Below are 60948 nucleotides of genomic sequence, written 5' to 3' on the forward strand. Positions count from 1 at the left end.
CCTTAATTAACAAGGGTTGTCTTATGATATGTCTTTATTTCGATGTTATATTATAGAGTAAATGCCTTTTCCAACCCAAGGTTTGCCTTAATGACACTTTTTTATCCAAAAAAATTCAAAATAACAATTTACTATCTAAAGTTTATATTTCGTTTATTATCCAAAATATAGTTTCTAATTCGACAACGAAGGAAGAGCAAACTTGGTCCAGGCTATAGAGATTTTTGAAGGGAGATGTCAGTGAGTCTTTTGGTGGTGGTATGTTGGATTTTGATAATTGAGCTTAGTCAGAATCTAATTTGAGAAGGGCAGCTTCCACAAATTGTTTGATTTTTGAAAATTGACAAGATCGGTGAGAGCAAGGTTTGAGGAGTTTTGGTAAATAATGATCGAGGAAGAGAATGATGGTGGTGTGGGGTCGTAACAATATCAGAGTCAGCCTGTAATTGGTTGGAATATAAACTTTGGGTAGTAAATTGATGTTTTGAAACTTTTTGGGTAGAAAAGGTCATTAAGGCAAACCTTAGGTGGAAAAAAGTCGTTTACTCTCATACTATATATGAAAAGATAAAAGAAAATATAAATTTCAATATATTAATATACTAATTTTTTTATCTTCTAATGTTCTTAAAACATAAGTTAACATTACTCAATAAGAAAACCCAAAAACAAAAGATGATTGTGAGGGAGTATAAAGAATTAAAAGATTAAATAAATGTCTGGCCTAGACAGAGTGGAAAAGTATTGAAAATTGAAATGGTTACATAATCTCTTACGTCAAAATGGGCACACCCCATTGAAGTGAACGTGGCATTGTTCTGGAAAATTGTCCACTACCACAAATGCCTCTTCCATCTTAAAAATTCCTATTCTACTCAGTCAAACAAATAAATGTTTTAATGCTTGCTATCCACCCATTCCAAATTTAATTTAGATGACATCATATAATGTCAAATATATTCACTTTTATTAAAAACATACGTCTTTTTTTTTTTTTTTTATAACTGTTGGTATTTATGCTAGTTTACGTATACCTTAATTAATTTTTTGGGACCCTAAAACTACTTACTGAGTAAGAGTTTCAATAACTATTCCTATTAGGAACGGAGGGAGAACTCGAACTCAAGATCTTTTAAGTGATACATTTAAAAATCCCTATCGAACCACTCGACCATCTAAAAGTGGTTTAAAAACATAGTTTATATCACTTTAAAAATTTTAATAGTTCTCTGAAAACTGAAAAAACCCTTTCAAAAGAGTATTAAGATTTTGCATTCTTAATTGACTGCTCGAGAAAACAAGTGCTAGTTTTGGTATTGTGGTTCAATAGCTATGAGCGGGGCGAGACAGCGAAGCCATTTCCTTTGTCAACTTCTCATTGTTACATGGGCTTCTCTGGCGAAGCTGGCCTCTCCAGAATTTCTTATATTTCTACTATTGAATTTTCAAATCAGAATTCAGAACAGTAATCTGTAGAAGAATCTTTTGCCTCAAATGAGTTGTATTGGCTTGTACATTCTGTCTAACCAAATTGAATTTTCAAATGGATATTTTAGTTGGGCTTTCCCTAATATGGTTCAAATTGAACAACTTATGCAACTTTGTTATTGACTTGAATTGAGAACAACTTTAGATGTTATTTAACACCTTTTTGCTAGTCAAAACAATCAGGCCTCGAATCATAGCAAGTTGAGTATCCTTTATGCACAGCCAGTTTGGGACTTAGGCTCTATCGAAATAACTATTAGCTGCAACTGAACACTCAATCTCATGGCTATAGCCTATAGTTAGTGTTTTTTGGACCACTTTGTGAAAGAAGACGAGCCAGTGGTCCTTTGGGCATCATCTTTTGAGTTCTCTTATAGTTTTCATTACCCATATAAATATTTTAGCCTACCTGACAATGACAAGGCAACTTGTCCTCATTCTCATTAAACAAACTTCAACATTATCAAGAGAATTATAAGCTTCTGTCAAAACGAATATAATACCTGTTCATTTATCTGTTGAAGTGGAAGCTTGAAAACGATGTAATATTGGGTTAAGTTGGACGGCGTCGTTTCAAGGCAGAGTTGGGTGAATCCTGGCCATCAATATTCATTTGATCCAACGGCTACCAAGCAGTCTCCAAGTCAACGATATATGAACTCGTTTTTCACTAAATCAACACAACAATTCCTCCTTCCATTCGATTGAGCGACAGAGAAGAGAAATTAGGGTTTGTGGGAAATTCTTGTTCAAGATTATTGTAACTGGGTAGACTTGAGTGATTAGGGCTATAATCATTCTTGGAAGGGTTAGACCTCTCGGTTTAGAGTGTCTTGGGTGAGATTCTCTAAGGGGCTAGTTACGGGTTAATCTTGTATCAAGGGTATTCCATTAGGTTGATTGATTGTGAGTTCGTAACTGTGAATCTTGGGTTATAATTAGTGCAGTGAGCTCCTCCCTTTCTGGAGCTCAACGTGGATGTAGCTTATCCTATATTGGATAAGTGAACCATGATAAATCGTCATGTTCTTTCTGTTCTTGCTTTGATTGTGTGTGTGTTTGGTTTAGAGTGAGTTCTTTAATTGCATAACAGTGGTATCAGAGCCAATTTGGAGTCTAAATTAGAATCTTGCCTTCCTAAAACCCGATTGAAGTCAACTCTTGAAATCTAGGGTTTCAGCAATTTGGGGGTTTCTCAAATTCGACTGTTCTGAGTCTTCGTATAGCGTTAGGGATTCGGGATTTGAGTGGAATTTGTCAATCTTGGGAAAAATCTAGGGTTCCAAAATCGTTAAAATCTTTAAGGAAAAGATTTAGGGTTATAGATTAGGGTCTTTTCAAAATTAATCCTCAAACACCATAACCATGACCACTACTCAGTTGGAGATCACCCAATATGAAGGGAAGATCAATTTTGGAAGCCGGAAGAAGAAGATGAAGGCCCTACTCTCACAAAAAAAAAAAAAAAAAAAATTGTGATTGTACTGGAAAAGGACCACAAGAAGTGGTCATAGGAGAAATTAAAGAAGAAGAGGAGATCAACGAGGAGGCCTACAACCTGATCGTGATGAACCTCTCGAAAGTGTACTTCAAAAGGTAGATGGATTTGAAACTCATCTTAGACTGTAGGGTAGGCTTGAATCATTATATGCTTTACAATCTGCACCGAATCTTGCATTCTTGAAGGGTGCATTATTCTCTTATAAAATGGATAATTCTAAATCAATTAAGGATAATTTGGATGAGTTTTTAAAAATGACTTTGATCTTGAAAGGCACATATCAAGAGTTTAGAGATACTAGTCTTGCCATGATCTTGTTGAACTCACTAACTGATGACTACCAAGTAGTCAAGAATGCCCTACAGTACTCGAGTACTATACCTAGTTTAGACCTGATCATGGTTAGACTTAAGGCTAGGGAGTTATAGCTTAAAACCCTTAAGAGGAACAACAATAATTTGTTTGTAAATGGTAGGGTCGAATCCAGCCAATCTAGTAAAGGAAACCAATCTAACCATGGGGGTAAGAACAAGAAGAAATGGAAAGGGAATAATAAGGCTAAGGCAGAAACAAGAAAATGTTTTTACTGTAATAAAACGGGTCATTTGAAGAAAAATTGTTTTGATTGGATTAAGAAACAGAAACTAAGAAACACAGAGAATAATTTGGCTACCACTAAGAACATGATAAATGAACCAGAAGTACTTACAATGTCAACATCTAACACGAGCAAGGAATGGGTGTTAGACTCTAGCTATACGTTCCATATGAGCCCAAACAGAAGCTGGTTTCAAGAATTTGAAGCCTCTGATCATGAGACAGTATTCATGGGAAATAATCATGCTTGTAGGGTTAAGGGAATAGGTAGTATAACATTAAGGTTAAGTGGGGGGGGAATTGATTAAACTGACCAAAGTGAGACACATCCCTGAACTGAAGAGAAATCTCATCTCCTTAGGGACCCTATATGAAATAGGATGTTGCTATAGGGCTGACAATGGTTAGTTAAATGTTTACAAAAATGAAAAGTTAGTCTTAACAAGAGAAAAGAAAAATAGTCTCTATATTATCTATGGATGTTTCTATTCTAAATGCAATAACACTGCTATTATTTCTTCAAACTTGTCTATGACTGAAAAGTGCCATTTGAGGTTAGGTCATATGAGTTAAAGGGGAATGGATGTTCTGAATAGTCAAGGGCAGTTTGGGAAGGACTCTGTTACAACCCTAGAATTTTGTGAGAATTGTGTTCTAGGTAAACAGCATAGAAATAGTTTCTCTAAAGGAACCCATTTAGTTACAAATTGCCTTGATTATTTACATTCTGACTTATGGGGACTTGTGATAAGATCTTGAAAATACATATCTTTTTAGTGATTCAATTGGATTATTTGTGGAAAAATGTGTTTTTAAAGTGAAATTTGAGTTAATTATTTCATAAATACCTTTTATGGGATCATGAGGTGTATTTTGAGTATTTTCAGGTTAAAAACGATATTTGAATAATGAATAATGATACCGATGGAATTCGTGACGTGTAGGAACAAACGGTACAAGAATTGGAGTTGAAACGAGAAAGTTGTGACGCGTTGAAGATGAAACGTAAAACCTGGAAATTTGTCAAGATGAGCATACTTCGATGTTTTTAACATAACTTGAGTTGTAGAAATCGAAATTTGATGACCCTTATGGCATTGGAAAGATTATTCAGACAGCTACAAAGTCCATTTGATGACTTCACCAAATTCTGAATATTCCAGACTCATGGAATAGAAAGAACGATCGTCCAAGTGACCATTTATGTCGCCACAGCGATGGATCACGGGCCTATTTGGGTTATTGTATTTTCCTAATCCGAATCTGAATGGTTTTAGGCATTTAATTCTTTCCTAAAACCTCCAAACCCTAGCACTATAAATAAGGATCTTTATTTAGTTTTTAGGGAGGTTAGAGAAGGAGAAAAAGCAGCTACTATTTTGGAGATCAGAATTCTTGCAGTTTTCGTTCACCAATTAGAGAAGTTTTTCTATTTTCTTTCTTGAAATCATTTTTATTAATACAATGGTTGTTTTTATTACTACAATTATGAACCAAATTCCTTTTCTAGGGCTAAAGATGTAGCCCAATTTATGATTATGTGTTGACGTTATCGTTGTTAATTTTAATTGAGCATTAATTCTAAGTTTTATTATTGTGTGTAATGCTTTCAATTCTTAAGGGCCCGAGAGTTGAATGATTTTATGAGTTGGGTTGAGATCGAGAGATGATACCTGATTAGCCTAAGGTAATAAAACCATAGATTGAGGGAACGCTAGAGATAGGTTACCGCAATCTGTGAGGCTCTAGTAAATTTCATAGAACTTAATGGTCTCTTAGCTTCTAAATCCATTTTAGAGATATTTTAGGTTGTTTCTTAAGGGTTAATTCGCTAATTGTTCGAGAGAAAGTTAATGAAATATTAGAGAGTTTGGCCTTTAGAATAAGCTTAATTAGGTTAGCAATAATTGTCAATGCATAGGATTAAATTGGTGTGAAATATGTGCCCTAGTTTAGTCTTATTGATCTTTTTACCAAAGTATTAACACAATTCTTCTTTTGTTTACTTTTTAGTTTGTTTTATTCTTCATTAATTCATTCTTAAAAATTTTTTTCATCAAATAGCAATAAAATAGACTAGTTTGGTACTTGGTAGGTAGTTCTCTTGGGATTCGATACTCGTTTGCTCGAGTTTTACTACTAGCGCGATTTCATACACTTGCGAATAGCCTGTCAAGTTTTTGGCGCCGTTGCTAGGGAACTATTTTTTTTGTACCAATATTGATACGAAATATTTAGTTGCTAATTGGATTTATTTTATTTTGTTGTGTTCGTTTCTTTTATTTAGATCCTAGAGAGCTTACGTTCAAAAGGTGGTGGTGATCTTAATCCCTTTGATTCTGAAATCGAGACAACGGCTAAACAGTTGAGGAAAGAAAAAAGGCAAGCTAACTTAAAAAAATCAATGGCTAGTAGGGGAATTATAAATCCCAATGTGGAGAATGAGAATCAGGATATCATAGGAGGCAATGCAATTGGTGGAGCGGTAGTGGTTCAAAGAGAATTGAAGGACTACTCTAGTCCTACTATTGACGGGTGTTATTCTAGCATCAGGAGACCACCAGTTCAAGCGAATAATTTTGAGATCAAGCTAGCAATTATTCAAATGATTCAGCAATCAGTCTAATTCGCAGGGTTGCCAAATGATGATCCCAATTTGCATATCGCCAATTTTCTAGAGTTATGCGACACATTCGGAGGCATAATGGAGTATCCGATGATGCAATTAGCCTAAGGCTTTTCCTATTCTCTCTTTGGGATAAAGCTAAGGCTTGGTTGATTTCTCTACCATCTGGGAGCATCATGACATGGAACGAGTTAGCTCAAGCATTCCTCATTAAATATTTTCCACCTGCCAAGCTGAGAAGTGAGATTACCAATTTCTACCAACAAGACTTGGAGTCATTGTATAAAGCATGGGAAATGTATAAGGATCTCTTACGGAGGTGCCCTCACCATGGTTTGCCAATCTGGTCGCAAGTGCAAATGTTCTACTAAGGGTTGTTGCCAAATATTCAAGCTATGCTAGATGCTGCAAGTGGAGGAGCCTTGAATAACAAAACACCAGAGGAAGCATACAATTTGATTGAGGTGATGGCAAACATTAACTATATGAAGATTTCAAAGAGAACTTTAACAAGGAAATCAGTAGGAGTGCACGAAGTTGACGGTTGCACTGCATTGGTTGCTCAACTTTCAAACATCCAGAAGCAATGAGGTAATGTATTAAAGATAAATGCAATTGAATCCTCTTCTCTAACATGCGAACTCTGTGCAGGAAATCACTTATCCAAGGATTGCCAAGAAGGGAATCTATTTGCTCAGCTTAAACAAGCTAATTACGTCAATAATTTCCAAAGGAAGCAAGGAAAACAATCCGACATGGAGGAAGCACCCAAACTTTTCATGGAGCAACAACAATGAGCACAAACAACCTCCTGTTTTCCAAGATCAAGAGCCAAAATCTAACTTGGAGAATGTACTTACCAAGTTCATTGAAGAGACAAGGAAGAGGTTTGAGAAGAATGAAATCCTTAACCAAAATCAGTCAGCCTCTATTAGAAACCTTGAGACTCAAATTGGGCAAATCCATAACATATTAGCGGGAAGAGTTCAAGGAGTTTTGTCAAGCGATACAGAGAAGAATCCTAAGGAACAAGCGTATGCAATCACCTTGAGGAGTGGAAGAACCTTGGAGAATTTAGAGGATGAAAAACGGAAGCAAGAACAAGAGAAAAAACAAAAGGACGATCGCCGCGGAAATGAAAGTTGTCACTGTGGCGACAGTGAAGATGAAAAGAAGATCATTAGTATGCAGAATGATCACCGCGACAAGAAAAATGGTGGCTATGGTGATCGTGAATTAGTTCCCAATTCGTCAGAAGTTTGCACTCATCACCACGACGAGGAAAGTGATAGCCGCGGCGAGCGTGAATTTGAGTAGAAAGCTTCTTCAAATCATGCAAACCTTCTGTACCCACACCATTTGAAGAATCAAAAGCTTGACTAGCAATTCAGTAAGTTTATTGATATGTTAGAAAAGATGTCGAAATATGCGAAGTTTCTGAAGGAGATCCTCATACACAAGAGAAAATTCGAGGAACACGAGAAAGTCATGTTAACAGAGGAATGTAACACGCTGATTCAAAAGAAACCATCACCTAAACTACGAGATCCAGGGTTTTTACTATCCCTTGTATTATTGTAGTTGTTATTTTGATAAAGTTTTATGTGATTTAGGGGCAAGTATAAATTTAATGCCATTTTCTATTTGCAGGAAACTTGAATTAGGAGAAGTGAAGCCAACCACTGTGTCTCTCCAATTAGTTGATCGATCAATAACATATCCTAAAGGGTGGTAGAAGACGTCTTGATTAAGATAGACAAACTTGTTTTTCCAATAGATTTTATAGTGTTAGACATGAAGGAAGATAGGGAAATACCTTTAATCCTTGGACGACCTTTTCTAGCAACGGGCAGAGCATTGATAGATGTTCATCAAGGAAAACTAATCTTAAGGGTAAAAGATGAGCAAGTAGAGTTTAATGTTTTTGATGCCATGAAACATCCATCCGACTTAGACACATGCTTTGAGATTAGTGTCCTTGAAACATAGTGAATAAAAAATTAGAAGAAAACTACCCTAGTTCACCCCTAGAGAATTGTTTAGTCAACTCTAGGACTATGGAGGCTAACTTTGAGATGGTAGATGAACAACGATTAAAGCCCTATATGAATGGTGAAATTAAGGTTATGAGGGCTTGGATTCTCCTAGATGATACGGATTGAAGAAAACGAAAAGTCAAGTTTATGACTTTACTCAAGTGCTTTTGGGAGGCAACCCAAGTTGTTTCTTATTTTATTTCGAATTATTTTCTTTAATTAATTAATTTGTTATTGTTGCAGGTGTTAGTTTTTAAGTGTCCTTAATTCTTTTCGTCTAGTTAAATGATGTTGATATTGTGTTTGTTACACCAAATTATAAATTTAACTAGTGATGTGTGTTGCCAATACGGTACACCGAAAGTCTCTTTGTTTTGCAGGAATTTGATTTCCATGATGGAATGAAATGAGAAAGGTGGTTAAACTTTCACGCTTGTTCGCACTTTACTATTGCAAAAGGGGGTAACTTTTCTTTTTCTCTTTTTCCTTTTGTTTACATTTGTACATTGAGGACAATGTTGATTTTTTAAGGTTGGGTGGGGGTGGGAATTCAACTTTGAGCTGAATTTTTTTTATGGACGTGGATTCAAGGAGTAGAATTTTTTTTTAAAATTTTTTGAGTTTTCCTCTTGGATTAATTTATAAGTCTATGATAGGAATATGATTGCAATAACATGTAACAAGTAGAGGACATTAATTTTTGCCTTTAATTATGGATGATTATGAATGTTAATGACATTTAGTTTGAGACCCTAGCAGTTTGTGGATTGAAAGTGGTTAACTTTACTCACTTAAAGACATTTTCTGTGTGAAGTTTTCGTGGACATTTTTGCAATCTCAACAAACTCTAGAACTTATTTGATAACCACTCGAGGCAAAATCCTAAAGTTCGCATTGCTCAAGAAATTATTTAGGCCGTTTTTGGACTGATTGAGCCTTTCAAGCCGACCCTTTTTATTATCATCGCTAGTTAATCCTTTGAGCCTTTTTAAACACAATTTAGCCTTATTTTTCTTTTTTTGAACTTAATTTTTACCTTACCCTGATTATAAGCCTAAACACAATCCTACCCATTTTATCTTTAAGAGACTTAATTGTAATTCAAGCTTATTACGAGTATTACTGAGCAGGTGTTGTTTTGCCAAAACCCAGGTTTATGCGAAGAAATTGGTTAGGGGTTGTGCAGTGGTTGTAAGATCAGTGGGGATGTGTGTGTTTTCTACTTTCTTCTTATAATTGTTGTTAAAACAAATTGAAAAAAAAAATTAAAAAGATGAAAAAAAAAAAAAAAAAGTTGGGCATTGAAAAGCATTGTGAAGATGTGAGACTATGCAAGTAGGTATATTTTAGTGTCAAAAAGAAAGAGGTCGATAAACATTGGGAAGTTACTGAGTGAAAATGGGAAGTGTTTTTGTATGATAGTAATAAGAATGAATGAAGATTAAGTCTCTTAATTTGATTTTTGCTCATTTCCCTTTCCGTTCTTTCATGAACCCATACCCTAGCTTAACGTTACAAGCTTTACAAATACCTACTGATCCAAGGTAGTGTGAAGTTCTACATTAGTGGAGAGTGGTTTGAAAAGTGAGCCTATGGAGTTTGATTCCATGATTCACCTATAAGTCATAACTCGAATACTGAGATCAAAATATCCAGGTTTGTAGACTAATGGTTTGTGGTTGTATGGATGTTCTAGGGTTGATAACAAAAATGAAATTGATATTTGCATTGTCTGTGAGTTCAAGCGATTTTTAATTATTCTAATTGTTTTGTGTATATACGATTTTTTAGACAACTTTATGAATTGATCCCAGAATTTTTATAAGTTTTTGTTCTTTTTATGGTTATTTTTATTTTTGGAGTTTAGGTTAAGTTTAGTATGGATGTTTGTGGGTATCATCGCTAGAAACCCTCACGAGACTACAACTCATCCAACTAGGGGTTTAAAGGCTTGTTGCATACGCTAAATGCAATCGTGTCAATCTACGAAAGTGATTTAGGATAGTTTAGATATAGGTTTTAATTGGTTATTTTATTTTCAAGCTTAGAGACTTGTTTTATCGCTTAGTTTGCTAGGGACTAGCAAGAACCTAAAAAGGTAAAATCACGTGGAGGAAACAATTATTGCCTCTCAATTGTAAACAACTACAGTAGGAAAGTGTGTGTTTACCTACTGAAGTCAAAGAATCAAGCCTTAGCTAGGTTTAAAGATTGGAAAGTGTTGGTAGAAAATTAGGTTGGTAGAAGGATTAAGGCTTTAGGGAGTGATAATGGGCTTGTGTTCTGTAACCTAGAGTTTGATAGTTTTTGCAGTGAATAGGGGATCTTGAGGTATAGAGTAGTAAGAAATACCCCTCAGCAAAATAGGGTTACTGAGAAAATAAACAGGGCACTTTTGGAAAAGGTTAGGTGTTTGTTGATTACCTCAAACCTTCCTAAAACTTTCTGGGGAGAGGCCCTCACCACAGCTACTTACCTAGTAAATAGGAGCCCTTCCACAACCATAAGTTTAACCTGTCTAGAAGAGAGGTGGTCTGGGAGGAGACTAGAGTTAGGTTACTTGAGAGTTTTTGGGTGTGTTGCCTATGGGAGGCAAGTTGGAACCTAGATCCACTAAGTGTGTGTTCTTAGGATATTAGGAGGGCACAAAAGAGTACAAGTTATGGGATAGAGAGTCTCCAGGAGTTAAGATCATAATTAGCAGGGATGTTGTGTTTAATGAGGGAGTTTTCTCTTGCAAAGGAACTAACATTGATGCAAGTACATCCAAGAGTACAGAATCAACATCTGTTCAACCTGGTGTTACTCCAATTGAGGTGAAGCCTACAACTCAGCAACCTAATCCACCTCAAATAGAAGTACAGCAGCCAGCAAGAAAAGAAGCAGAACCTGGAAAATTTGATCAATGAGTAGAAGATGAAACTGAAGAGTTTCTAGAACCACAACATGACGAGTTGGTGGATTATCAGCTTGCCAGAGACAGAACTAGGAAAGAGGTAAGACCACCTTCTAGATATTCATATGCAGAATTGATTTATATTGCTTTGCTTGCAGGTACTGATGTGTTAAGATTTGAACCTGAAACTTACCAAGAAGCCATGGAGTCCAAAGATAGTGACAAATGGAGGGTAGCCATGAAGGAGAAAATCCAATCCTTAAAGGTGAATAACACTTGGTCCTTGGTTCCAAAACTAAGAGAGCAAAAGCTAATCCAATGTAAGTGGCTCTTTAAACTGAAAGATGGCATTTCTATAGCTGACCCCCCTAGGTATAAAACAAGACTTGTTGCAAAGGGTTATACCCAAAGAGAGGGTATTGACTTTAATGAAATCTTCTCCCCTGTGGTTAAGTATAAGACAATTAGAATAATGTTATCAGTTGTAGCCCACCAAAACCTGGAATTTGAGTAGTTGGATGTAACCACTGCCATTTTGCATGGAAACCTAGAGGAACATATTTATATGAGCCAGCCAATGGTTTTTATAGACCCAAGTGCCCCTAACCATGTATGCCTCCTAAAAAAATCCATATATGGCTTAAAACAATCCCCTAGGCAATGGTACAAGAGGTTTGACACCTTTATAGTGAGTATAGGATTCACTAGAAGTAGATATGATAGTTGCTTCTACTTTACAATAAGCAATGACATACCTATATACTTGCTTTTATGCATTGATGATATGTTGCTAATAAGTAAGTCTAAGACCCTAATTAGTGATCTAAAGAAGAAACTCAGTTTTTAGTTTAGCATGAAAAACTTAGAGTGTGTCAAGAAAATTTTAGGCATGGTGATAAATAGGGATAGAAAGAAGTGTGAGGTGAGGTTTCACCAATAGTCATATCCACTTAAACTGGTTACAAAGTTTGGCATGGCAGGTACCAAACTGGTCTTTATGCCCCTAGCTAACCACTTTGTGCTAAGTAAATCCTAATGCCCTAAGATTGAAGTAGATTTATTGAAGATGGAGTTTGTCCCTTATGTAAATGTTGTAGGATCCTTAATGTATGTAATGATTAGCATCAGGCCAAATTTAGCATTTTCCATTTCCATGTTGAGTAGGTTCATGTCTAACCCTATGGAACACTGGACAACATTAAAATGGGTGTTAAAATACATAAATAGTTCACTGTGTGTTGGGCTTGAATATTGTAAAAGAACTTCTTCACTTGATCTTGTTAGCTTTGTAGATGCTGATTTTGCAGGGGACAAAGACTCTAGAAAATCTACCACGGCTTACTTTTTCACCTTGGGTGGAAATTGCATAAGCTGGAAGTCTCAATTGTAGCCAATTTTGGTCATTTCCTCAATTGAGAGTACATTGTAGTGGCAGACGTGTTCAAAGAAGCCCTGTGGCTGAATGGAATTATGACAAAAGCAAACCTAATCAGTGGGAAGGTAATAATTTACTCAGATAGCCAGAGTGTTATACATCTAAATAAGAACCTCGTATACCATGAAATAAACCAAACATGTGGATGTCCGCTATCACTTTGTGAGAGACCTGATTATTAGAGGAGTTATTGAGCTGAAGAAGATTGCTATTGTGGATAACCTAGCAAACATGGGGACCAAAATAGTTACTCTAGCAAAATTCAAGCATTGCTTGAATTTGTTGTTTGTGAAATAAGCTAGAGTGACTAGAGCTATGAGAGAATGGGACTTGGCGAACTACATTAATGGAAAGTTTTCAATGCTTCGAAGTTGGAGATTATTGAAGTGGAAGCTTGAAAACGATGTAGTATTGGGTTAAGTTGGACGACATAGTTTCAAGGCAGAGTTGGGTGAATCTTGGCCATCAATATTCATCTAATCCAATGTAACACCTGCAATGGGGTACGTTATTTATGTTCTAATGCCCTTAGTTTTACTTGTTGCAATGTGAAAGATTGAAAACTTAGAATTTGTAGACTTCGCCGCGGCAAAGGAGTTTTGCCGCCACGGCATTGTACACACTACCCAAATCGTGCTTTTAGAATTACAAACTTCGCCACGGCAAGGAAAGAAGTTCACTTCGGCAATGTATGCTCTGGAATGTCTCGCCGAGGCTAAGAAAAGTCTTCACCGGGGCAAAGAACTCTCTAGAATTTTTTGAGAAAATTCTAGAAAACTTCCTTAAGGGCAAAATGGTCATTCCATCCATAATTAGTTGAAAATGTGGGGAGTGAAAAGTAGTAGAATTTCATGGAGAATGCAATGGAGATGAGGTATTATTGTAATTGATTAAAGGGCAAAGATGGAATTTCATAGAAAGTGCAAGGGCAAAATGGGAAAGTGTAAATAATATTATGAGATATTAAGGGTTCAAGAGTGAAAACTCTAGACATATTTCCCTTATCTCACGCCACCTTCATCCCCAATTCTCTCAATTCTCTTCACCAAGTTTCCAAGGAAATTTAAAGGATTTTGGCTGGATTTTGGTAGAATTTCAATCCTAAGCATCCAAATGGCTTAAGAGGAAGAGGAAGTTTACCAAAGAGAGAGATTATAGTGTGGAACTACTCAAGTTCAAGGTAAGTAAATCCAACCCTAGTCATGATTTGAGCAATAATTGTTAGAGAAATTCTTATATGTATTTATGTGCTTGAGTTATGAGAATTGTTGATGGAATTGATGATGATTCATAGTTAGAATTTCACCATGAGGAGTGATGTTTGTATATATGGTGATTGATGGAAGTTTGGATGAGTTAAGAAAGAATTTGAGTAGAATTATGGAGTGTGTTTTCCTGACCAGGTTTGATGTTGCTTTTAGGGAGCTTTGCTCCAAATGTTTGGTGGTTAGAGATTGTTATTGAAGTGTAATCACCTAGTGCTTTGTTTGCGCATACAAAGTGTTTGAGGAAATTTCAAAGTGAAGTGTATGTATGAATAAGATAGCATGTTATATTGGTATGAGTTTGTAGATGGTAGAGAAAGTAAAGAATGACATGTTCACATGCCATATTGCATTCTTGCATTTAATCATGTAAATATAGAAAGAAGAACAAGAAAAAGCCCATCTACATGCATACATGCATTTAAGAACTTTAAGAACATTAAAGAACAAAGAGAAAGAAAGAAAATTATTAAGGAGCACATTTAAAGAAAGATAAAAGAAAAGAAGGTTGTTGCGATAGGGAACCCATGAGTGACAAGAATAAGAATATTCCCATATGCACGCCGTCTTCAGTGAGCGGCCTAAGAATAAGAAAGAAGAATTTGTACAGTCTATAAGAGTGCATGTGGATGAGGACTGTACCCAGAAGAACATACCTACATGCACACCGCCTTTAGTGAGTGGCCTAAGAAGAAGAAAGAAGAATTTGTACAGTCCATAAGAAGTGCATGTAGATGAGGAATGTACTCACTCACACGGCCAAGGTTCCGAATCCATGCTTCAATCGAGTCCGATCGGCAAACAAGAAAAGAAAAGAAACAAGAAAAAAACAAAAAGAAAAGAATAGAAAAGAAGAAAGAAAGAAAATAATAGAAAAAGAAAGAACAGAAATAAGAGAAACAGAAAGAAAGAAAGAAACACAGAAAAAGAGAGAGAAAACAGAAAAACAGTAAAGAAAATGCATCTCTTATGCATTTGTGCATATGCATTATGCCAAGTCTATTACTCGGAATTAGTTTCCTGCTTATACTTACATGTTAGTAAGTGAGAAGTAAGAATTTTAGAAAGAACAGAGAAGAATAGAGAAGTTTGATGTAAGGAAAGAAATTCAGAATACGAGTAGCGGAGGAAGAAGAATGGTATAGCGGATTTACTTGCTAAGCAATTAGTGCTCACTCCGTTAATTTCACTATTTTCACAGGTAGTAGATGAGAAGTGGTCGGAGGGAACGTCAAGAAGCGGAAAAGAATGGCACTATTGTCCAGTTGTATTTTGAGTTTTGTATATAACTTTCTTACTTGATGTAGAAAATTTGATTATAAAGTAAAGTAAATTTTTGAGCCCATTATCTTATACGTATATGCTTATATGTTTTCTATATAATATTTCGTAATTTCATATCTTAGTTCCAAAGTATACAAGCTAGAGAGAGTTATTACATCCAATGACTACCAAGCAGTCTCCAGGTCAATAGTATATAAACTCGTTTTTCACTAAATCAACACAAAAATTCCTTCTTCCATTTGATTGAGCAACAGAGAAGAGAAATTAGGGTTTATGGGAAATTCTTGTTCAAGATTATTGTAACTACGTAGACTTGGTGATTAGGGCTATAATCGTTCTTGGGAAGGTTAGATCTCTCGGTTTGGAGTGCCTGGGAGAGACTCTCTAAGGGGCCAGTTACTTGTTAATCTTGTATCAAGGGTATTTCATTAGTTTGACTGATTGTTATTTTGTAACTGTGAATCTTGGGTTATAATTAGTGTAGTGAGCTCCTCCTTTTCCGAAGCTCAACCTGGATGTAGCTTATCCTATATTGGATAAATGAACCACAATAAATCACCATGTTCTTTATGTTCTTGCTTTGATTGTGTGTGTGTATTTGGTTTAGAGTGAGTTCTTTAATTGCATAACATTATCTTTTCTTTGAATTTATAGCCCAAAAATGAAGAAAAAAAAAAAAGAGTTGAGAGATGTTGAGGTTCCCAAATCTTATTTATTAATCTTGTAATAAATAATAATATATGAAACCCTAGTGATCTCGTAAGTGTTGTTGCTTTGGTTGCAAAAGATACTAAAGACTTTTGTGTGCGTAGTAATGAGAAGTGTGGGAAGTTTGTGAAGGTAAGGGTGCTTGGGAATGTTGGACGTGAGCATGAAGAGGGTGGAATTGTGTGGTTGTCCAAAGAGATGTTGTGTGAGAAGGATAGATATGTGCATGGTAGCAATGGGGATAGAATTCCTAAAAGATGTGTGAGAATCCCCGAATGTGTAGTGGTTGGAGGAAGAAACTTGGATGCTGGTGGCTCTTTGGCAGCGAATGGAAGTGGAGTCAAGGATAATGGTAGTTGTGATAACCCTAAACCCGTGAAGCACTTGCATTCCCTTGATTTCTCTCCTTTCCCTAGTAAAGAGGTTAGTGAAAATGTGAATTGTGGTTGTGGGCAGGCTACTTCTCTGCATATGGAGAAATCTCGTAGTTCTTCCTAAAGAGCCCTGGAAAAACTTCTTTATTTCCTCTAGAGCTAGTGCACCTATGGAGTACTTTGCTCCTAAAATCCTTGATGATGGAGGTTGAGTTCAAGTAGTCCCTCCCAAAGAAGTTAGTGATTTGGGTGTTAAGAAATGGGAGAATTGTTTGGTGGGCTTCTTTCTTGGCAAGAGGATGTCGTTCTTGGTAGTGAAGAAATTTGTTGATTCTAATTGGAAGAAATTTGGGACTGTCTGTGTGATCTCCAATGGGGTTGGAGGGTTTCTTTTGAAGTTTGAGAATGAAACTTTAAGGAAGGCAGCCTTGGAGGAAGGACCTTGGCATATTGCAAGGCAACCTTTTTTTTTTGAAAAAGTGGTGTAGGAATTTAAAAATGGTCAGAGATGGCATGCACCTTGTGCCAGTGTAGGTAAATTTTTTTGTTGTTCCTCTTGAATATTAGACTCCTAAAGGGTTAAGTTATGTTGCTAGTGCAATAGGTAAACCTTTTTATATGGACAATATCACTCTTGCCAAGGATAGGCTTGACTTTACAAGAGTGTGCATTGAAATTGATGCTTCCTCAACTTTCCCAGGGAAAACTGAATGTGCCTTTCCTAATGGTGAATCTATTGACATTGGTGTTGAATATTCTTGGAAACCTCGGGTGTGTTCTTTGTGTAAAACCTTTGGCCATGATATTAAAGATTGCTTATCAGCCCCTAAAGAGAATAGAGTAAGGTTCCAATCTTCAAACCCAAGGCAAGCTCAAGTGTGGAATGTAGTCAATAGGCAAAAGGCTAAGGTGGCGGGGAAGGAATCTCTTGAGGCTGTGAGTGGTAGCAAGTTAGTGGAGGAATCTACTCATGAGGGTCCAAGGAAGAGTGATTCTTTGAAGAATGATGGAGCTATTTGAGTATTTCTTTAGCCAAGGAAAGTCAATTTGCTATCTTGAGTGAAGAGCATATAGAGAATGACTTAGGAGAGTGTGGGCCATATGGGTTTGAAGTCAATGGGGAAACATCTAAGGAATGGATGGTAGGAAGTATTAGTCCTAACATGGTTACTTTTAATGGGGTGTCTAATCGGGGTGCTAGTGATAAGGGGAATGAAGGTAGAATGAGTGTTCCTAACATAGAAAAGAGAAGTTTGGACGTGAACAAGAGGTTGAATGTTTTGAGAGCTGAGGATAACCGAGAAGAATCAACCCCACTTAAAGGTCCCTTGAAGGAAAACCATGAGGAGTGTGAAATGGGGTCTAGTTCACTGGCTATTGTGAGATTACTTTCTAAAAGCCAAAGGAGGAAACTAGTTAGGAAGGCGAGAAAAGCTTTTAATGCCAAATTGTCCCATGATTAGGCTTGCTTCGTGGAATATAAGGGGTCTTAATTCCCCTTTGAAACAAAAAGAGGTTAGACATCTAATCTCTTCCAATAAAATTGTATTTGTGGTATTTTGGAAACTAGAGTTCGTGAACCAAATTTTCAGGTGACTAAGTCATTGACTTTTGGGGGATGGGATGTTGTTCAGTTGTTCATAACTATGTGTACTGCCCTAATGGTAGAATTTGGGTTGCTTGGGACCCTAATTTGGTGAGGTTTGAAATCATACAATCTACGACTCAAGCCATTCATGGTAAGGTTGTCATTTTGGATTCTAATTCCATCTTTATGTGCTCCTTTGTTTATGGTTCTAATGGTCCGCTGGAAAAAAAAAAAAAAAAAATTATGGAGAGACTTGACGGGTAAAGCTCAAGATTTTGAGGAAACACCATGGGTGATTATGGGCGATTTCAATGCGATGAGGTTTAGACATGAGAAGATTGGGGGTTCTTATAGGTGGAGTAATTTTGTTTCGGACTTGAACAATATGTGTAATGAGGCTAGGCTTGAAGACCTTTGGTTTATGGGTAATTTTTTCACTTGGAGTAATATAAGAGATGGGGAACATATGATCACAACTAAGATTGATCAGGTTCTTGTGAATGAAAAATTGGGTGGTGTGTTTGATAACTCCTTAGCTAATTTTCTTCCCCGAAGCATTTCGGATCATTCTCCTTGCATAGTTGATTGTGGAATTAGTACTTCTCCTAGGAAAATCCCTTTTCGGTTCTTCAACTTTTGGGCTCATCATGAAAGGTTCATTAGCATTGTTGGTAAGCCATGGGAAGAAGAAGTAAAGGGCAACCCTATGTATAAATTGGTTACTAAATTGAAGAGAGTTAAAGAAGAGTTAAAAGTGTTTAACAAAAGGGAGTTTGGGAATATTTTGGCAAGAGTTATTGAAGCTAGAGAGAACCTCCTAAGGGTGCAACATGATCTTGCTTCTAATCCACTTGAAAAGAACCTTATTCTTGAGGAAAAAGCCAAAGCCTTTAATTTTAAAACTTTAAGTCATGCCAAGGAATCTTTTGCACGGCAAAAATCTAGAGTGCAATGGCTTAAAGAGGGTGACCAAAACACAAGCTATTTCTTCAACTGTGTGAATGGCCGAAAGAATAGGAATAGAATCAACAAGCTTAATTGTGACAACAGCATGGTTATTGATGATCCTTTGAGCATTAAAGAGGAAATGGTTAGCCACTTTAAAAAAGCGTTTGAAGAGCCGAGGGGTGTGAGAGACTTCTGGGGTTTAGAGGAAATTATTGAACCTTGCATCACTAGCGATATGGCTAATGGGATGATTGCCGAAGTGATGGATGATGAAATCAAGAACACTCTGTTTTCTTTGGGTAATAACAAAGCTCTTGGACCGGATGGCTTTGGTGCATATTTCTTCAAGAAAGGTTGGGATGTGGTGGGAAAGGATGTAATTGTGATCATTGAAGATTTCTTCCAAGAGGGCAATCTTCTTAGGGAGGTAAATTGTACTTCTATTGCCCTTATTCCCAAGTGTGATAGTGCTTCTTTGTGTAAGGACTATCGGCCCATTTCTTGTTGCAACTTCATTTATAAATGTATCACCAAAATCATTGCAAATAGAATAAAAAGTGCTCTACCTCTCTTCATTGACCCTGCACAAGCGGCTTTTGTTAGTGATAGAAGAATAGGAGATAATATCCTCTTATGCTAAGAGTTGTGCATAATTACAATCGAGCTTCAGCCAAGGAAAAGAGATATGCCTTGAAAGTAGATTTAATGAAGGCCTATGACTCGGCTAATTAGGAGTTTCTCTTATAAGTCCTAAAGAATTTTGGATTCCTAAATGTACTGGTCAATTGGATTTCCAAGTGCATTACTACTCCTAAGTTCTTGGTGCTTATCAATGGAGAGTTTGTGGGTTTCTTTGGGAGCTCAAGAGGGCTGAGACAAAGGGATCTCTTATCCCTTTACTTGTTTGTTATTGTTATGGAGGTTCTTTCTCGGCTCTTAAATGGAGTGGCAGCTAATCCGAACTTTAGTTTTCATTGAAGATACAAGAAAATGAGGCTGACTCATCTTTGTTTCGCAGATGATCTCATGCTTTTCTGTAAAGCTGAAGGTACTTCTCTTTCTCTCTTTAAGAATGCTTTACTTACTTTTGAAAGTTGGTCGGGCTTGAGTGCAAACCCCGATAAGAGCAATGTCTTCCTCTCCAGTGTAAGTGGTAATGAAAAGATGAAACTCCTAAGTTTGATAGGTTTTCCTAAGGGTAGTCTCCCCATCAAATACTTAGGTGTCCCTCTTACTACCTCTAAATTAACCTTTGGAGATTGTCGACCTCGCTTGGATAAAATGTTGGCTCAGATTGCCTCTTGGAGAAGCAGATTCTTATCCTATGCAGGGAGGGTTATTTTGATTAGGTCTATTCTTTGGAGTGTGCAAATTTATTTGGGTGTCTCTCTTTATTCTTCCTTCCAAAATTCATAAGGAAATTGATGCTAGTTTGAGAGCCTTTCTTTGGTCCAGGGTTGATATGAATAAACACAAAGCTAGAATAGCTTGGGGAGAGTTATATGTACCCAAAAATAAGGGCGGGCTTGGGTTTATGAGATCTAAAGAATGGAATCTTGTGTCTTCTTTAAGACATATTTGGAATCTATGCAACCATAGAAACCATACCTTGTAGGTCTCTTGGGTACAAATTCATCTTTTGTAAAATAGAAGCATTTGGAACATTAACATTCCCCAAAATTGTACATGGTCTTGGAGGCACATCCTCAAAAATAGGGAACTGGCTAGAAAGAATATCAACTATGTCATTAGCAATGGTAACACCACTTCTCTTTGGTTTGATAATTGGCACCCGAAGGGCCCCCTTGTTTGCACCTACAAGGATAGGATTATTTATGATACAGGGATTGCTAAGGATACTAAGGTGAGTGTTGTGCTTGATGGGTGTAATTGGAAGTGGTCAATTAGAGGAAGAAGAGCAAACTCTTGGGTGCTTATTGACATGAGAAACTCCGTGAATTTCACACCTTCTAGTGTTGAGGACAAGCTTTGTTGGCAACCTTCACCTTCAGGGGATTTCTTCAGCAAATCTGCTTGGGAGGAGATTAGAGGAAGAAAAGCAAAAGTTGATTGGTGTGACATGGTGTGGTTCTTAAAGGCTATTCCAAGGTACTCTATGATCTTATGGATGGCTATTAAGGAGAGATTGCCTACAAAGGACAAGTTGATGAGGTATGGTGCTACTACTAATGCTCATTGTTGTTTTTGTAACTCGGGTATGGAATTTCTTGACCACCTATTTTTTGCATGCCCCTTTTCTAAATCTATTTAGAGTAAGATCCTTATGCTTGTTGACCTCAGCTATGTGGTTAGAACTTGGCATGATTACATACCCCATTTGGCTAGGAAATGGAAAGGTAAGAGTCTAAAGGTCACCTTGGGCAGGTTTTGTTTAGGGGCTACGATATATTGGGTTTGGAGGGAGCGAAATTGTAGGATCTTTAGGGGAGAATGCAAGGATTCTCGCACTATTATCGATACTATCAAAAGTGTGGTGAGAGACAAAGCCATGGACCTTAGCAATATTAAATCTTCCTATAAAAATTGGAAATTGGCTTATACATGGAGACTTCCTAGAACCATCTTCAAAGACACCCATTCCACTCCCGGCGTTATTGATGACCATGTGATCGAGTGAGACGCTATTTTTTTATGAGAGACTTACTGACTTGCTCATTGTTATTGTGAAGACTTTGTCGTGGTGTATCCTCACTCTCTTTGTTTTCTTTGCCTTGAGTCTTCTTTATGTCTCATTGTATGTGTTTTTTGGAGTCAAACCTAGGGGATTGTCCTAAAGGTGGTGTTTTGTTGTTGATTTCTTAGCTAGATTCTTTCTCTTGAGTCTTATCTCCCATTTCTCTTGGTTTAGATAAGCTCTCAAGAAAATTGTGAAGGTCAAGTTTAGGTAATTGTTTATTTTTTGCACCCACGCAGGGAATATCCCGATGTAGGTTGGCCGCCTTTTTTGTAGACCTTTGTATATCCTTCTTCTTTTTAATACTTTTTACTTATTTAGCAAAATAATAATAATAATAATAGTATATGAAACTAATATTTTATATGTTTTCAATAAAATATTAATAAAATACAAGTCTAGTATTAGTCTTGGACAACCTATTTTAATAAACCACGATAATATAACAAGACAAACTGTGAAAATCTATTAGTTGGCTTGGAGTCTTGGACCACCTCCAGCAATAAAAGTGAATTGATATCTTTAAGGTGGGACACCAACCACGTGAGCAAATACTGGTCTTCCATACTTTGAAAAGATTTCCATCCAGAGGAATCGAGAATTACAAGTTAATATCAGAAGAAACCAATCCATATGTCTGAGTCTCATTGATTAATGCTAATCCAATTCAACCCAAATCATTTTACACCTCTATGGATAAGGATAGACCTGGCAAACGGACAGGCTGGGCGGGTACGGGCCAGATACTGCAGGTAACGGATAAAACGGGTATGAGTTTATGGGTAAAAAACTTCACGGGTCGGAAAATACATAACCCATACCCTATCCGTATAGGGACAGGTCAACCCGTGGGTCAACGCATAAAGTGGACTTTTTTCCAGTTTTTTGTTAGTTCTAGCCACCGCCTCTCTTTGTTAAAGCTTGAAAATTCTGCCGCCTGCAAAAATAACCCACGAAGTAAAAATAGGAAGAGAGAGAAAGTTCAACAATCCCAACAACCTTTCTCTTCCTTAGCTCACAGTCATAGATCTTGTTTCTTTAAAATCCCAACAACCTTTCTCTTCCTTCTTCTTCGTACAAGCCCACCTTCTCTTGTGTCGCTAGCAGATCTTGTTTATTTAGAATCCCAACAACCTTTCTCTTCCTTCTTTTTCAGAAAAACCCAATTTCTCTTCCTTCTTCTTTAGACAAACCCTTTCTTCTTTAGTTGAACAAAACACAAATCAAATAAGTACAAGAGGATGAGGCCGGGAGGGAGATGAAATCTGACTGTTGTTAATAATTTGATCTGACAAAACTGTACAAGGAACTGCAAAGAAGATAGCGATGAGAGTTTGGAGAGGTTTCTAGAAGAAGCTTTAGTGCTCAAGGAAAGAATTGTTGAAGCTGAAACTCAAATCGTCATTCCAAACTTTTGAATTGAATCTGGAGAAAAGAGAATAAAAATACTTGTTTGTTTGGTAGAGAGTGATACAGAGTTGAAAGGAGAGAGTAGGCTGCTTGTTTTAATTTTTATTTTATTTTATTTTGCGCGGGTACCCGCGGGAACCTGCGGGCATCACCCAATTCACCCGTAATTTTTACGGGCGAACCGGGTATGAGTAATTTTAAAACGGGTAAATACTATGAACACCTGTACTCGCCCGTTTTATCCGGGTATCCGTAGGCTCACAGGTATGGGTCAAAGATTGCCATGTTTTTCTAACGATCAGAACTATTTTAACCAACTTAAAACTTTTCAAACCTGAAACCATGAAATCAATAAGATGATCTTTCCTATATTTATGTTATATTTTCTAGCAACAAAGCCTTGTCTGCAAATTATTTAACTTTCTGTGATGCCAAAAGTTAGTCCTTGAGCAAATACATTTCAAGACTCAGATTTCCGGACAGACTTGAGCTCTTGAAGTAAAGCATCAGCATCCATATAAGATGAGCCACCTCCTTCAACAGCTCTCTTGGCCTTCTCTCCAAGCTCTCTAGCTCTTCTCCTCATCTCCACCGCCTCCTCATCGCCACTCATCAGCCTTTTCACCGCCATATCCACCTTGTCTCTCCCTACAGCAGCCCAAGGCTCAGTGCTCCAGGACACCCAGTGCATGCTCCCAACCTTCACACCAATCTTCAACACATCCGCAATCAGTTTCTCATTCGAAAATTGCTCTGCTGTAATAGGCCAAGTTATCATTGGCAGACCGGCACACACGCCTTCTAGCGTCGAGTTCCAGCCACAATGTGTTAGAAAACCCCCCACTGCCGGGTGTTCTAGAATTAAAAGCTGTGGTGCCCATCCTCTTATTATTAGTCCTCTCTTGGACTCTCTAATTCTCTCTTCAAATCCACTGGGAAGCCAAGTTTCTTCATTTTCTATGTCCTTCACAGCGGATCGGAAAATCTTTCCAACAGCCCAAATGAATGGATGATTAGAAGCCTCAAGACCGTAGGCAATCTCCAGGAGCTGTTCAGGAGCCAAACGAGCTAAGCTTCCGAAACTAATGTAAAGAACCGAACTGGGTTCTTTAGAGTCAAGAAAGCTGAGAACTTGCTGTTCATCAACGGTGGCCTTTTTGCCTCTTTCAGCTTTATCTTCAACATTCCTGTTACATAAAGAAACTGGTCCAACAAGCCACGCTTTGTTACCCATCTCTTTCTTGAAATACTCAACATAAGCCGGCTCCAGTTCATAAAAACTGTTAACCACAACCCCAAAACTGTTCTCTTCAGGCTTTCCCATCTTTTTAGGAACAAACCCACGTTGCTGAGGTTGTCTTATCATAATTGGAAGCTGAGATTTGGTGAGTTCAACTCGATCAGGAAGACCAGGAACAACAAAAGGCTCGTAATCAGAACTCGCCTTCTCATGAGGCTTATACTTTCCCAAATTTTCCATGACACAACGGGAGAAGCAACCATTCCCATTAAACACAAGTCTCGGAATACCAAGACTGTAGATTGCTTCAGCAGACCAGCGATGAAACGCATCATGAACTATGCAATCAGGTTTGTGCTCAGCAAGAAGCGCTTTAAGTGGTTCTTGAAGCATAGAAGTGTCAGTGTGTGGTGAAGCAGACATGTCTGTGTCTGCTATGTCTATGTCGTCTGGTAAATGGAGAGTCTTGATGGAGACGGAGAGGCCAGATTCTTGGTCACGGTTAATGGATTTTTGGAAAGAAAGAGCGTGTTTTGGGGTTGTGATGACGGTGGATTTGGCACCATGAGAAGCAAAGATTCTAGCTATGTCAATCATGGGGATTTGATGGCCTCCTCCGACATAGGGGAAAAAGAAGATTTCAACTGGAGAAGATTTTGAGTCCATGGACACACAGAAGAGAAAACAGAGAAGGGAAAAGAGAGGAGGCTAGGTTACATGTGCACTTGGGTGTAGAATAAAGAGAGAAACGGGGAATTTATACGAATGGCGAATAGTAATTAATTCCTATACCTGGAAAGGAAGATACGTATTGAAAACAATACGTTAGAACTGTTGACGACTATCATACAAAATAGCTTACATGTGCAGGGACGTCATCCATTGGCCCACTACACAAATTTGCTTTCGGAGTTTAGCGTGAGAACGCGGTGATCAAAGAAGGGTCCCTTTTTTCTTAAAAAAAATTAGGAGTGCTACGTTAGTTTTAATTATCTTAAAATTTAAGTGGTCATATTTATTAACAATTAATAAGAGACACAAACTCAAAATCTATTAAATAATGTATTTAAGACACCTCATCGAACCACTTGATCTCCAAAAATTGGTTAGAGAAATATCACAATCCCCTCTAAAGTAGAGGTGGACAAAAGTTGGGCCTGACAATCTCAGGCCCGAGCCCAACTATGATCAATCCCAATTTGGGCCCGATCTTAAGCCCAAATTAGCGGGGACTGATATTGGGTCCGTCACTTTTGTGAGAGCCCAAATTGGTCCCAAACTCGGGCCTGACCTGTTTAGGACCAATTTGATGGGCTTGAAAAATTTCAATTGAACCCCCTAATTATAAAATTACATTTTAAACCCTAAATTTATTATTTATTTTATATTATATGTGGTTTTGGTAATTGGGTTAGGGGGTTTTTTAAATTAATCTGGCTCGGGCCTAGGACCAACCCTGGAGGAGGAATCGGCCTAGGCCCGATCACCCCTCCCCAAGGACCAATCATAAAGGGACCAGTTTTTGGGCAAAACATACTTAGAAAGCACTATTTAGAGGGTACGTTTTATACGAAACTTACAAGTTATAATTATAGGATACTTAATAATAAAACACAATTAACTTTAAATTTGTTAAAAATATTAATGCAATTTTATAAAATACACTTTTCATTTCAATGAGATTCATAAATAAATAAGTTGACAAATATTTTTTATTATATTTTGTGTTTTAGTTTTGAATTTTTAACTTACATAATTATACATATATTATTATTATTTTGGAAAAAAATGACATCATAATTACAATATACATGGATATTTAAGTCATTTTAGAAAATCAAGTTAAAGTTAACGTATTTCACCGTTAAGTGTTCTGTAGTTGAGATTTTGAAAAAAAGTGTCCCCTAATTGTTTATTTCTTCAAATAGTGTTGCATTTTTTCTTCTGAAATTTCAACTTAACATAAAATTTGAACCCTCAGGTTTCATAACATAGACATCTTTTTTTTTTTTTTTTTTTAATTTGTTCATTGACTAATAAAATGAAACAAACAAACCTGCTGCGTAGCTCAATAATACTCCAATGTATTGAAAATAATATCGATAACATAATGATGGAGACTTAAAAATACATAAGCTCCTAGCATAACTACAAGGGGAAAGCTATTTATAATTTGTGATACAAAAATCATTGTTCCAGACAAATTTGATCCTAGCTAATAATTCAATATTTATCAAGCCTATATATATCAATATTACTGAAAATTTCAAGGAATAATTGCAAGTTACTACAAGGCATTCGATATCAAGTTGGCTCTAAGGGCAAGAGACCTATTAACTGCTAGCCTTTAATCGTTGAACTAGGACAAAGTATATAATCTAGGACAATGAGAACTACACTGCAGTATACGTAGCCCAATTAAGTAAAATCTAGAACAGTCTGCATAACGGATGGGGGTAAAAAGAATGGCAGCAGCAAGGTCAAACATGTGATCTCATAATCATGTCAACCTCTCACCTGAACGTTTTATCTGCAGAGCAGCTCTAACAACATTTCCCCTTGTGATGATTCCAACCTTCAAAATTTAAGAACATGCACCGATCAGAGAGATAGAAATTGCATATTTTTTTTATGAGCACATCCAAAGAGTTGAAATTTTTGGTAAGAGATGTTCATATCAAATTTCTTACCAGCTTCCCATCAGCATCTACTACTGGCAATCTACGGTATTTTGTTTCTAGCAACAACCTGCCATCAAAGATTTTACTTAGTGCAATCAAATTGTGACAGCCTGTTATTCATTTCTTATGCGGAATGTATATAACAAGGATGTTCAGCATCACAGTTTATAATATGTTTGAGAATCACATTACACCACTTTGAAAGCCATAAATTAACCCCAAAGAAAGACACCCTAAAATAGACACTCTTTTCTGTAGATCCTCAAATAAAAACTATGGAACATTGATACGTAAATAGTTGATGAAATTTTCAAATGAACAGCAAAATAGATATTGGAAAAGCAGATGAATCCAATACCTAGCAGCATCTTCTAAGTTGGTGTTTTCATAAACAACAAGGGGAGCAGACGTCATCAAGTCACCAACAACTTTTCCATTAGTCTTACTAAGCAGTCTCTGTATCTCATTGAATGTCTGCCACAATGATTAAGAATTAAGAAAGAGCAACATTCAAAATTACAACAAAATATAGTTATGAAGCATCCAAATATTGTATCTCAAGTGATGAAATAATTGATTTGTTTACCCTTCATAAATGATAGGATGAAATGTACATAACTATGTCAAATCAGAATCACATTAATTGGTATACAAAATTGAGATACTACATAAGTGTAGGATTTCTCCAACAGAAGCTACTTTTAAATAAAGCTTAAGACAAGAAAATGAAAGATAATAGTAATACGTACTTTCCAAGAACTATTGACATTAGGAAACAGGTTTGCATCATTTTGATTGCAACCTAACAGCCATTAAAAACAAAGCAATCAATAACAGTTTCATATAAAATCTCACAAGAAGCATCAAAAATAAGACAGAAAATGTTAAACAACATTGAGAACCCACAGCACCGCAAAGCAGAGTGATATCTAGTGAAAAGAAACAAAATAAATTAGAACCTATTAGGTCAAACCAGAGACAAAGGATGCTGGGTTAGACTAGGGCTATAGCCACACAGTGGGAAACTCCCGTATCACATTTATCCACTATGTTAGCAATTCTTAAATCTTAAAGCCGGTGGCCTCTCCCAAAGTAAGTAATAATTGTCATGAAAATAGAGAAAAGAGAGAAAAAAGGATATGTTACAGTTAAATTTTATCAGCAATCTTAGCAGAAGAAATCCATTTCTGACAAGGTCACTATCAACAGTCTATGAAACTCCTCCAAAATTCCACACAGCTCTAATCTTCTTCCAGTAAAAATTCTAAGAGTTTCGGAACTGCAACTTTAAATTACTTAAAAAACCATTAACATGTTTAAATTTGTACAGACTTACATTTCCCAATATTCCTGGTAGCTTTAAAATTTCCTAACAAAGCTAAAAAGCCAAGGACTAAATTAAAATATTGAATGAATTGCTATGTCAACAAGGAACATGTCATCAGCAGCTATGTTCTCTTAAAAAGCTTCTCCCATCAACAATTTGCAACAATCATGAAGTAAAACATAAATGAGATTCCCTGAAGGAAAAAAAAATAAATAAATAATCCCTCAACTCTGGCTTCATTCGTATACTACCTGATATGGAGTCGATTGCTAACAAGTCATAATCTGAAACAACACCAACCTGCACAGAAAATTAACACAATTTTGATTAGATAAGAAAAATACAAGCTCGTTTACATTAGATGTTGAGCTAACCCAGATATATTGTGTCAATAAAGAATAAGATATGGTTTTCCAATAATAGTTAGCAAATATAAGGATTTCAGAAGCAATAAACAATAGTCGCACAGGGTTCTTTTTACTGTTTTACAAGAAAATAGGCATGTTTTCAATAACTTGATACCTCATCTACTTGGTGCCAGGTTGAATGAGTTGTGGTTCACTACAAAAACATCTTAAGGCACAAACAATATTCTCATTACTTTGCTCAAAACTGGGTATCCTTCAAAAATTAAGGAGGTGAGGTGATTGTCAACCTAATTCTTATAAATGGATCCTTTTCACCAGGAAAACTATTCGAGGCAGAAATCTATGAAAGTGCACTAAGATAACTAAAATCAAAGCTTCATTTGATTCCATAAAGAGAAACACATCTAGATCAAAGTGTAGAGTGATAGACATTCAAATAATAGTGTTTTTCAATATTTTGCAAAAAAAAATTGTTTTCTCTACATCATTCTCTATTATTTCAAAGATAAGAGTTCCTAGAGATTGCAAATATTGTCATTAAATGAAAATTTCATTTACAAAATAAGCAATAATGTCAACATTACATTAACATTAAGAACAAATTCTTACAACTACAGAAAGCTCACGACTTAGAAACTGGAAAAGAGGGATAAATGTTCATATGCAAACAGAAAATTCGAAGTAATTGAAGTTACCAGTTTCCAGTCATCATCTATCACAGGAAAACCAGTTATTCTCTTCTCAACAAGACCCTCAAGTGCTGTACCAACAATATATTGTCAATGAAAAAATAATAAAAAAATATACCAAAGTTCTCTTCCATGTGTCAGAAATACCTTCATCAACTGTTGTTGTAGTCTTCACAACATGTAAATCCTCCTTCCTTGTCATAAAATCACCAACTGTGTACGTTCCATTTCCTGGCTGAAAAAATATTAAAGAAGATATATTAAGAGGTCATTTTTTTTTTTCTGTGTAAAAAACTTATCATATACTACTTTGAATTATTAAACTGTTTGATTTTGTTGTTCTTTTTAAATTAATAACCATTAAAGATATATTTATTTGGATCAAAGAAATCAATTCTTTTACTTTAATCCTCAAAAATTCCTAACCCTTCATTCTGAAGCATTTATATTCAAACATCACTGGATACAGAAACAAAAACGAAAACTAAACTAAACTAATCAGATCAAGTTTATACGATCATACATGGAAAACAACTAGGAAAAGTACATGTGCGCATTGATGTAAGTGTAACACGCATATTGTAACATCTATTGATGATCTAGCAAGAGTTATAAAACCTTATTAAAGATGATGTGGTGTTCTCTATATTGGTCTTTGCTACAAACCTTTGTTCGCTGAACAAGTTATTAAATGTTCTTTCTCTTCGTGTGTCTCTGGAAGTGATGTATGCTATTTGCCTTCCAATAAAGTGCTCTGTTTTCTAACAAATTACGCTAATCAAATATGTCTCCAAAAAATAGTTTGACGATTCTTTTTTCATCTAAAATCACTTTAATCCAAAAAAAAAAAAAAAATTAATGAGAATACTTTTATTTATCAATAGTGCTTTTATTATATCCCCTTCATGTAGCAACATAACGGTATTTTAGCTTACAGTTGTATAACGTCTACACTCTTACATTTTTTTTTTTTTTTAATTTCATAAAGTTTCAATATGTCTGTACGTGAGTCAAAACGGTAAGCTTAAATTATTCCACGAATTAAATATTACAGATCAACTACATTTATAAGCTCTCCTTCAAACAGAGCTAAACTAATAAAAAAAAAAATACATATACATAAACAATCAAAGAAAAACAGATTTACCGGAACGGAGTTGGTGATCCCGGCGCCGTTATGAGCGACAGCCGCGGGCTCGCGAGAGAAACTGCAGTTTCGACGCTTTGAAAGAAACAGTGATCTTGCCGCTACTACTGTGCACGGGAACTGACGATGGGGAACGGAGTGAACGCGGTGGAGTCGCGCGAGTGTGAGACAACTCGGCATAGAAATGGAGCTCATTATTCCTCTTTATTTTAAAATTAAAAATGGAAGTAAAGCAATTGAATAAATGATCCAAGTATAAATCGTTCAATAAGTGTGCAGAGAATAAGTGAGATTCAAATGAATAAATGAGGAAGAGAAGAGGAGTCAGAACTCAGAAAGTATTGGAGGTGAGTTGCGTGTGGGAAGAAAGCGTCGGGAGGAAAAGTGAAGGAAGAAGGTGGAAAACGGTAATTGGTCGGTTGGTTACGCTTTTTAAGTTGACACACACGCCAATTATGGAATACGGACCCACACGTATTTTAGCTTCATGTGTGGTTATAAGAAGCTTTAGACTACGTATGGGTACGATATGATGAGATGAGACTGAAATGAGTACCGTTAATATGATTTCCAAGTCAATAAAATAATTCAAGAGGGCAAATTCGATTTCCAATGTTCAAACCCCCTTTTTCAATTTTCCTACAGACAGTGCTCTTTTGTTCCCTCAATTATAATAAATCAGAAAATTAGCTTCCATTATTGTAAGTTATCCCCAACCCCAGCCTGACTTAAGAACCAATTTTACTGTTATATTTATCTAAAATAAATTAATTAAAGGCGACTTCGAAATCCATATTAATTTATCCAAATTTACCCATTTGAGATTATAAAGAGAAATAAACAAAGAGTTCATTGATGATGCTAATCTTAACGTACAAAAATTTATGAAGAATATTGAACTCCAATCAATAAACATATTATTTTCGGTTAATATTTAAGCTACAACTTTTTTTTTTTTTTTAAACAACCGAGGGTGTTCAGACCAACTTACGTACACCTCAACTAATCTTTCAGGACCTTAAAATTACCGACCGGATAAGAGTTCTAGTGACTAACCTTATTAGCAACCGAGAAGGGACTTGAACTCAGGACCTCTTGAGTAATACACCCAAGAGTCCATATTGAATCACTCAGTCACCTAGAGATAGTTAAAATAGTTAGACCTATTGAGTAATACACTCAAGAGCCCCTATCGAACCACTCGACCATCTAGAGGTAGTTAAAATTAAAATGATCAGGGTGTCCAAGCTAGTTTACGCACACCTTAAATAATCCCCTAGGACCTTATAACTACCGATCGGGTAAGAACCCAAGAGTCCCTATCGAACCACTCGACCACCTAGAGATAGTTAAAATGGTTCGACCTCTTGGGTAATATATCCAAGAGTTCCTATCGAACCACTCGGCCACTTAAAGTTAGTTAAATTAAAATGATCGATGGTGTTTGGGCCAGCTTACATGTATTTCAACTAATCTTCTGAGACCCTTGAACTACTGACTGGATAAGAGTTTCACTAGCTACCCCTATTAGCAATCAATAAGGGATTCGAACTTATGATCTTTTGAATAATATATCCAAGAGTCATATCGAATCACTCGATCACACTAAGATAGTTTTTAAGCTACCACTTTGCTTTCTACTAATAGAGAATTGAAACCCCAATATGTTTTGTCATTCGCAGATTTCATAGTTATCCGATTTAAAGCATTAGAAAAGGATTACAATCCTTGATAACCCTAACAAGTTGGCTAGGTTAGGCCCATTCTTGAATATCCCAAACTGATTAACTATAAATAGTACCCAGAGTTTCAATTAACTCTTAACTTACAATAATACTAATCTCACTAATCCCTCTCACTAACCCCATGTGGGAGTTTGTGATTGTCTTAGTTAGGCAGGACCAATTATTGGATAAATAGGACCTATGTGAATTGACGAATTGTAAATTGACATGTGGCATTACTAAGAGAAAGTTAGTGAGAAGTGTTAGTGAGTACAGTGTTACTCAACTTATTAATCCATTAATAAACTTGGCGCCACAAATTAACGTATTGTGTTAAATCGAAGATTTCAGTGATATTTTTCATGTAGTTTTTTTTAATAACTACATTAATTCTAAGTTAAAAATAATTAGTTTTTTCAATGATTATTTAATTTTAGTAAAAACTTATTAAAATTTCATCAAAAATCTAAATATTGATTAATATAATACAATGATGGACTAGACATAGTAAATATAGTATTAATTAGTACTATATAATACAAATACTATATTATACAATGGGGTACACTAAACATAGCCTTTTATGTTCTCATAAGATTCTAATTTCATATGCATATATGTGTTAAAATCATTTTTGATTTTGTTTAGATCTCCCTCGTGTTTCCATTTTTTTTTTTTTTTTTATAGAGTTATTAAGATAAGGTTTATTTTATACTCCTACGAGAGATTGATTAATACGAAATACCTTTTGTTATTAAAAACAATAATACTACATAATGTTTATAAAATTAAGATTTTCACTTTATGTTCCAATTTACGTGAAGTCAATTTAGCAATGCTATAAGAAAGTACAAATCCTTGTATTCAATGAAATGTTAAGGTTACCAAACGTTACAATAGCCTAACTACATATTCCCCTTTGATTTTCTTGAAAATAAATTATCTTATAGTTTCTTTAAACCAAACTTAATGCAGAAATGTATTATAGATTGAATTCAACAAATTCAACTTTAAAATTGCATGGCCTGTATCATCTACCAACTAATTCTATTATTACAGGTTGAACTCAATAAATTCAACTCTTAAAATTTCTTCATCGTATCATATGCCAACTAATTCCATGTGTTTGACAAGACATATAAAATATTCATAAAAATTTAGGGGCGTTTGGTTGGGGGTAACGTGAGATTATTGGAGTTATGCATCTTATATTATTTGATTATTACGTTTGGTTGTCAAGTAATGTAAGATTCTGATAATCTTCAAATATCAATAGTAGTTATTGTTGGTAATATTGGAGGTAATCTGATTACATCAATTTTCTTAGGTATTATAAGATTACCAGGGTAATCTATTTTTATTACAATTCTATCCCTGATTAATAAAATTTTAGGACAATAATACCCTTATTTTTAAAATTATTTACATGAATATGACTTTTACTATTTCGACCCAATTAATTAACTTTTTGGACAAAATTACCCTTGAATTCAAAACATATTGCAGCCCACCCTAAGCCATCACCCCTACCCACTTGCCGCCGCTTGCCACCGGCAACCACTGTAGTGGCCAGCCACCGCTACCGTCGAATAGCACACAGAAGGCCGAAAATAGTCGTCGTGCGTCGATATGGCTGCCAAATCGTGATATATCTGGTCGTCAAAGGCCAAATCTGTCATCGATCTGCCCGTTGAATGCCAGATCGACGGATCTGGTCGCCAGATCTCTGGCCGGAAATGGCCATACGACGCACGGAGACCATTTCCTACCTTCCTTGCGCCGTTAGCTTGTCGACTATCGGGCCTGCGGTGGTTGCCACCGGTCGACAGTGGCTAGGTTGGTGGGGGTGCTTTGTTAATTTTCCAAACTTTTATTATGGTGTTGTTTTTGCTAAGTTTTTAAATGCAGGGGTGTTATAACAATCCAAATAATAATCAATATTAAAAAATAATATAATAATAATATTTAATAGAGGACAATTCAGTATTTAAATAACATACCCACCAATTTATTCATCCCAACCAAACATATTAATATAACATACCCACAACTAACCAAACACATTTTCCTAAAGATTTTCAGTAATCTTCAAGGTAATCTAACTTTTTAACAATCCAACATTCCTTGAACCAAACGCACCCTTAGAGTTATCAACTTTTTCCCTCCCAAAAGTGGCTTAATGACACTTTCTCATCTTTAGACTTTTAAAATACTGCTTTACTATCAATCATTAGTAATTTTCGTTGTGAGGAAAGACTTGATAGCCAAAAGTCAATTATAAGTAGGGGTAAGATAGTCTTTTGGCTTCATCAATCACTCCTAAAACATATTTCGTTTTCAACAATTTCTCAACCTTTTTTCAGCTGCCCTCTTTGCTGGAAATCATCCCTCACCCCCAGTAGTGAATCCATAAATTGTATATATTAATATTTTTTCAAAAAATTTGAGGGTAGGCATAAAACTACATCTGCCCTTGCCTACCCCGCCATTCGACTCACCATTGTGCCCTCATAAGAAACCCAAGTTTCCCGACCTCGATTGTTTTCTTAACATTGTCGATTGAAGCCTTATTCCCTAGGGTTTTGTTGCAACTTCCCAACCTTTTTCCAGTTGCCCTCAACAAATAGTGAGTGAGCATGGTCCGACTTATTGAGGCTTTTGTAGTAGAGAGGCTGGTGAGTCTTTTAGCTGTGGCAGATTGGATTTTGGTGGTCAAAGTTAATTAGAATTAGGTTTGAAAGTGGCAATTAAGGGAAAAAAAAAAGTGCAAAAGCTGGTGACAAGGGGAGGTATGGAGGGAAAAAGAGGTGTGTGTTTTGTATAGGAGGTTGTGAGGAGTATATAGGTGGTCTCGAAAGTGATTTTGGATGCTGAAATCAGCCAAAAAAAGGCAAGAACCGTCGACTGCGATGTTGCTAACATGTGTCACCCTTTGCTAACATGTGCCTCTTTGTGTTCAAGCTAGATTCCGACCGATTCTGATGGCCAAAATCACTTCTGTCACCACTCGCATACTCATCAAATCTTCCCCTACAAAACCCTCGGTTTCCTGACCCTGATTGCTTTCCTAACATCGTCAATTTTCGGTGCCGAAATTTGGCTGAGGCACGTTATGGTCGCCGACGATTGGGGGTTAATCTTTAGTTAGAGAGTTTTCATCCTCACAATGTATATTTAATGGAAATTGTTAAAGGAATATAATTTTTTGGTGGTAAAGTGGTATTTTAAAAGCTTAGGGTGGAAAAGTGTCATTACACCATTTTTTGGGTGGGAAGAAGTCGTTAACTCAAAACTTGATGAGTAACAAGTTAATTAATGTGAAGTTGTTTGATCCAAATCTAATAAAGTGATTTTTTCAATTCTACTTTCACATCTTAGGTACTATCTACCTAACTTACAAAATCTTCCATATCGTCTTTAGATACCCCAAAGGCATCATTTAGTTAACACTAATATTTTAAGCTATGTTTGACTTATTATTTTTATCCATATTCTCAACCCTATTCTCCAAATAATGTTTGATACATTATTCCAGAAACATTACCCTATTTTTTTAATTACTTTTAAACCCCATAAGGTTATTAATTTCATCAAATACACCCTAAAAAAAGTTTAAAAATGATCAAAAACACCCCCACGACCTATACTTGCCAGATTCCGGCAACCATCGTCGGTGGTAGCCGGAATCTGTACAACGGCCTACCTGCCGACCAGAAATGGCCGGAAGTTCACCGATTTGGCCTTGAACGATTGCCAAAGAAATGGCCATCGTTGACCGAAAACGACGGCCATATCTTTGGCCATCGCTGACGGCCAAAGATGGCAGTCGTTTTGGTCTTTTTCGGCCATCGCGGCCACAACAGGCCGTAGATCTAATTTTTTTCGGCCAGATCCGTGGTGGATCTGGCCGGAAAAGACCATAACGACACAAATCTGACCAGTCTGTGTCGTAACACGATTTTCTGGCCAGATTCCGACGGTGGTGGCCGGAATCTGGCACTGCAGGTGGTGGTGGTGTTTTTGTCATTTTATATATTAGGGTATTTAATTAAATTAGCAAACCTATGGGCTTTTTCATCAATTTTTTAATTTTACCTCGTAAAACTCTCCTATCCAACTACCCAATATTATTTCTAAAATCCTATCCAAAATAATAAACCAAACGCACTCTTAGATATTATCATCTAAACACACTTTTTTTTTCATAAATACATAATTAAAGGACACCATTTTAAGAAACTAACAGTTAAGAGAACCTTTTTTATGAAACTTACTAGTGAAGGACACTTAACAAATAATATACACTTAACCTTAACTTTATTAACAGTGTAGTATTACTTTTAACCTTAACTAACTAAAATAAAAGGAAAATACTACATTCACAACCTCTTTTTATAAATTTACTCTATAATTTTAATATGACAGCTTGTAATTAGTTAGTTCTTAATGAATTTTGTCTAAATCTCATGTAATAAATTATGATTGATCAATTACTAGCTATAAAATCAGGATTNGTCTTTTGGCTTCATCAATCACTCCTAAAACATATTTCGTTTTCAACAATTTCTCAACCTTTTTTCAGCTGCCCTCTTTGCTGGAAATCATCCCTCACCCCCAGTAGTGAATCCATAAATTGTATATATTAATATTTTTTCAAAAAATTTGAGGGTAGGCCTAAGACTACATCCGCCCTTGCCCACCCCGCCATTCGACTCACCATTGTGCCCTCATAAGAAACTCTAGTTTCCCGACCTCGATTGTTTTCTTAACATTGTCGATTGAAGCCTTATTCCCTAGGGTTTTGTTGCAACTTCCCAACCTTTTTCCAGTTGCCCTCAACAAATAGTGAGTCAACATGGTCTAACTTATTGGGGCTTTTGTAGTAGAAAGGCTGGTGAGTCTTTTAGCTGTGGCAGATTGGATTTTGGTGGTCAAAGTTAGTTAGAATTAGGTTTGAAAATGGCGATTAAGGGAAGAAAAAAAAGTGCAAAAGTTGGTGAAAAGGGGAGGTATGGAGGGAAAAAGAGGTGTGGGTTTTGTATAGGAGGTTGTGAGAAGTATATAGGTGGTCTCGAAAGTGATTTTGGACACTGAAATCAGCCAAAAAAAGGCAAGAACCGCCGACTGCGATGTTGCTAACATGTGTCACCCTTTGCTAACATGTGCCTCTCTGTGTTCAAGCTAGATTCCGATCGATTCTGATGGCCAAAATCACTTCTGTCACCACTCGCATACTCATCAAATCTTTCCCTACAAAACCCTCAGTTTCCTGACCCTGATTGCTTTCCTAACATCGTCGATTTTCGATGCTGAAATTTGGCTGAGGCACGTTACGGTCGCCGACGATTGGGGGTTAATCTTTAGTTAGGGAATTTTCATCCTCACAATGTATATTTAATGGAAATTGTTAAAGGAATATAATTTTTTGGTGGTAAAGTGGTATTTTAAAAGTCTTAGGGTAGAAAAGTGTCATTAAACCATTTTTTGGGTGGGAAGAAGTCGTTAACTCAAAACTTGATGAGTAACAAGTTAATTAATGTGAAGTTGTTTGATCCAAATCTAATAAAGTGATTTTTTCAAATCTACTTTCACATCTTATGTACTATCTACCTAACTTACAAAATCTTCCATATCTTCTTTAGATACCCCAAAGGCATCATTTAGTTAACACTAATATTTTAGGCTATGTTTGGCTTATTATTTTTATCCATATTCTCAAACCTATTCTCCAAATAATGTTTGACACATTATTCCGGAAATATTACCCTATTTTTTTAGTTACTTTTAAACCCCATAAGATTATTAATTTCATAAATACACCCTGAAAAAAAAGTTTAAAAATTATCAAAAACACCCCCACGACCCATACTTGCCAGATTCCGGCAACCACCATCGGTGGTAGTCGAAATCTATATAACGGCCTACCTGTCGACCAGAAATGGCCGAAAGTTCACCGATCTGGCCTTGAATGACAGCCAAAGAAATGGTCGTCGTTGACCGAAAACGACGGCCATATCTTTGGCCATCGTTGACGGCCAAAGATGGCCGTCGTTTTGGTCTTTTCCGGCCATCGCGACCACAACAGGCCGTAGATCTGACCTTTTTTGGCCAGATCCGTGGTGGATCTGGCCGGAAAAGGCCATAACGATGCGTTATGACATAGATCCGACCGGTCTATGTTGTAACACGATTTTATGGCCAGATTTCGGCAGTGGTGGCCGGAATCTAGCACTACAGGTGGTGGGGATATTTTTGTCATTTTATATATTAGGGTATTTAATTAAATTAGCGAACCTAAGGCCTTTTTCATAAATTTTTAAATTTTATCTCATAATACTCCCCTATCCAACTACCTAATATTATTCCTAAAATCCTATCCAAAACAATAAATCAAACGTACCCTTAGATATTATCATCTAAACACACTTTTTTTTTTTTCATAAATACATAATTAAAGGACACCATTTTAAGAAACTAACAGTTAAGAGAACTTTTTTTATGAAACTTACTAGTAAAGGACACTTAACAAATAATACACACTTAACCTTAACTTTATTAACAGTGAAGTATTACTTTTAACCTTAACTAACTAAAATAAAAAGAAAATACTACATTTACAACCTCTTTTTATAAATTTACTCTATAATTTTAATATGACAACTTGTAATTAGTTAGTTCTTAATGAATCTTATCTATATCTCATGTAATAAATTATGATCAATCAATTACTAGCTATAAAATCAGGTTTTGGGTATAGTATTACTTGAAAGCAAAATCCTTTTTCTCTAAAATTTCAAACCCTTTTAAGCGGGTAAAGTAAATTATCTTTTAACTGGCTTATTAAATTAACTGCAGACATCACGCGCAGTTACAGCGAGTGATGTTACTCAACTTTCACCAACCAAACCCAAACCTACTTTGTCTTTATGAGTTTTACCATATTTGAAGTCTTGAACTTGTCATCTGGGCCCCACCGATGAAATCCGACGGCGGAGATCTGATCTTTCATCATCGTAGGGTTTACACTTTTGCATTACAGCAAGTATAAGAACCAGACAGCCTCCAAAATTATTTTTCAGTGCAGTTTAGCTGCTCTCTTTTTGAAACATAAAAAACTCTCTTACGATCGTCACCCTTCCTCACGCGCCGCCACTCTCTACTCTACCGGCGGCAACAATCTCTTTACCTCCCTATCACTTCCCTCTCCTCATCTAACTATCTACCTATCATATTTAAGAAAAACAAAGACAAAAAAAGCAAAACACTAAACAGAAAACAAAAACGCAATTTGGGGTTTTGTGTTGAGTGGTGTTGTGTTTCTCTTTGGTTCTGTCTCTTGTTTGTCTATGTTGTTTAGGGTTTGGTTTACTCTTGAAGAATAACAAGAGGAGAGGGAAGAGAAAACAAAAAAAAAACAAAAAAAAAAAAAAAAATTGAGGAAAAAAAAAGAAAAGAAAACTAGGGTTTCTGTTTTCGTTGTTTTTTCTGTTTCGGTTTTGGAGATGGCTCAGGTTCAAGCTCAGGCGGCTGTCCAGGGACAGAACGTGAATGGCGGGGCCAATCAATTCGTGACGACGTCGCTTTACGTGGGNGCAAAACACTAAACAGAAAACAAAAACGCAATTTGGGGTTTTGTGTTGAGTGGTGTTGTGTTTCTCTTTGGTTCTGTCTCTTGTTTGTCTATGTTGTTTAGGGTTTGGTTTACTCTTGAAGAATAACAAGAGGAGAGGGAAGAGAAAACAAAAAAAACAAAAAAAAAAAAAATTGAGGAAAAAAAAAGAAAAGAAAACTAGGGTTTCTGTTTTCGTTGTTTTTTCTGTTTCGGTTTTGGAGATGGCTCAGGTTCAAGCTCAGGCGGCTGTCCAGGGACAGAACGTGAATGGCGGGGCCAATCAATTCGTGACGACGTCGCTTTACGTGGGCGATCTGGAGGCGAACGTCACGGATTCGCAGCTTTACGATCTGTTTAACCAGATGGGTCAGGTTGTTTCGGTTCGGGTTTGTCGGGACTTGTCGACCCGGCGATCACTCGGTTACGGTTACGTTAATTACAGCAGTCCACAGGATGGTGAGTTCTTTGCCTGTTAAATTACGTATTGGAATTTTTATGTTTATTGCTTGTCCAGTTCGTATGAACATTGTTGTTTTCTTGTATTTTATTGTTTGTCTAAAAGTCAGAAATAGGTTTGCTTCTTTGAATAGCTTTATCCCTTGCATGAAAAAAAAAAGGTTATTTTTCTTAATATTCTTTCGGGTTGATAGAAATAGGTATCATAGAACCGCAAGTGTGTTAAAAAATGAACCATGATTGGTGGAGTGGTCAGGCCTGTGGTTTCCTCTTGCAAGGTTTCAGTTTCATTCTTTGGAGCCTGTGAAAAGCTAAGATTTTTCTATTTGTTGAAGATTTTAGGTTTTTGAGAGAACTAGTCTTGAACTCGAGTTTACTGTTTGGGAACTTTTGGGTTGTGTATAAAGAAAAGAAAATCTAAAGAATGTAAAATGGATAAGGGTTCCTTGGTATTTCCCTGCTTTTGAGTGAGATCCACATCGTCAGGGTAGTCCATGGCCTTAGTTTTAGCATTGCAATAGGTTAGGAAGGGTGATAGAAAAGGTATGGTTACAGAGTTTGATGAGAATAGAAGTGAAAGATTGTTCAGGAAGAAAGAAATATAAGAAGAGAAAGGAAAAGTCATGTGCTGCTTTCAAGTTTTGTAGTAAGTTTAGTAGAAAAAATATGGCATGAGGAAATTTCTTTAATGCTTCTATTATGGAAAGGTACATAAACATCGCTATATCCCGTTCATAAAAAGTTAACAAAAATACCCTTTATTTAATAATTTATAGGAAATATAAATGAAACCCGGTTATCAGGGTATTACTTCCTGTACAGTCAAGAGAAGCTCTTTTTATAGGATAAAACACTTTGTTTGTTGGTATAGGAAATAGATGCATTAATTTTAGGTTGTTGCAGCTTAATAACCATTTTGGCACAATTTCTCAGTGATCAGTTCACTAGGTTTTTTTTTTTTTTTTTTTTTTAAATTTCAAAAATTTACATACAAGTGCATCCTACTTCCCCTGGCAATTTTTTGCTTTTTCATTAAAGGGTGATGTAGTCTATAGAGGAATTAGCTCTTACTTCAATTCCCTCTGCTGAGGAGCTGGTTGCTTCTGCTGATGTTTTATCTACCCCCTTTTTAAGCTTAGTAGCTTTTTGGCTTTTAATATTTTTGATAGTCAAGTATCGACCTTCCTTATGTGTTCACTGAGTTTTAAACTAGGATTACTTCCACACCCTTCAACCTTTGTGCGGAAAAAACATTTGGGATATAATATCCAAAGATGATGACCCCAGGGGGACTTGAACCCTTGTTTCCCTTGGTGAAAACAAAGAGCTTTTACCACTAAGCCCGACCTTTGGGGTTGGTGTGGTTAAATCTATTTTTTGGTGTCTTAATATTATTATTACATCTTTCATAGTGTCTTATCAAAATAAATTGTTTTTAGTGTGGTCCAATTAATGTACATTGGTGGTGTTTGTGAGGGTGATTTTGGGATAATCAATAGAAAGATCATAAGCTAAATTTGGTTTTGATGAATGATAATTAATGACATGAGGAATGCTGCAATTATCGATATTCCAAGCCTGCCATAACTGTTCTCCATATACACACATGGATCACACTTGGGGCAAACTGTGCATCCCAAATACTACATGGAAGGTGAGGACGTATAGGGAACTTTGGTGTTAGACGCACATGATTGCCTTCAGCATTATACTATATGGTATTAGGAAAAAGGTGGATGCAAAAATTACCCCTTTAGTTTTTATGATCTATATTAAGAAACCAGAGGTGTCATAACTGGGAGATCTGTGATCAATGTAAATTGAACAAACATCTCAAGAAACCACCTAAATTTTAAGTGAAGACTTATGCCATTCAACTGGTTCAACCTATAGCACTTGGCTATCTGGCTATTTGTTATTTGTATTGTTGGAAGTCACAGAAAATCTGGACAGATAATGACCAGATTATTTGGGGGATTTGCTGTATATTTTGTATTATTAGGAGATTATTGTCTTTCCTTAAAAATCAGGTTGTAGTTATCTTATTGTACAGCTGTAGGTTTTCTATAGTTAGTTTTTTTCCTTTTTTTTCTCTAATGTAAATCTCTATAAAAAGAGTCTTGTATCTTTTTTAAAATCAATGAAGAATTAAAACCTAAAAAACTCTTCTTTACAAGTTTCATATGGTATAGAGATTGCCAACATGAAAACATTTTACTTAAGAATTTAGTAAATTTTTATCCTTTCACATGCTTGCAGGCACTCCCAATGTGGAGAATCTGAACTAATTACTTCATATTCAGCAGGGATCTTGACTAGTTGGCTTCATGAGTTTAAGATTTTGATAGTTTTGTCTCTATTTGGTATCTTCTAGATTTATCGAAGAATATATTAGCCGTTGATGGCAAAGAATGATATGATATGCTGTTTTGCCAAGGTCATATAAATATAAAATGATGATGTGCTTATTTTATTTATTGTAGTGTTTTTTAGCTTTTAATCCATTCACTGTCCTGTAGCATCTGTTTTGGGTACTCAAACTTAATGAGATTATTATTTTTTGAAACTTGATTAACCCCATACTTCAGCTTGACTATCAACGTACAAATCTGTCAGTGATTCACACATTTTCTCTAATTAAATGTCCTACAGTTGTGTATACATTTCTTGGATCATGTTGAAATCTTACATTTGTTAAAATTTTTAACAGCTGCAAGGGCATTGGATGTGCTGAACTTCACTCCTGTGAATGGAAAGCCAATTAGGATTATGTACTCTCATCGTGACCCTAGTCTTCGCAAAAGTGGGGCAGGGAATATATTTATCAAGGTATTTATATGACATTTTTGTGCACTTCATGCTTCCCTATGTCTAGTTTTGAAATTTTGGTTTTCTGAATCCTTTCTTATTTTTCTTTCGCTGGGTGGCTTTGCAAAAGTCTTATATCTATCTATTATATTTTGTTCTGGGAAAGTTGGGAAAAAGGAGAGAAAAAAAATTGCAAGCAATTTCATATTCTCTTGTTTGTATTTTGTGGGAAATAGAGTAATGGCCTGTATGTGAAGTCAATGGCTCTCCTTTCAAAATATTAAAGAAAATTGGAGGCAAATATTTATCAGGTAAAATCTTTATGGTGCAATGGAAGAGCAATACTATATTATTACTAGCAACATTGCGGATCTTAACTTTGATGCGGTTTTGCTATATTGCTTTTGTTGAGCCCCAAGTAATTTTCTTAACAAAGAAGTTGGTCTTGCGAGTGCTTATGTGTGTGTGTGTGTCCATAATTTTGGACTTAAATCATGAAGTCAAATGAATAATAGGCCACCATAGGGGTGGCATCATCATCTTTATTTGGCAATCAGTATGTCAATTGTGTTGGGGTGCTTTTTTAATTTTCATTTTGTCTCGAAATTTTATATCAACCATAGTTATCCCTTCACATATATCGTTTTATTTCTTTTCTTTCGTTTTCCCTTCACATTTTTCTAGAACCAAATAATGTTAATTTACTAACTTTCCTTATTCTTTAAACTTGACAGAATCTGGATAAGGCCATTGATCACAAAGCGTTACATGATACATTTTCTGCATTTGGGAATATCCTCTCGTGCAAGGTGGCAACAGATTTGAATGGTCAGTCAAAAGGCTATGGCTTTGTACAATTTGAAAATGAGGAGTCTGCCCAAAAAGCTATAGAGAAGCTGAATGGTATGCTATTGAATGATAAGCAAGTTTATGTGGGGCCATTCCTCCGCAAACAGGAGAGAGAAACTGAAATCAGCAAGAACAAATTCAACAATGTCTATATAAAGAATCTCTCAGAAGCAACAAGTGAAGAAGATTTGCAGAAAACTTTCGGTGAATTTGGCACAATCACTAGTGTTGTGGTGATGAGGGATGCAGATGGCAAATCAAAGTGCTTTGGTTTTGTCAATTTTGAGAATGTTGATGATGCTGCAAACGCTGTCGACGCCCTGAACGGAAAGAAATTTGATGATAAGGAATGGTATGTTGGGAAAGCCCAGAGAAAATCTGAAAGGGAACACGAACTAAAATATAGATTTGAGCAGAATATGAAGGAAGCAGCAGATAAATTTCAGGGTGCAAACTTGTACATCAAAAATTTAGATGATAGCATTGAAGATGATAAGCTTAAGCAGTTATTCTCTCAATTTGGTTCCATCACATCATGCAAGGTGTGTAGCATCTGAAAACTATCCACTTAATTTGGCCTTGTCAGTTTTGATGGTTGAAGCTGCAAAATAATTTTGAACAGGTGATGCGAGACCCTAGTGGAATTAGTAGAGGATCGGGATTTGTTGCATTCTCCACTCCTGAAGAGGCATCTAGAGCTGTAAGTTGTTATGTCTGTGCACATTAATAGGAACTTAACAGAAGCTGATAGATCTTTCTTATTTTGACAGCTCCAGGAGATGAATGGAAAAATGGTTGTTAGCAAGCCGCTGTATGTTGCACTTGCACAACGTAAGGAAGATAGAAGATCCAGGCTGCAGGTTTGTTCCCTCTGACATTTATGTTCTTCTGATCTTTGTTTTGAGCTTTCAGTCAACTTAACTGGAAGAAAAAGGTAGTGTGCTTTTGACGAATAATTGCTGTTTAGTGTCATTAGTTCCTTGTTACCTGTGTAATGGAATTAAGATTTTCTTCAGTTATGAGTTATTTCCTAGGAGCATGCTCAGCTTAGATGAAAGATGTTGGTAGTTCGAACTTATTAAAACATTTCTTGCTTCATTTGGTTGGACGTATATTTGATCTTTTGTTCTGATATTTAACCTTTTAGATCTCTCAGATTTGGTGCTTTTTTAATGCCAGATTGTCATATTGTTATATCATGATTTTGTGCGGTTATCTACTGTTTATACAGGCTCAGTTTTCTCAAATGCGGCCAGTTACAATGGCATCTTCTGTTGCTCCTCGTTTGCCAATGTACCCTCCTGGTGGTCCTGGTCTTGGGCAACAGCTATTCTATGGTCAAGCTCCACCTGCTATGATTCCTCCTCAGGTGAGCTTCTACCTTCTCATATGACAAATTTTTGTTACACAGTCTTCTTTGTCAGATATTTTTAATATTTTTACTGCTGATTAATTGATGTTTGTATTCTTCAGCAGTTTGATATAAACTATCATATTTTATGAGTTCTGTCTCTTATTATGCATTTGAATGTCAGCCTGGATTTGGGTATCAGCAGCAGCTTGTTCCTGGTATGAGACCTGGTGGGGCTCCAATGCAGAATTTCTATGTTCCAGTGGTTCCGCCAGGGCAACAGGGTCAGTGGCCTAGTGGCAGACGGGCAGGAGCCATTCAGCAAAGCCAACAACATGTTCCTGTAATGCAGCCACAGGTGAGTTATATTCTGTTGCTCATTATCTTGTATATGTTATCCCCATCTGTAACCACACCTTTATAAAATGGGCTGTTTGACAGATGCTTCCTAGGGGACGTGTCTACCGCTACCCGCCTGGGCGTGGACTGCCTGATGTTCCCATGCCTGCTGGTGCTGGAGGCATGCTATCTGCTCCATATGACATTGGTGGTATGCCTTTGCGTGATGCAGCAATTTCTCAGCCAATTCCTATTGGGGCTTTGGCTTCTGCCCTTGCAAATGCTTCTCCAGAGCAGCAGAGGACGGTAAATGTTTAATTCCATAATGTCGTTTTTTTCTTGAATTGGTAGCCTATTCTCTTCATTATCAACTTTTTTGCTGATTGAAATTAGATGGAGACTCCAACTATTTGGTGACCTCGGGGGCCTTGCCCACTTCTAAAAGTTCCGATGGCAAATAAAAAACTGGGATTAGTTTTTTCTCTGAAAAATCCTTTATGGCCCTACTTAGGAATTTATGCCGCCTTTTAGATAAAAATTTGCAATGCTGGTTCAGCAACTATACCAAAATACTTTTTTTCTTCATAATTAATACTATTGCGGTCTTGCGATTTGGAGTTGCAAAAAATGGAATAACAGCCAGTCTAACACTACATAATGATCTTGAGAAGTTCACTGCATATAATTTCTGTGTAGTTGATGTATGTTTTGACAGAACAACTGATCTTTGTTTGTCATATTAATTTGACAGATGCTGGGGGAGAATCTTTACCCACTTGTGGAACAGCTAGAGCCTGAAGCAGCAGCAAAGGTAACAGGCATGCTTTTGGAGATGGATCAGACGGAGGTTCTGCACTTGCTCGAGTCCCCAGAAGCTCTGAAAGCGAAGGTGGCCGAGGCAATGGAGGTTTTGAGGAATGTTGCTCAGCAACAGCAGGCGGGCAATGCAGCTGATCAACTAGCCTCGTTGTCATTGACTGATAACTTGGTTTCCTAAGTTGGTCTTGGAATACATTTTATATATTTGGGTTGGAGGCAGTCGAGACTTAAAAAGTAAACGATTTGATAGACTAGGCACCCGTATTGGCTTTTTGTTGAACTGATTGGAGAGTTTCAGGATCTAATTTGCGGATTGTTACAGTTGATGCTTTATGTTTGGTGTCTAATTTTGCACTTCTATTGCTGCTTTGGTTTTAATTATTAGTTTGGATAATATATATACAATTATTCTATTGGTGTTGTGTCTTTGATTGGGCGGAACAATGTTTTAAAACCTAATCTTGGGTGAAACTTTCAAAGTGGTTGGGTTTCGGGTTGATCGGTTTAACCAATTTGTTCAATTGGTCAAATTGGTGTTTAAAGGTTTGAAATATAACAAAAATACCCTTGAAAATTATATGAGTTCTTACAGGTTTGAAATCTTGTATAAACACTTAAAATACTATTGTCAGTGTTAAATAGGGTTTGTTTTGGTGTTTTCGGAGATGATAACACTCTTTAGTACCATGAAAACACTCTCTTTAACCTTCTAACCAAAATCGAAAAATCCATCTCACTCGTTTGTCTCAATCGTCGACAACAGTAGGCTTTTTGGGATGATATTGTTTTACAATTTTAGGTCAATTCACTCATCGAAAATTGATGTCGTTGCCACTATTGCACTCACTGTCACTGGCTATTCTTCTTCAAAAGTTTTAATATTCAATTGTGCATAGATTAATGTCCTAATTTCTAGGGTTTTCAATAAATAAGAAAACTTATGTCTCGATCTGGTGTCAATTGTTCACGGATTGATGTAATTTTTGGGGTTCTCAATGAATAGGAAAACTTATAACTCAATCGGTAAAGACTCCTGGTCCTAGTCGAATTGGGTTTTAAAACGCTCACGAAATTATTTATTAAAATGAGTTTCAAGTATATGGGAGAAGGTTGATATAAATAACTACAATTAAAATAATTATTCAAAATTCTTTTAAGAAAATTAATGATTAAAAGTCATATTGTCATGAATTTATGAAAATTTATTTAAGGTAAAATTCTCGACCATTCGTCCATCTTTTTATGACCAGTGCGACGTATACGGTGTACCCAGGTCAATCATGGGGCTGCCAAATCTGTATTAAGGAAAATTAATAGTCCCTTGCTTTAACCTCAAGGAGTTGCCAAGACAGTGAAAAAAATTTGATCTTTCTATTGACGTTTTAGTTCGAACTATATTGAGGTCTTCTATTACATTTAAAGTTTACCTTGAAATATTGAACTAATAAAATATTCAATAAATTTTAAGGATTAGTTAGATATTCAATAAATTTTAAGGATTAATTGAGACGTAAATAAATTGTACATCCCGTCATTTAAAAAAAAAAAAAAAAAAAAATCATGTGCACGAACTGAATTAGTTGAATTCTCAATCTGATGTCGTCTTAAATCACATGCCCCGCCACAAGCGGCGTCGAAAGACGAGATGAAATTGAGAATTCAACTGAAATTCAGAACTCTTCCGTAATGTTAAATATCGACGAATATAGCTGCACCTTGAACAAGCCTTTCTTCTCTTCAGTGTGTAAAAGTTCTTGAAAGCCGATTGAACAGAGCAACACAGTCCATGCTAATTTTGAGTATCATGCCATTGCCAGCTTGATATGTGCTACACTTACAATTCATAGAGCAAAACAAAATAATGCATTATAATTTCACAGTTTTCCTACTTTCTAAGTTAATATGTGCACAAGATCAAAAGATAACTGGTAAGCTATGAGAGCGTCTTTCAAGCCCCCAACACGGTAAAGAGCTATCAACATAAACATTTGAACAAGTATTCAATACTTATACAAAAGCCCTAATGAGACTAGGACCAAAACCTACAACAAACCTGCTTCAGAAATTAAGAATAGTTTCAATTACCGCGTCTCAACCTCAACCCTACATCAACTTCTCTGTCGTATTGGATCAAACCAGAGCCCCGTATGTTAGAACTTTGGGTGTCAGAGGGCATCCCTGCCTCGTTTTGCTTCTCTTGCGAATCTTCCCCATAGTTGTGAAGCCTACGGCCAACTAGGTATCGATCATCACGAATGCTGTTATGAAGGTTAGTGAACCAGACATGAAATCTCTTAGCACAAAACCACAACACACTGAAACATAGGCATCCCAGCCACGCAAAACGATAGACTGCTGAATTTACTACTAATGGGTACCCAAGTACAGGAAACACCCCTCTGGCTAAGACATATGGTACACACAGGGCTGTCAACAACTTCATTATGATTGGGAAAACAATCTCTTTAAGCACCCAAAGACCTTGCAGCCTGGAGAAACCATCTTCTCTCACCCTTTCGAATTTTATCCGCCAGCCATCATCTACCAGGGGCATCATGTGATCCAACATAACCTGTTACAGCAGGGAAAATTTTAGTTCAGGGACACGTTTGTTTCTTCAAATTAAAACCATAAATCTTGTATTAAAAGATGACTAAAATGTTGAAATTTGAGAACATTCTGTCAATCTCTTGCAACTGCGCATTAGCTGTCATAGTCATGTAAATTGTTTAAAGAAACTTAAAATATTCATTGACAGGAAAGATTAAAGAAAACACATATAACAGAGGAACAGATATCATCCAAGAAATAACAACAACAACAAAAAATAAAAGAGATTGGACAACACTAATGCAACTTGAATTTTAAAGTTTAATCATCACTCCCAGCCAGTCATATGTGCAGAATATGATACACATATTCCAGATCCATAAACCCAAAGATCAATGTATATTTACGATCACTTCCAGGTCACTCAATAGAAATCAATAAATTTCAAGTTAAAGAAGAATTAAGAATTTGGCTTGATCCTCAGCTAAATTATTGCATTCTCATTTTACAGTGTAAAAATCAGTCATGCACCACAGAAAAGATGTTGGTCAACAGGAATGCACAAGAATGTGATAAAATTACTCACCAATCTAGTCCATATCTTCAGAAAAATGAGGCCCAACGCCCAGTCCTGATACAGGAGGAAAACCGGGCTTTCATCTACAGGCACCCTCATTGGCACAATCACCAGGAGCTCGAACAGCAACCCAATTAATACTGGAATGACAAAAATCTGGAACATGGCACCAGTAAAGGGATTAGAAGTGTAGAACACCAATCAAATGACTAACAAAACCGGATAGCATAGGAAACTTAAATAAGTAAAAAAAATAATAACCAAAATAACCATTACCCATATTGACAATAATGCAGAGCTCTTAATGACAATACCACACCACTTCCAAATTTGGCCAAACAAAATTGCCGCCCTCTTTGTTCTAACATGCTCAATGGAATATCTAGCTCCAGCTATGGCAGTCCAAATGACATAGCTTCCAATGATGAAAGCATACAGATCTGCGAAAAGGGAACCAAAGGAATATTAGTAGCATTTCACCACGGATGAATGGGCCTAGTAACCAAAAACCATACTATCATCAATGTTACCATTGCACTTGACGCCATGAGTAATTGGAAGAAGAGGAATTGCATTAAAAACTGCGCGTCCAAGTGAAATTGGCACCACTATCAAGGCTGAGTTAATAACAAGCAGAGTCATCCAGGCAATCACCAGCAAGAGGACAATACGAAGAACAAAGCCGTACCTGCTAAAATAAAGAGATTGATATCTAAGAAGCAGTGCCAGAAACCACTAAACATCAATTATACCAAAAAATAAAAATACAGAGATCCATTCATAGTGTTACAAATGTAAGCATCCTACAACTTACTCTGAGTCAGTCTGATCATCAGCATCATACTCCTCTGAAACATTAGAGTTTCCAGATCCTAGATTGCCTCTATTTACATCATCCACTGCTGGATATTGAACCAGGGGGGCTCGTTCATGTCCTAATGGTATTACCTGCAGTCTATCTGGCCTTGGCTCAACATTTCCATTTTCCTGGCCACTACTTTCATCAGGTCTGGGCAGCAAAAACTTAGTCAGACCAAGTGCCCAGCCAACTGCTGTAAACCAATAGCGAAGAAGAGACTTGATTGTTGTCCGCAATTTAAAATGCTCAATGGCAAATGGAATGCAGATTTGAAAGAGAAGCATATCAGCTGGTATTTCAGTAAATGGGTCAGATACCCTGTTACAAACAGTTGTACAATTAGCAAATAAACTTGGCATATCAACATGAAAAGAAAATACAGAAAGAAACAGCATATTCCTAAAACAAAAGTGTCATCTTACGATATGTCAAGAGGAAAAGTGGAGGGAGCCATCCGCATAGCAAGTTTGACTGGCAAAAATACCAGCATCACAATCAAACTCCCATAAACTGCAACAGACAACAGAACTCTGCGAGCATGCTTGTGTACAGGATCATCAATTAGATCACGGAATGGATTATAATTGGGATCAGCAGGATCTCGAAGAAAGTACAGAACTCCATTACGCAGAACCTGCACACAACAAGTGAAGAAATGATCATAAGGGTCATTATTGGACTAGTCTCAGAACTATAAAAGAATGGCAAGGAACATTACCACTCGAAGAAGGCTAACAAAGATACTTATTTGTAACATGTACACAATCCCTACAACCCAATGAACCAACGAGCTTGCCAAAGGAGAGACTGAAAAGAACAGAACTCTTTGAGACATTGTCTTCCCAAACATCCTTATGGTACAGACATCTAACCACCATCCACACATTAAAGGAAACACCCCAAGTTCAATGACCAGAAGGAAAGCAACCTTAATCATGGTCATCAAATGCCTCATTGCAGCTAGAAACTGCCTCAAGAGGGATGGAATCGTTTCTGCTATAGAAGCAATACCATAAAACCTCCCCATAGTCAAAGGCTCACCCTTGGTGTACCGAATCAAGGCAACAATACCCAAGTAGAAGAAGACAAGAGAGAATACGAACATATATCCAATAGCAAGTGTAGTAACATCAGAAAGTCGTGATGTTCCAATAGTTGCCCCTTTTAAGAGATCTGCTGAAAGTGGTGCACTTGTACTATTAGCTGCTTCATTTAATCCACTAGCATTTCCTTTTAACATCTCAGCAACCTGGCCAAGCATGCTGTTTTCTTGACCTTCAGATGTGAGATTTGTGACAGCACTTAATGCATTCTTCAACGTAATATTTGCTAAAGAGAGGGCTGTATCTGTGAGTGGCATGACCGTTGACAACACTGGACCACTAGTAGAGAAGAAAAGCCATGACATATAATATAGAATTATCCGACCTAAAGAGAAGGGGACAAAGATCACAACACCAAGGAATATCATATTGCTAGCCAAAACCTGCAAAAGAGTAAAGTCACTCATCATATCATGAAAAACTTTCCAGCAAGTAAGGAAGAAAGGGACTAAATTGGAAATTCAACACTTTTGATTCAAAAGACAACCAAATATAGTTAAAAAAGGATATTCATAGCATGTTATGTGAAGAAGTCCAATGAGAAAAGTACTAAAAAAATTTCTTCGGAAAAATAAAAATTATGAGATCTGACAAACCAGCAAAGAGGCAAAGGTTCCCGGTCAAAGGAACAGTAACAGAATCAGAAGTTCAGTAATATTATAGGACCGGCTCATAACAAGAGAAAGTTCACCTCCACTAAATTATTAAGCGAGAGATTTATCCTTATGCTTTCTTTCAATGAAATATGGAACTCTAATCCCAAGGTCAAATTTCATGGTACTATTACAAATAAATCATGTAAATAATTCAGCTCTAATCATGCCAACACTAACTTAAAATTATATCAAATAGAGGCAATTCATTCAAACAGAGAAAGAGAAATAAGATGAATTTCATAATATGCTCTCCTAAAGACAAAAGGATGTGAGGACTAAAGTAAAACCACCAAGATAAGATCAGTTAGGAAAATTAATGACAAAACACAATGTTACCTAGCAATGATAATAGCTAAATGAGGGAATGAATAGCTGACTTACGGTAAATGCATTTTCAACTAAATGAAAAACAGGACCCTGCATGCCAACAAGCTCATCAAAAGGTACATCCTCTGCGCCATCAGCATCATCCAAACCGTCAAACATCTGTTCAACATGGGCCTCAAGACGAGCTGCCTGAATCTCCCATCGTGCAGCAACATTTTCTGCATTCCTTCTGATAATTTGACCTGCTCCAGCAACACCCTGCGCTCCTCCAGCATCTTCTCCATTTCCTTCACCAGCAAAATTCCTATTAGCTTGTCCAGGAGGTCTTCTGGCAACACGAGCACCATTTCTATCCCCTTCATCCTCCCTCTCTGCATCTTGTCCTCCAAGCTCACGTAAATGCCTGAAGTAATCTCGCAAGGAAGTGGCTCCAAGAAAAATAAAAACAATGCTAGCAGAAAGTAGGAAACCATGCAGACAGTCAGTAAGAATAACTGTTGTTGAGATATGACTTAAAAATAATCTCTGAGCTTCACCAAAACTCCTCACAAAGGCCAACCGCCATATCCAAAACGTGATAAAAGGTATGATGAGGAGCCACACAGAAAGTACAAAACTAAGCCGTAGAAAGAATTGCACAACATGGCAAGCTTTCATTGCCATCCCGACTACAAACTCCTGAAAAGGAAGCCTAGCTGGAGCATTTTCAGCATAAACCGGGGAAAAGGAAAATGCATGTTTACAAACCTACAAAGAACACCAAATACGTTTCATTAGAGGAGATATATCTTCACCAAGAAAATACATTCTTCATAAACATAATAGGTAGAAGAAAAATAAAAATACATATTTGCAGGTACTTGAAAAATGCAAACCAAACATATACATTAATCAGTGCAAACCAGCTTTGGAAGTAAAAATGAAACTATAAACATATAACTGCTATCTTAAATGAAAGCAGTTAAATCCATTCATTCACATTTATGCATTCAGAATCATTCATATAATTTCATACTTAAACCCAAGGCTTCAAGCTTAATTTTCTAAAATGTTGATTGCCTATCAATATTTTTTTTGATGAAGAGATTTAACAAAATCATGCAATTCATTTGTCTACACGTGTGTCTATATGAAACCATTCATCAAAAAGTCATGACCATGAAAATTTTCAACAACCCAATTCATATGAAACCTCAAAAGATGAAATCTTCTGATCATGACTTTAACATTCCAAAGTCAAGAAAATAAACGCAAATGAAACATTAAGCATTTATGCATATAAAAATCAAGAAAGAAACTTCAATCCATCATTCACTTCTTCTTCCTCCCAACATTCCAGAAAGAAAATATCAGTCGATCACCCTTGGAATTAAAATTTAAAAACGCCGCAATGCATCAATCCACTGAAAGAACCATAATTAAAACTTCTTCTTTAATCAGTCTTTCAAAAGTTTCATTAAATAATTTAACGATTAATCAATCTATCCTTCAAATTTTTCCATCAAACAAGAAAAATATTCAATTAACCTCGCATTGGCGAGCGTTGCTGTGATTGAGCCACTGAAGGAGGCAATCCTGGTGAACAAATTTGATACTTCCACTACACGCGCACGGATACCGTAACGGATTCTCCGCGTCTCCTGGATTTCGACAGATCCGGCACACGTCTTCCTCCTCCTCCTCCTCCTCATCGTATCGCGACACGCTCTTCTCGCGGTCCTCCACCACCTCTCTCTTTATCGACACCGACGATGAGGACGTCGAGGGCTCGGAGGACTCGACGGATGAGGTCAAGGGAGCGCTGCCGCGGATTAACGATGTGGAGCCGTCCATAAGGGCGAGCTGATATGACCCACTGAGTTTGAGAGACCGAGTTGGGCGATCGATTGAATTGGTGATGATGGTTTTTAACAGATGGAGTTGTGTTTGGCGATGATTTTGGGATGGGTTGGATTAATTGTTTACGTTTGTGTCCCTGAAATGCCCCTCGGTTTTGGGTTATATTTCAGTTTTGTCGGTTACGAGGCGACCGGCTGGCTGGAGCTGACGTGGAGGTAATTAATTGGTTATTTATTGGCTTTAAGCGTTGTAAGTTGTTAAGTTAAAAAGAGTTTAGATTACAATAGGAGAAGTTGAAGAGTAAATTGAGATATTTGTGTCAAATACTACAAAACTAATGGTCAAACTATCTACGATCATTCTAGAAATGCATTTCTTTTTCTTTTTTCTTTTTTTTATATAAAAAAACATATTTAAATAAAACATCTTTCCCAAAATATTTTAGGGCCTTTCGAAATAAATAAGAAAATTTTCTAATGATTTTATGTGGCAAAAATACTAAAGTTATATATATCTTTTTTTTTCTTTTATAATTGGGGCGTCCGGCTAGTTTACGCGCGCTTTAACTAATTATTTGGAACCCTATAATTACCTATCGGTTAAAAACTTTAATGACTACCCATATTAGCAACCGAAGAAAGATTCGAAATTTCAAACTCATAACCTCAAGGGGTTGGCTTGGTGATCAAGGAGGTGTTCTCTTCCTTGACTTTCTGGTTCATACCTTGGGACTACCCCCCTCAATGCATAATTATGTTTTACCTGGTTCATTGAGTTTGTAAGATATTTAATAGACCTTAATGATTATTTGAGGTGCGCGTAAGTTGGTTCAGACACCTGGTTGGCAAAAAAAAAAAAAAAAAATTTAAACTTTTAACCTTTTGAATAATACACTCAAGAGTCTTTATCGAACCATTCGATAACCTAGAGATAATTATATATATATATATATATATTTTTTTTTTTTTTTTTTCTTATAACATAGGAACAACACAATAAACTAAATTGTGAGAACTCAAATTCTTGTGAAGGCGTTGGAGATTGAATCTTGAGTTGTTGTTTTATTAAGATGGGCTTAAGCCCAACATTGAATATTTGGACATTTGGGATCTTGTACAAGGCTTTTAAATTCGGACAAGCTTTATCTATGTTTCTGGCTCTGCATGACATTTTTGGGCTGAATGGCTACGATAATAGAAGTCCTCTACCGCGGGTTTTACACGGTCGATCGGGTCATATGCAATTATGCATAACGTAGGTCGAGGACCCACCAAAGCACGAAACAGGATGTTTCAGAAAGAGTGGATCTATCCTTACCGCACTAATAAATTCTAACTCGATATTTTACTAAATTTTATAAAGCCAAATTTACTCTTGTATTAAATTATTAAAATTAACTTTAATTTCATATTTTTCACAAATACTTTTGACATTTCATATTTTTTCATGAGAATGAATAATAAAGATAAGATTTGAAATCTAAGATTCTTTGTAATCACATATAAATTTATTTTATTATTATTATTTTTTTTTTTGAAAGGCATTGTTAATCTATATGTTTTTTGTGTAGTTAAATCTATCATGTTTTTAGGGTTATTTCTTAGGATTTTTTTAACTTTAATTTTTTATGAACTTTCAATTTGATTATCTCAAGTTTCGTGTTAGGAATAGCGATAGAGAGAAGTATATACTATAAGTGAAGGGATTGAAATGTTATCTCTTTTAAATAATTAAAAAAAAATTGCATGAAGGGCATTTATGAAATTCATGGGATGCCAAAAGAAAAAAAAAATTTAATTTGTAAAACTTTGCAATGAGATATTATTTAGTTTATTAGTAGGGTGCCAATAGCTCCACTCCTTAAAAAATGGATTCCTATATTGCATAATCGTATAGATAAGATCATAGTAATTGTTGCTACAGAATTTTGCACTAACTAGAGAGATCTGATCGACCTTGCTGGGATCGGAATCGATGTGTGCGTGATTAGTGATAATCAACAATGAATATGAATGAAATGAACCAAAAACAAAGAGATTTTTAAAGTGGTTCGGCCAGGTTAACAACCTACGTCCACTGTGTTTTTGTATTTGTTGTGGGAGCTTACAATGCAATTCTTATCTGAAATTCGTAACCCCTTCCTCATTGTATGAAAGAGGGGGGAGGGAGGGAGGGGGGGTTTATATACAAGATTTGTATAAAGGAAGAAACAAAATTCAGGGGATTACAACTGATTTGAATCATAATTCCAATATCCTCACGATTGGGTGTTGTAATTGCACAATGATCATCGTTGATCTAGTCATTCCTGCAATATCTGGGATTTGAAGTAATATTGGGATTGATTGAATGATTCATTGAATTGTTCGCGATTAGCTTATGCTGGGTCAAGCTATAGCTCGAAGAGCTTATGCTGGGTCGATTAATCGTAGTTGTCGAGCTCATTCTGGATTGAGCTATATCCTCGAGTTGGACCAAGCTTGGCAGAAAAACCACACACAACATCTGCCCCTTAGTGTTCGATGCTCATTTTGGGCTTCAAAGACTATTGCTCGATTTGATGCCATGCTCGGCTTCAACAGTGAGTCTTCGAGTGCGTGTTCAACCAAGCCCCCATGATCGACCTTGTGCTTGGCCGATGTACCTCACACTTGGATCTTTATTCCTCATGGTACCTGTCAAAACTCAAAATATGAACAGTCAAGGCATACAAGTAATTTCCACGTGGTCGTGCTGCATTAAATGTGTCAGCCTTTGTTAGTTAAGTTTCGTCGTGCATGGGTGACGACAACTGTTCACGTGCGAAGTTGAGGCGACGTGCGACGACAATTATCATTATAGCAATCTGATGGTTCGTCGCTCCTTGCGAATGGTTGACGCGTGGCCACATCTATAGGCTGAGATTGCTCGATGAATGAAGGGTTAAGATCGGCTGTAAGTCGACGGCCACGATTAAACCCCCCTTCCCCCCCCCCTCCCCATTTGTCTCCCATCCAAACCATTATAAAAGGTGGCGAAAAACCTCAGAATAGTCACTCTGATAGTCATTCTAACTCTGGTTCTCCTTTGCCGTTGTTCTTACATCATCAAGGTGGTCTTTCTTATGAGTTCCCAACACTTTCCTTATTTTGGTAAGGCTCTTTTCCCTATTTTCTTTCGTTTTTCTGATTTTTACGTTAAAGGGTGGCTATTGTAGTGGCCACATTAGATGTTTTAAGGTTTTAGTAGGGTTTTTGGTTGCGTCTCCGACAGTCTCAGGTTTTAGAGAGGTTTAACATGGTGGTCGTCGGTATCCCGAGTAGGTCGTGTGCCTTCGTTATATTGTGCGAGCTATCTTAGGTGCTTGAAATAGAAGCGAGTGTGGAATGGTCGCCGATTTGTTTAAGCTCTAATACATGTTCGTTTCTTTTTTCAAGTACCCAGAAGCGAGCTACAACCATGTCTTCCTCTAGTAGTTGTACCATAGATCGAATGTTCAATTCGCTAGTAACCTCGGCAGCCCTTGGGGATGTGTTTCCTGAGGTCTCTGAAGAATTTGTCGCCCGAAGCTCAGATCCCGACGCTATGGGCTCATCCAATTGTGCTTTGATTCAGTTGGTTCACTCTCTGCCGTCTCTAGCCCATAGGCTACGAAGAGAACCACAATCCTTGATCACACTCAGAGATCTTGAACGCATAGAGTAGTCTATGCACCGCAGCTTAACTTGATGGTTCTAGGGGATATTCTTGGAAGAATCCCTCACATGGATGGGTAGCAACGTCTAAGACTCTCCTTAGGTGCGGGGTATCCATTCCCCCGCACTACTTCATTGATAACGTGTTGAGGCGATTCGACATTGTTCCTCTTCAACCGATGGCCAATTCTTACGTGATCATTATTGCGATGTACATTGCGTACATGATCATTGACTTGGGCGAGCCATCCGTCAAAGTGCTCGTTCACTTATATAGGCTCAAAAAGGGGCAAGACCAGACGTACTACCTTTTTAAAGGGAGGAGAGTACGTTTCAATGGGCTGGTCGAAGTCCCGAAGAAAGTTCCACATTGTAGGGGTGTTCAAAAGTGGTTAACCGAACTGGTTAACTGCTTTTTTGAACCGAAACCGAACCGGTTTGGAGGGAAAACAGGTTTTTCGGTTAATCGGTTTTGAACTGGTTTTCCCTTTTTTTTATAAAACTTATTTTTTTATTTTTTCCTAAGTTAAATTGTAAATATAAATAAGACATATCCAAATAAAAATTAAACATTCTTACATATCCGTTGGCCACTACTAACAATACATTAAAAATATTATTATTTCTTTATTTAATATATTATATTATTATTTTTTATTTATTATATAATATTTATTTTTATTTTTATTTAATATATAATATATATATTTGTAAAACCGGTTTCGGTTAACTGCTTTTTATTTTTTGCCGAACCGAAAATTTGGTTTTTTGAATTTTTCGAACCATAACCGAACCTTTTTTGCATTTTTTTGAACACTCATACCACACTGGGATTCACAGTTCTTTTTCTACGAAGCCCGGGGCCGATGTCTTCGTTACGGAAGCGAGTAAGGCTCAACTTCCTGTGTGCGTGTGAGGATTGTTCTTGAGCTGCACGTTCTAACTGATCGTCTTGTTTTGTTTTTGCAGTTAACGTCGAGTAGAACTATCTTCCTGCTGCAAGCTTATAGAGGCTGCAGCGTTTTAGCGATCTTCCGGACAATCAACGCAATGTTAACGAGCTTCTCACGCTTCCTCACTTGAAAGCGTATGGTTTTTGTCGGGACGAGGCTGTTTTTCTGGCACTTTTGGAGAAAGGTTAAGTTGTTACTTGCTCGCGTTTACTTTCCCGAGCAAATAGATTGTTGATTCATTCACCTTTTTCCTTGCAGAAATGTGTAAAACCCCCCTCTAGTCAGGTATCCTCTGAATATCCCTTAATGAGAATGTAGGGGATACATGTCTGGAGAATGAGCTGTATTTAGAAAAACCTGTGTAAGGATAATAATAATAATATCCAAAACATTCATAGAAGATGTCATGCAGGATCCAAACTTATAATTTTAAAAACTTTAAGAATTTATCCGGAAATTACACAATCAAAACATATTTATAGGGTGGAAACTTCCAAAGGTGTTTCACAAAAATTTATCATTTACATTATTTACATCAAGATGACAATAAATCATCTCCCCTCATGTGTATCCCTGCTATCTCTAGCATCCTTCGCTTCTGGTCTACCTGCAAAGCAATCAACAATGAAAGGGTGAGTGCTAATCGCTCAGTAAAGAATGATCAATTTCATTCTAAATGTGCTATTTGACATTCATTTAAACATATTTGTTAACACACCACTTATCTTTTACATCTAGGTATACTTCCCTTTTTTTTTTCCTAATTCATATGCTTTTCATTATTTTATCCCATGACTACATAAACATCAATACATACACATACAAGTAAGCACGTAAACATGGTACACACACATTACATGTCATGATATAACATCTAAATATCATCTAACATGAGTATAAATCATCTCATGATGTAAATAACATCATAACTCATGTAATGCAACTAAATGCATATGAAGCATTTAACGTATAGCCGATCAGACTTTTCTTAGTGTCTTAAGCACTTCATATCATCTAGCCTCAAATTCATCTAGAGCTCATATCATCGGGAGGTGTGCTTACGCATTATTTAACATCTAAAGCATATATTTATCTTTCCTCAACTGGTATACAAGGATATGCTTACGCGTTTTCCATCATGTCTATATGCATCTCTAACATCTTATGGCATGTAAATACATATTTTAGTGAGCTTAATACTTTTAATTCATCTATGGATTATCAATCCATTTACATTACCTCTTGCTCACATACATCATCTTAAAACATGTATTACATTGCATCTTCATGCCATTTCATAACATTAATCATGCATTGACATCATGACCATGTATATCTTTCAAAGATCATCTAACTAATGGGTAAACATTAGTACATGGCATAATTACAATAATACATTAATAATCAATTCATAATCATAAGAATTGATTATGTTAAATCTTAAACTTTAATAACCAGTTTATGCTTCAGGCCATTTTCCATCCTTTTCTCAAACGAATTGGCTCTTGGCATAAACATAAAAGTTATAGGTCTGTGTCTTAGCTTTCTAATGCTTCAAGAATCATCTCATTTCGATTTTTATAACTCAAGTTATGGTCGAAATACAGAAGCAGGGTTAACAAAACCCCTAAGCCCATTAAATCCGAATTTTCATATTAACTATGCCACATCAATTCCTATTGACATTAACCAATAGGTTAACTTGTGGATCAAATAAACCTCCCCTTAATAGTCTTTAACATCTTAAAGGAAGTGTAAAATCTCATTTCCATAATCATCCATTATTGCTATAACATTGTAAGCTAATGCAAACAACACATCAACACTTCTAATAGCAACCATTCAACACCATGTGGCCTCCAATACTACAATTTTTGCCACAATCAGTATCCACACTTCATTTTCTTCAATCAAACATAACAACTCATAAAACATAAAGAGCAATAACTTCATGTATAATGAATTCAAGGCAATAAGTAGAATAAATGAGTTCAACTACACTTGCCATCAACTAATTCTATGCCTTAAAGCCTTAATTTAAGGTTTCATAAAAATCTACAAACCCTAGCATAAACCCTAAAGTCATGGGAGGTTCTTCCTTACCTTTTTAAAGACTTCCTCCAACAAATCCTTTGCCTTTGACTTCTTT

At 36.4% G+C, this 60948-nt stretch overlaps 4 protein-coding genes and 1 non-coding gene across 7 annotated transcripts; 1 reads left to right on the top strand and 4 right to left on the bottom strand.

Annotated features, from left to right (window-relative positions):
* Positions 1 to 6442: 6442 nt before the first annotated feature.
* LOC116114699 lies at positions 6443 to 6549 on the bottom strand. Its single transcript, XR_004125589.1, has one exon. It is a non-coding gene; the product is annotated as a small nucleolar RNA R71 (small nucleolar RNA).
* A 16696-nt stretch (positions 6550 to 23245) lies between these two features.
* LOC116114688 (abscisate beta-glucosyltransferase-like) lies at positions 23246 to 24841 on the bottom strand. Its single transcript, XM_031400823.1, has one exon. It carries the CDS (start codon positions 24755 to 24757, stop codon positions 23312 to 23314), a length of 1446 nt encoding a protein of 481 aa, XP_031256683.1. The 5' UTR covers positions 24758 to 24841; the 3' UTR covers positions 23246 to 23311.
* A 1335-nt stretch (positions 24842 to 26176) lies between these two features.
* Positions 26177 to 30700, bottom strand: LOC116114695 (CBS domain-containing protein CBSX2, chloroplastic-like). The gene is made up of 8 exons (XM_031400832.1): positions 30304 to 30700; positions 29304 to 29391; positions 29163 to 29227; positions 28351 to 28399; positions 27522 to 27574; positions 27131 to 27246; positions 26782 to 26839; positions 26177 to 26666 (listed from the first exon to the last, which is right to left on the bottom strand). Exons 1-8 carry the CDS (start codon positions 30496 to 30498, stop codon positions 26592 to 26594), a joined length of 699 nt encoding a protein of 232 aa, XP_031256692.1. The 5' UTR covers positions 30499 to 30700; the 3' UTR covers positions 26177 to 26591.
* Positions 30701 to 39103: 8403 nt separating this feature from the next.
* Positions 39104 to 46674, top strand: LOC116114682 (polyadenylate-binding protein 2-like). 2 transcript variants are annotated; one of them, XM_031400815.1, is made up of 10 exons: positions 39104 to 39618; positions 39950 to 40095; positions 42806 to 42924; positions 43638 to 44294; positions 44375 to 44452; positions 44523 to 44612; positions 44984 to 45121; positions 45288 to 45461; positions 45545 to 45748; positions 46194 to 46674. In XM_031400815.1, exons 1-10 carry the CDS (start codon positions 39530 to 39532, stop codon positions 46437 to 46439), a joined length of 1941 nt encoding a protein of 646 aa, XP_031256675.1. In that variant the 5' UTR covers positions 39104 to 39529; the 3' UTR covers positions 46440 to 46674. The 2 variants fall into 2 exon arrangements, with proteins under 2 accessions (XP_031256675.1, XP_031256674.1); XM_031400814.1 differs by lacking the exon at positions 39104 to 39618 and having other exon boundaries at positions 39861 to 40095.
* A 1427-nt stretch (positions 46675 to 48101) lies between these two features.
* Positions 48102 to 54285, bottom strand: LOC116114683 (probable E3 ubiquitin ligase SUD1). 2 transcript variants are annotated; one of them, XM_031400818.1, is made up of 9 exons: positions 53861 to 54285; positions 52388 to 53080; positions 50966 to 51733; positions 50670 to 50881; positions 50203 to 50565; positions 49919 to 50076; positions 49665 to 49828; positions 49398 to 49544; positions 48102 to 48833 (listed from the first exon to the last, which is right to left on the bottom strand). In XM_031400818.1, the coding sequence occupies exons 1-9, from the start codon at positions 54164 to 54166 to the stop codon at positions 48339 to 48341; spliced, it is 3306 nt and encodes a 1101-aa protein (XP_031256678.1). In that variant the 5' UTR covers positions 54167 to 54285; the 3' UTR covers positions 48102 to 48338. The 2 variants fall into 2 exon arrangements, with proteins under 2 accessions (XP_031256678.1, XP_031256677.1); XM_031400817.1 differs by having other exon boundaries at positions 49919 to 50079.
* Between the last annotated feature and the right edge of the window lie 6663 nt (positions 54286 to 60948).

Source organism: Pistacia vera, unplaced genomic scaffold, assembly GCF_008641045.1.
Source record: "Pistacia vera cultivar Batoury unplaced genomic scaffold, PisVer_v2 Contig72, whole genome shotgun sequence".
Classification (NCBI taxonomy): domain Eukaryota; kingdom Viridiplantae; phylum Streptophyta; class Magnoliopsida; order Sapindales; family Anacardiaceae; genus Pistacia; species Pistacia vera.

Coding starts and splice junctions, on each gene's coding strand:
- LOC116114688 (XM_031400823.1), bottom strand. CDS start 24,757: ATGGACTCAAAATCTTCTCCAGTTGAAATCTTCTTTTTCCCCTATGTC.
- LOC116114682 (XM_031400815.1), top strand. CDS start 39,530: ATGGCTCAGGTTCAAGCTCAGGCGGCTGTCCAGGGACAGAACGTGAAT. Junction 44,295..44,374: donor GTTCCATCACATCATGCAAG/GTGTGTAGCATC, acceptor AATTTTGAACAG/GTGATGCGAGACCCTAGTGG. Junction 44,453..44,522: donor CTGAAGAGGCATCTAGAGCT/GTAAGTTGTTAT, acceptor TTATTTTGACAG/CTCCAGGAGATGAATGGAAA.
- LOC116114695 (XM_031400832.1), bottom strand. CDS start 30,498: ATGAGCTCCATTTCTATGCCGAGTTGTCTCACACTCGCGCGACTCCAC. Junction 27,575..28,350: donor AGCAATCGACTCCATATCAG/GTAGTATACGAA, acceptor AATGGCTGTTAG/GTTGCAATCAAAATGATGCA. Junction 27,247..27,521: donor ATGTCAATAGTTCTTGGAAA/GTACGTATTACT, acceptor TCATTGTGGCAG/ACATTCAATGAGATACAGAG.
- LOC116114683 (XM_031400817.1), bottom strand. CDS start 54,166: ATGGACGGCTCCACATCGTTAATCCGCGGCAGCGCTCCCTTGACCTCA. Junction 50,882..50,965: donor TTGTTAGCCTTCTTCGAGTG/GTAATGTTCCTT, acceptor TGTTGTGTGCAG/GTTCTGCGTAATGGAGTTCT. Junction 50,080..50,202: donor GATGATCAGACTGACTCAGA/GTAAGTTGTAGG, acceptor TCTTTATTTTAG/CAGGTACGGCTTTGTTCTTC.